The sequence below is a fragment of the Prinia subflava genome, chromosome 1 (genome assembly GCF_021018805.1).
Source record: "Prinia subflava isolate CZ2003 ecotype Zambia chromosome 1, Cam_Psub_1.2, whole genome shotgun sequence".
Taxonomy (NCBI): domain Eukaryota; kingdom Metazoa; phylum Chordata; class Aves; order Passeriformes; family Cisticolidae; genus Prinia; species Prinia subflava.
Genome location: NC_086247.1, coordinates 70,681,180 through 70,753,268, shown reverse-complemented (window position 1 = coordinate 70,753,268; position 72,089 = coordinate 70,681,180). Strand labels below are relative to the sequence as shown.

The 72,089-nt window shown below is 37.7% G+C and overlaps 1 protein-coding gene across 1 annotated transcript; it reads right to left on the bottom strand.

Annotated features, from left to right (window-relative positions):
* Positions 1-55,143: 55,143 nt before the first annotated feature.
* LOC134551618 (uncharacterized) lies at positions 55,144-60,128 on the bottom strand. Its single transcript, XM_063399457.1, has 2 exons — positions 57,255-60,128; positions 55,144-56,416 (listed from the first exon to the last, which is right to left on the bottom strand). The coding sequence occupies exons 1-2, from the start codon at positions 59,473-59,475 to the stop codon at positions 56,361-56,363; spliced, it is 2,277 nt and encodes a 758-aa protein (XP_063255527.1). The 5' UTR covers positions 59,476-60,128; the 3' UTR covers positions 55,144-56,360.
* Positions 60,129-72,089: the final 11,961 nt, after the last annotated feature.

Sequence of the window (72,089 nt, the reverse complement as noted above, 5' to 3'; positions counted from 1 at the left end):
CTTCTGTTTCTACTGAACCTTGAGAAAGCAGACCAATTCCTCATCTTGTCTCATATTGGATTTGGTGGAGGTATATGTGTTATTCAATTTGAACATCTGACCATATATATTTTGTTCTTAGCCCTTATTTATATTTTCCAAGACTAGGAGAAAACCCTGTATGTATACTTTGAGCACAGGTTCATTATATATTGAGACATAGCTTGTTATATGTCAGCCTGACCTGCTTTTTATTTTAGTGATAATTGGACCATGTAGAAGCAAAAGAGTAGGAAGCGAAAACTTAGGAAGAGGGGTTATTTTCCAGAAAGTATATTCAAACTGAAAAGGGGAGGACCTTGCTAAAAAAATCAATCTCTGTTTCACTGTGTAGATCTATTTCATGTTGAAACTCCTAGTCTTTTGGCATAATGCCAGATCTAGCTCCAGAAATTTCTGTATTTTCCTGTCTTTATTTTATTTTCAATTTCTTTGTTTGTTTACCCTTTTTGTTGTGGTACCCTCTGGATTTCAAGATGAGATTGCTTTCTGTCCTCAGAGATAGTCTCCACAGATTAATCCAAACACAAGAACATTTGGTGAAACTTCTGAACAATTGAAATCTCAAAGTTTTGAAGGTGGAGTATGAATGAATGCACATCTTCACTGCTGCAGCTGTTACAGCAGCATATAAAGAAAAGGTTTTTCCCGTTAGTGTTTCAGTAAGGAAAGGCCACAGTCTTCACTTTGAATTGACACTGAAAAGTCTGCCTATTGAGAGATGAAGTACAATATGCATTTGCTAGTTGATAATAAGTTACTCCAAGATTTGAATTTGAATAGATGCTTGGCTTTCTGTTCATACAGACAACTGAAACGCAACAGGTATAGAAATTACCATATATTGTTCTTAAAAAATAATTTTTAAAAATGAAAGAAAGCATTAAAGACAAGATTTTTAAAAAAGATCTAAAACTGAGCAGGGTGTTTTGGTAAATATTCTTGCTCACTGTTACAGCTGTGCTTTTTTATATGGGGAATTTCTCTATTTCAGGGTGACTTTTTCTCCCTATTTTGAAATATGACTTTCCAGTAATGTCAATTTTTTTTTCATGTAAAAACATTTACGGGGAATTAACAATGTGCTAATGAAACATTTCAAGGCAGCTCTGGTTACTATAAGCCAAATCACAATCCTAATTGGCAAGCTTAGCTACCTAAATCGTTCTAGCTACTTGCAGCAGGGCAGATAAGGGTGATCCCAGTGATGTTACAGGGAGTTTGTGCAGGAATCAGGTCAAGAAAGGTCAAATTGATATGTTTTTTTTTAATAAACCTCTGTGGAAAGATACTGAGTTCTGCAGACTGCTACTGTAATTATTTCCCACCTTCTGAGTAGTCCAATTCAAGTATTTATATCCAAGATATAAATCCCACTCTTAGATTTGCTTTGTAATTTCTTTTAGACTTTTCTTTGGAAAAAGTTGGGATTTGAAATGACTACTTGTTTTGCCTAAGCATATATCTCATGAGATATCATCATACATTGAACTTGTTATGATTTTTCATTTACTGTTAGAATCATAGAACCATAAAATGGCCTACTGTCGGGGTTTGATGCTGCCCAAACACCTAGCACCCACAAAAGCCTCTCACTCCTCCCCACAACTGGACAGAGGAGAGAAAATTTGATGAAGGGTTCATGAGCTGAAATAAGGACAGGCTTGACTTAAAGATATTAAGTGAATTTATTACTAAAAAACTCAGAGCAGGATAATGAGAAGTAAAATAAACCATTAAAAACACGTTTATTTTCCCTCAACCTTTCCCTCCTTCCCACAGATAGCACAGGGAGTGGGAGTTTTTGGCAGAATTTAATCCTAATTACAGTAATAATATTCTTTTTAGATAGTTTCCTGAAAAGGTAAAGACATTGGGGAATTGTGATGTGTTTTTAAATATTGAAGAAAATTTGGTGCAGAAGTTCTGTCTGATGAGCTGAGATAGTGATAGAATCATAGAACAATTAACATCAGGTTATAAGGACTGTCACCCTGATTTTTTCAGCCTTCTGATGTTTTCATAGTTTCTGAATTCTTTCTCACATGAGTGTTATAAATAGAAGTAGTGTTTATGTTAATACAAGTATATTTTTCATTCCTCTCTTGAGGCGGGGACAATTGATGGACTTTTGGTTTGACCAATGTGGTTGGAGAGGTGGCAAGCTTGTCCTCCAATCCATGGTCTGGGTGAAAATACTATATATATTGGGGTCAGCTAATAAAGGAGTGGCTTTTGCCCTGTGAACAGGATGGAGTTCATGTCCTTCATTTTGTGTCCTCTTGTGACAAAGGACCTAGAGGGATCATTTCATCTAACTTTTGTGGGAGAGGGAGACAAGACAAGTTCATCTGGCACATGTTGAAAGCCTCCTGCTGGGTGCTCCACCATGTCCTCGGGGATGTTGTCTTAGTGGGTGATTGTTCTCATAAAATTTTTCTTTCTCAAACCAGGGTGAAACCTCTCCTCATGTAACTTGTACCTGTTGCCCCTTGTGGGCTCCCTGTGGTTGACTTCCTGTGAAGGAAGAGAGTGCTTCTGTACCCTAAGTAGCTACTCTTTAAGTACTGAAATACAGCAGTGACTTTTCTTAGGAGTTTTTTTTGCCTATTTATTTCTCAACACATTTTGGTTTATGGATAAAAATGTCAGGTTATAAAGCCAAACTTTTATGTTTTGTTAATAATGCCAGCAAGGAGTCACAATGTGTCTATGCTTGGTCCTGTAGAAATTGGGGGCTGGTTTTCTCTTTGCACTGAAAAGCAGTCATCTGGGCCCACAGCTGCTAAGCCAAGGTGCTTGGTGTGCAGCAGCTCCTCCTCACCAGTGTATGGCTGAGTATTGTCTCAGCTACAATTTTTGGAAAGTTTGTCTCCAAACGAGCTCTCATTTCAGACGAGCCCTTCTTTGCACAGCTAGCAGTATGAAAGTGGAATGCTTTGATGTCCCCACGTTTTTTGCCTTAAGTTCATTTGAAAAGCTTTTTGGTAAGCTGTTCTCAATTGCAAGTTTCCTAATAAAGCCTCAGAGGGTCTGAGTTTTGCTCGACACAGGATTTTGTGACTTGAAATCTGTGCAGGATATTAGGACCCACTTAAATCTGTAGCTTCAGTTGAAAAATATCCTGAGATGTGTTTGAGTTCCATCAGGGCCTTACAGGAAGGAACACCTTCAGAATAAAGGTCTGCACAATATCTCAGTGTGCAAGCTAGACTTTCAGCAGGCTGGACATTAAAGCCTTCTTATATACTATCCAGGTGACTCTAGATTATAGAGTACATCAATTGCACTTTAAGGAAAACTTGATCAAAATACAGTTTGGTTGAAAGGTTGTCCTTAGGAGCAATCTTAGTAAAATATACTGAAAATATTTTTACTTGTTAAGTGGATTTATATTGCATGCTTCACAAACACTTCTGGTCAGAACTAGGCTTCAATAGATTGCCATACACGATATTAATTCTTGACTAGAATCTTCATATCTGTGCAACTTGATTGGAATAGTCTAATTCTGCATGGTTAGCAGTATGTCTTATTTTAGGTAATCTAAATTAAGTTGTAAAAGTCTTTCTATTTGCAGGCGATTCAACTTGCTTCCATAGTGATAATTAATTGCATTAATTTTGTATGTGTCTTTCTGTTTATCTATCTGTCTGTCCACCTATTTATTGAATCGGTTGAGCTTTTCAATTTTATTTTGAATAACTTCTTTGAATAAATACAGACAAATCCTCATCTGTCGTTGAGGCGGTTTTCAAGGGCAAAAGTATTTCTTCCATTATGAATTCATCATTAATACTAGAGCAGTTTTTTCTTAATACACAAGAGATACACATGTGCTTCTTAATAGGGAGTTAATTTACTGCTGTGGTACAATGTAAAAGTATTTAAATTAGTCTTTTGTGTTATATGTTAATGTATTAAAATTATCAAATTATATAATGATTTCAATTTTTTAATAGTGTTTCCGATGGAAATTAAAATACAACCATCTTTTCATAAACTTGTTTTTAAAAACTGTTCCCAAATACATGGATTACTCTAAATTCAGAGACACTGTCCTTATTGAAAATTCAATGACAGACCTCCTATTAACATAAATACAACTTGCTATAGGCATAATCTGTCCCTTCCCAGACAAGCCCAAGAATACTCTGATGTCTCAGGGTTCTGGATAAAAAAGGACATTTTTAGATGAAAACTTGTTGATATATTTTTGTCTTCCGTTGCTCAAGGCAGTGTACTTAAATTTTAAAAAATACTGAATTACAAAAATCATAAATATTGAAACAGCATTGTTATATTACACAAGATTTGCAATGAGGCACTTGTAGATGCAGAATTAATTTCTGCCCTTGATTGATGACCTCACAACAATCATTCATAGATGTGCTATGCTCTGTCACTCACAAGTTACACATAAGGTCATCAGTAATGACTAGAAATGAATAATGTATTTACAATCACTTCATTCAATTTCCTTTATTCACACACATCTTGAAAACAGGTTTCCAGTGAGGTCAAGACCTTAAGAAAGACAAAACATTCATAAGCAATAAAGTAGATATTTAGACAACTGTCTTTTTGGAATATTTATTACATTTAGCTTTTAATATTTGCTTAGTTATGTCATGTTCGGGCAAATGTGGAGAGTTCGGACCCAGTAGAAAGTCCTACACTGAATTTAACAAGCTTTGAGTTGAGTTTAGAATCCAGATTTTGACACTTGGTTGCTTTGCTGAACAGGGGATGTGTAGGACTGGAAGTGGCTAAGGAATCCATTTAGTTTTCTGTCATTGGATCAAAAAGTAACAGGGAAATTCTGTCACAAAGATTCAAAGGAAAGGAAAGGAAAGGAAAGGAAAGGAAAGGAAAGGAAAGGAAAGGAAAGGAAAGGAAAGGAAAGGAAAGGAAAGGAAAGGAAAGGAAAGGAAAGGAAAGGAAAGGAAAGGAAAGGAAAGGAAAGGAAAGGAAAGGAAAGGAAAGGAAAGGAAAGGAAAGGAAAGGAAAGGAAAGGAAAGGAAAGGAAAGGAAAGGAAAGGAAAGGGAAAGAAAAGAGAAAAGGAAAGGAAAAGAAAAGAGGCAAACCTTCATGATTTTACTCTTGTTCATCAGCCCCTTCTTCCTCACCTTCCCCAAGCCCAAGTCCTCTCAGGAAAGTGAGACATGGGGGAAAAATAAGGGCTTCTCAATAACTAAATTTCCTTGCTGACTTCAAACTCAGGCCAGATGGATTCTCCAAGAACGACACAGGACAGAAGGAGTTACTTATAAAGGAAGCCAGATTCAGATTGCATAAGATTCAAAACTTTGCTCATCACATACTTGTTAGAATTTCTTTTTGCTTCATCTCTGACCTTCTCTATTCCCAAGGGCTGCATTATAACAACATTTTCCTTCTTTCACTATGATTTACATTCAGTGAGCTGACACAGCACCAATTTTTCTTCCATACTACTATTGCAGAAAATTCAACTGAAGAGCTCAGTGTAACTAACATCCTTTCAGCTGCCTTGCTGTACACCACCTCAAAATGGTCTCTCTAGCCTAACTACAAGTACCATCAGTGGAGATAAAGGACAAAATAATCATCTGTAATCTCTGCCTACTTGCTAATCATGAATATTCTTTATATGCAGAATAATTTCAGATTTCAGTTTGTTTTGACTGGGGCTATGGGGAAGGGGAGTGTGATGAATAAGGGGAGGATTGGCATATACCTAATTCTAAGCAGTATAATCAGTATGAAAAATGTCATCTTATTTCCTTTCAGAAAGTTTGTCACTATCTTAAAAAGAATTTGTACAGGGCCAACACACTTATTAAAATTCATAAGGTCTTAACTTACCTGGCTATGCCATTAACTGACAGGCTGTTTTTCTATCTGTCTCCATTTCTAATCTCATTCTCACATGAAAATGGGTTATTTTTAAATGTGGTAAATACAAAAATGATGTCAATTTGATTCCTCTATCCTTTGTTTGTCTTGTTCTTTGTCAATCACATTATCCATGTAAGGTATCTGAAGCCTTTAGATTGCCTCCTTTTGTTCCTCTTATCATTTCTACTGTGTGTGTACACATCTCACCCGCACCCCCACGAGCACACACCTGTAAAGTCTTGACACGCAGCACTGGCAGGCCCCTCAGATTGCCACATGCAGATAAACAGATGTGACACTAAGTATGTCATCGCTCCTCTATTCAAATAGTTCTTTAGCATCAATGCCAAGATAAAATAAATTTTGTCTTTTCTTTTTTCTCCAGTCTCATTATATGTGCAAGGGACTTTATGTATAAAATCTTTTCATTTCTTAGTCATAGAAACTCCTTTTTTAATCCATAATGAGATGCTTTGTTGTTGTTTTTGAATTGCTTTTCTGTACTCATTTGAAAGGTATGAAGTTAGAAAATATTCAGAAGTTGAAACTAGTGTTAATTTAACCCCTCTTGATAGTATAAAAGTGTATTACAGGAAGGAACTTATTCTCAGCCATGGCCTAAATCAATACCGGCAAAGTCAGCCTTCCTAAATGTAAGCCTTCTCCAGAGCTTAGTGACTTTGAATTTGGTCTTAAAGTACTGATTTGTTCACCTAATTAAAATCAGTGCAAACTTTGGCATTGACTTTATCAGGAACACAATCTGAAAACAACATATTTGGATCATGCTATTTCTGCATACCTCTCCCTCTTTCTTTGGAGCTGTGGATTGCATTGATGAGTATCCTGAATGAATTGAGAGTTGATGAAAAGAAATGTGGGGGATATTGTCCTCCAAAAGTAGTTGTACACCACTACAGACCAAGCTGTAAAGCAATGTGGTGAAGGAAGTTTTATACCTTTTTGCCTCTAAATAAAGTTAGTAGGTGTTTGTTTCTAAAATGTTTGCTCAATTCTGGAATATTCTGTTTTATTCTCTGGTTATTACAGGGGAAGTCTCTGACATTGTCACCAGATTCATTCCCTGCTGGCCAGTTTTTCTATAATTTACCTCTGCTCAGATGTTTTGTTGCCCAGGCAACATATTCCATTCAATTCTGTTTTTGTTCTAAAGCACCACAAGCCCCTCTTTAGTACATATCTGTGTCCCTGAAGGTGGACTAAGGTTGTTTGTTTGTTTAAAAGGGCCAGGAGTCAGCTTTTTGCCTGACATGAAACTAATGCTTTTCTAAAGTGAGCCAACCAAACCCACCAAAATGCTTCTATTTATTAAAGGTTGGCTTATTAGCACATAAACATATTACTGAAACAAAATACTTCTCAAAATAGAGAACCTAAATAAAGCTGTAAAGATAAATCTCAACTCCTCCAGCATGGGTCCCTTCCATGGGGTGAAGTCCTTCAGGAACAGGCTACTCCAACATGGGTCTCCTGCAGGGTCACACGCCCTGCCAGAAAACTTGTTTCAGCATGAACTCCTCTCTCCATGGGTCCACAGGTCCTTCCAGGAGTCTGCCCCATCATGGGCTTCCCACAGGATCACAGCCTCATTTGGGTATGCCTCTACTCTGGCACGGAGCTCTACAGGGGCCATGGGTGGGTCCCTACTCCCCTGCGGACCTCCATGGGCTGCAGGGACTCAGCTGCCTCCCCATGGCCTGCCCCACACGCTGCAGGGGAACCTCAGCTCCAGGACTCCCCTTACCAAAATCTTGCCACACAAACCCAATACAGTCCACAGGAAAAAGTCCCCTTTCTGTTTCAGTAATTGTGCACAGGGTCATGCCTCTTTATGCTCATGACCCTGTCCTTCTGTCTAGGTTTGAGGGGGAGGTGAATTTTTCTGGGAGTTGTGGGCAAACCAATCAATGGTCAGGTTTGAATGCTGGCACTTTCAGTGGCCACTGAGGTGTTGGACACGCCTCTGAGGACACAAGGGCTTAAAAGCAGGGACTCCAAGGGGGTCTGCATTCTTTTGGGTTCCAGTTTCAGCAGAGAAACATCTTCTGTCCCCTGCTCAGCTTTAGGCTGAGTGGGGGAAGGGAGACACATGGTCGAGCTGAGGAGAACCACGCGGCCGGGCTGAGGTGAGCTGGGGCCCCGAGGGGGGGAAAGAGTGGACAGGACTGGAGCTGAGCTGGCCCCATCCAGGATGGAGGGGTGGAAAACTGTGGAGGTGCCTTCTGTGCCTTCCTCCCCCCCAACCCCCTCCGGGAGAAGGTGCCCAGCTGCGAGTGGGAGCTGCTGAGCCTGGGAGTGCCTGAGCCTGCAGCCCTGCCAGGAGCCAGGAAATGTTAACCCTTTCTGAGGCAGAAAGGAAGTTTTTTCCAGACACTGATTCTCATGACTAGTAGCTTCAGAAGAGAGAGAGAAACAGCTTGAGACCGAGAAGATAAAGTCAGAAGATGAAAAGAATCCTGGATGGGCAAAGAATGAGAAGAGTGGCTTTTTGGGCTGGACTTTCCTTGCATAATGTTAGCCATAGACTGAACTTGAGTCTCTTTTGAACATAAACTGCATTTTGGGGTGGATGTGGCCAGCTCGACTTGCTGCAGTGGAGCGAACAGAGGAGAGAGGAAGAGGGCGTGGTGGTGCCCTCTGCCCTCAGAGAAGAAACCCTCGGCCCCAGGGGAAAAATGGGGAGAGCCCGGCATGCAAGCATCCTTAAAAAGAGCCCTGTATGCAGTTTTGGCCCATGGACAGTGGTGGGAGCACTGGACATGGAGAAGAGAGTGTCACCACGGCAGCCAGGTGGTGCCACGAGTGACACAAACACACATAAAGGGTGGACCTGTGTTTTTCTGAGGAGCAGTCTGTGGTGTGAGAAAGACTCCTCTCTCCCTTGCTGAATTGAAGATTAGTTTTTTTGAGTGGTGATTGTTTGATTAAAAATCCAAGGTTTTGGTCTGTGGAGGGTAATGTGTAGGGGGTGGAAATTGGGAGAGGAGAAGAAATATTCTGAGGTTTCATTTCTGTTTTGTGTGTGTGTGTTTAGAGTTTTCCTTTCTATTTCTGTTCCTATGTAATGTAGTAAAGTTTTTGTCTTCTGTTTTCAAGTTTTGAGCCTGCTCTGGTCTGTTCCTGATCACATCCCACAGTAGTTGCTAAGAAAAACATATACTCATGGGTGCATTAACATCTAGCCAGTCCAAACCCATGACACCTTCAAAACCCACGCAGTGGACACCTGCCCACTACTTTCATTTCCATTGCTATACTCTGAATTCTGAGGACTTCAGAATGTAATCTGCATTCTCTGTAGTTTAAATAGATATCCTTGAGCTGCTGAACAAGAATTGCAGTTCATTTGCCCTGCCATGTATGAGGCAGTGTTTTCATCAGCCATAAGTTATGAAACAATGAGAAAATGGCCAAAAAATTCTGATCTAAGCACAGATACTCCTCTTACACTACATTATTTTAGGAATTTGTAAGAAAATGTAGACAAATGTCTTTTTTGTAAGAGGTTTATTTCTCTATTTTTCTGCATACCATGGAATAAAGAAGTGAAAAAAATATTTTCAATAGCAAATAGAGTAAAATTGAGAAGCTGTTTTCCTAACCTGGGTGAATGTTTGAGAGATAAAAATAAAGTCTTATTCAGAAGAGATAGAAAGAGAACCAAAAGAAATGACACAAACAGAATTAAAAATAAATAATGCAATGAATGTATCATTAAGTTGAAAAGTTATTAATGACATTTTATGAAGAATTAATTTACTTAGAGGTCTCAAACAAATTAAAAGAGGAAAAAATCTTAGTAAAAGATCTTTTTGGCCCTCCAAGTTCATATTGCTAATATTCAAAACAGGCGATTTGACAATAACAGAATTTTTTTCTGAAAAAAAAGTTTCAAAATGAGAAATGTAATTTTACCTGCCTTTTTCATTCAGTAGGACCTTTTTTCTGTTGGTGGTGTAAGAAACATTTGCTTCCAAATCCTACGTTGCATGTGGTAAAAGGAACGTCTCATGTATCTGCTTTCAAATTCTATCTTCTGTTCCTTCTTTGTACCACAGCTGCACAAAACACATCTACATCTAAGATTTAGGGAAAAAACCCTCAAATATTTGATAGAAATATTATTAAGGGTTTTGCTATCCTTTGTAAAGCAGGTGAGCACTTTTTTTCTTTGTTCTTTTGTTTATTTTTATGTTGCACACTCAAAGATGAAATCTTTATTTCACTCTTTGTTCATATGCAGTGGCTGTATTCTTTGAAGATTTAGCTGCAGTGATATAATGGTTACAGAAAATTTTATAAGTTTTTTGCATTTAAAACTTTGCTTCTGTCTTAGACTCTGTATCCAGAGCCTACATCTTGTCATTGCATGTAAATAATTATTTGGGCATATAGGACACTTAAAATGTTCCAATCTTCCTTTATTGAAAGCAAATACGTAGTGTTACAAATTCACCAAGAATTCAGCAACAACGAATTAATGTGCCTGCAGAAACAAGAACAGTGTAACTACAGTCACATTCTTTTTGCCAGTGTCTGAAGATTTACTTTAACTATTGAAGAAACAGCTAAAACAACTCTTTTAGAACAATGAAAAATACTGTGACATATTGTATGGTATTGCTCTCATCCTTTGAATAAGCCTCTTTTATTAAATATTGCAAATCACATATTTTATCAGAACATAGCAATTCCATATTAATTGGAGTATAATCTGTGATTTGAAAAGCCAATTCTCTTTGTAACAGAAAGCCTTTGGATTTTTATATGACAATAGTAAAAAAAATAGTATTACTTTATGAGGCTAATAAAGCAAAGCAGAAAGATTATACTGCTGTATTTTAAATTCCTTTTTCTTGTCTCTTAGTGTATGTCCTACAAGTGGTAGTTGTATGCATTAGGTAGGAGCTAGTTTAAAAAGGTAAAATTTTGACCTGAATTGTGATTAGGTTGACTTTGGGGCCCTCTGATTACTGCCCAGCTTGAAGTACCGTGGAGGAGGTTGATTTTCAGACATGCTCATCATGAAGTCAAATCTCTTATCACAGCTTCACTGACTGATATCAAGGCACACAAAATGTGCTTTGATTTTGAAACTGTGGGCCACTATGTCAACTTCCCCAGTTTCTGAGATGCAGGGATCTTTCTTCAGACTCATTACCAGGAACTGGCGCAGTTCAGCTAAACTGCCTGTCAGATGTCCACAGGAAGTTTATGCTATTTCTGTAACGTAGACCTACAGAGATATTACTGGTATATTTCAGCTGGCTAGAGTGCATGTTATTTTTTGTCAGAAAATTACACTGAGATTCTGTCAAAAGTATGAGAAGGATTTTTGACTCAGTGACCCCAGAGCCCTGTTATTCCCTGCTCCAGCACACTGTGGAGCAGGGAGGGCAGCGCTGCTGTCCCAGCTACACAAGTGCAGGACACCTGTCTCCTGCCTTAGCTACTCCCTGCAGTGGGGGCAAAGCCACAAGGTGGAGAGCATTATTCCCTCCGGAGAGAAGGAAAGAGAAAAGAAGGTATCACCTCCCTTGCCCTTTGGCGTGTTAAGTGTTGATGTATGCCTATATAAACGCACAGGACCTGTTCCTGTCTGAGCTCTTTGGGCACTTCTGTCAGCAGCAGTAGAAAAAAGGGTGTTATTTACTGACATTTCTAGAGGTGCTGGTTGCAGGTGGTGCCAAGCCTGCCAGCACTGCACGGTGAAGTGCTGTGGCGAGCGCTGCACAGCTCAGCCCAGAACTACTATTTGGAGGAATTAGTCTGTCAGCACGGTTCAGCTCTTACAAATTGCTAATGGATTTTGTGCATGTGTTATCTCGAGCTCCAGTCCTGCTGGTTTTGTGTGAATGTACTTCTGGAAAACTATGTCGTTATAACTAATAGCTCTATGTCGCGCACAGTTGGGAGGAAAATTCATTTCTGATTTCTGTCAGGTTTGTTTTCCTTTTATTCCAGGTGGCACAAGGCCCTAGATCCTCATTTTTCAAATTCCTTTTTGTTCTACAGTTCTTTTCTCTGTACGTAAAGGCAATATTTAATTTATGTTTTTAAGCCTTTCAGCTTTGTACTAAAATCATAGAACCATAGAATTTTTGAGTTGGAAGTGATCTTAAAGATTGTCTAGTTCCAGCTCCCCTGAACTGGACAGGGACAACTTCCACTAGACCAGGTTGCTCAAAGCCCCATCCAACCTGGCCTTGAACACAGCCAGGAATGGAGTACCCACAACTTCTCTGGGTCACCTGTTCCAGTGCCTCACCACCTTCAGAGGAAGAAAATTATTCTTAATGTCTAATCTAAACCTACCCCTTTTCAGTTTAAAGTCAAGCTAGGTAGACAAAGGTATACAGAATCCTGCACCCTATGATAGCAGACAGAAGAGGATACTGAGGGAAGAGAACAGGAGACATCTAGATCTGTCCCCATTACCTTCTCATCTTTCATTTTATATTCTAAACACTGAAGGCAGATGATGTCTGGAAGAAAAATTAATTGCCATTTTTTCACAGGCAATGACATGATGAGGAATAAGTGGATGGTAAATTTTACCCAGGCATCCAAACGAATAAGTGAATTCATTTGTCTTAGGCCTTTCTCAACAAGCAGTAAGATATCAGTGTCAGAAAATAACTGATGTTTATGTAAAAAATTCTTTTCTTGTCCATAAAATCACTCATAATGTTAGACTTGGACTGGATTCAGGATTGAAACCTGTATTCTGACTTTAAGCTGTAGCATTTACTTAAAGATGAGGAATCTACTATAGAGTCAGTTCCTAAAGTGGGAACTCCTCAATGCTTGAGTAGTTCCCAGGTGCAAGGCTATGACAGAAAAAACTGGTCATATTCTTAAGACCTAAATTAGTGTAACAGGATCTTTCAATGTGCTAAACAAGGACAGCACAAACCTTGGGCTACTTTGCATGGAATTTTCTGGGCAATTCAAATGGTGATTAGGTAAGATTTTATGAAAAATGGCAATTCTTTTATAGGTGTTAAATTATTAATCCCTATATTATTTATGGTAATATTTTTATATTAATTAATCTGTTTAATATTAATAAAGATGTACTATGTGAGATGAAATTTCAACTAATTTTGTAGTTAAAAAAACATTCAATTTTTATGATTCAACATCAGGGCATGTACATCATAGTGTAACAAAAACCAGATAGACACAGTGGGAATACCATTTCAGCAGTCCACAATGCTGAAAAAAAAATTCTCTCCTTTATACAACAATCCTCAATTGATGTCAGGCCAAACATCACAACCACAATTTTGTGAATTTATACCAGTCAGATATCTTTGAAATTAAAAGTGAAAGTTATAAAAACATGATTTTTTTTTTTTTTTTTTTTTACCTCATTGCCCTTTATCTAACATCTCCTCTCAGGGCATCCACAACCTGTTAAAGCAATAACCACATTTTCTTAATAATAATGTCTCAGGTCAGAGAGATGTCTCAGCTTAGAGCAGCCAGAACAGGTTATTCAGTAGAATCAAGGGCTATTGTCAAGATTTGATTTTTTTTCTTTCCATAGGAACCCATGGAGCTGTGCATGGGTATTTTTACTGAAAAATAGATTGCCTGACCTGCAGCTTGGTTTGGCTCAGAGTAACACACCTTACAGTAAAAAGGAGCATTGCTACATTTTTTTGTTTGTTCTTTGTCTGTTTGCTTGTTTTCAGTTGTTTTTTTTTTTTTTTTTTAAAGACACCTGCCTGGCTGCACGTAAGTCCAGTGCTAGGAGTAAGAGAGTCATGTTTTATATATTTCTAACTTAGCACAATGAGGAAGGGATGACAATGCTGTTCCAGAGGAGCAAGGCCCAAGGTCCTTTCAGTCTGATGCCCGTTCTTCGTGATCTCTTTGAAAGTACTAGATGTTTTGCTTAGGGGACATCCTCTTTGTTCCTGTCCTGTAGGGAAGTTTTCCACCACACTGATTTACTTTTGGTTTGCATCTTAAAGTAACAGCAATGTTCAGAGAGATGAAACTTCCATGAATTGCTTCATAAATTTGAAAACATTTGTGATCTACCTCCCTCCTCTGATGCTTTCCCTGACTGGGCATTGTTCTAAAGGCCATAGCAGAGATAGGAAAGACTTACACATCAAGCTTTTGGTAAGTGATTTCCTTTCTGAAAATTTTTCATTTGTTTTTTACCAAAAATTAAACGTTTGGTTTTGAAAATTAAATTTGTTAAAGCCCCACCTCAGGCAAGCTCTGTTCAAGATCAGTGCAGCTGCATAAATACTTCTCTTCTTGCTTAGGTTAATCAAAAAGTAGGGGAGGATTTTGTTTTGGTTTTGTATAAAACCACTTATTCTTGGTACACAATGCTACAGATGTAATTTATTTATATTTGTTATAAAATATGCCTGCAATTACTTTTAGAATATTAATTTTTCCCTCTCTAATGCTAAATGAAAAACACATTTAAGTCTCTCAATTTAGTGTCTCATAGCTAAATAGTTTTTCTGTCTATTTTATTACCAACATTATAAGTAATCTTTTTTCAAAAGACATACGCTCTCATGTATACCTACATTAATATATGAGTTATATATGACTAGTTTGCAGTCAAAGCAATTTGAAGGTATTTTTGCAAACAAATGTAGGCATACAGCTGCAACAATACTTATCTGCATTTTATACAAAGAGCTTGTATACACACAGGTATTTATGTTCCAAGTCTATGACTGGCTTTACATACTGAGAGCTGAAAGATCTTAAGGTAAAAGGCTGTCAGGAGATGCTCCTTATAAAACATACAATTTCATGGATTTGTTGAGAGTTTTTTTAATAAATATTTTGATAGTTTCCTCTGTTTCTAAGGAAAACCTAGGGAAAAACATGGGGGCTCCTCTAGAATTTTCTAATATTCATTATATAATATCTTTCTGATAAAATTTTCTGAAAAATCTCTTCTGTCTTACAGTGAAGGTTGTACACATATTTTTGTTGCACACATTTTTCTGTATGCCCTACAGGGTTACCTTTGTTAATTTAGAATAAAGGTGGAGTAGACTTGCCAGAAAAATGTACACAGGGTGTGTGTTAAACCAAAGCAAACCACACTCCCTGAGTGATAACATCACAGCAGCACAACAAGAAAGCAGTGGTCTCAGATATACCTGCATGCTAAATATAAGCCCCTCTTTATCTTCTCCCCCCCACCTTTTATAAACAGTTTCTTGCTGTGATGCTTAAAGAGGACTTTGAGAAACTTATACTCTTCTAGTATAAGTTTTCCTGCTCTGTAGAGTCGCTTCAGGGATCACCAGGCTCTCTGTGAGCACTGGCTGATTTCCCTGCCCATGTTGCTCCAGCAGGAAGGGCTTCAGCAACACCCGCAGCAAACACTCAGGTTCCTATCTGCCCATCAGTGTGTTAAGAGGAAATTCAAAAAGCTCCAAAGGATTGCCTAGGATTTTTGGATGTACTTCTCTTAACCAAGTAAAATTTGAGCAAAGCACTGAACCTCCTCTGTTCTCTATACTCTATAAGCAGTGTTTCTAAACCAAAAATCACCTGTCTTGGCTCCAAAAGCCTGTGGCCTACTTTTACAGGGTGTGGGCAGGCAAGTGCATTTATAGCTATTTGTTGATGTGTGTAAGACTGCCCTGAGCTACCTGGACAGCTGACAGAAGGACACAGCAATTTTTGCCTCTCAAGCTACGACTCATGTGTAGCAATTGCTTTCCTATGTTTGCAAGACACAGGGAATTAATTGAAATAAAAGCTTGATCAAAATAAGTTAACAAAGGAACCACTGTTTTTCTAATTATCCATGAAAGAATTCACATTATTGTAACAGCACAAAGGATTATCCTTGATAAAACTTGACTGTCAAGATTTTCCATCCTCAGAAACTAGTTCTGTTCATGTTCTCCCTTCTTCTGAGAGATAAATGCTGAGGAAAAACATGCCTTTTTCCTTATTTAATTTTGTTGGGTTGTTGGGTTGCAGTTGCAGTTACAGATCCTAATTTTATACCCTGCATGTGTTAGGAGGTATAAAGTCACAAAGTGTATCCACTTGGTATATTTCTGTAGCAAAAATATTTATATGGGGCATGCTGCTGATGCCCCAAGCTGTTATGAACTGATTACTGAGAGGTGTCTCTGCCAGAACTAAAGTGAAAAGGAGACCATATGCTGAAGTCAGTAGTACAGATTTTATTTAACGGTAAATGTAAGGTAGAGAGGCTGAAAAAAATAGAAAATAAAGGGGGGCAGGGGAGATACAGAGAGAGAGAGAGACAGATGAAGTAGAAAGATGTCACCACCTGTAGATGCAGATGGCATCCCATTGGTCCTTTTGCTGCTGCTCTTCTTGGTGAGGGTCTCAGGAGTCATTCCCTGATATAAAGGTACCACCTTTATACCAAGTTCCCAAGTTCTGGGTATCCACAGGGTGGTCACAGATGTTGCCATCATTTGGGATGCCATGTGTATAAGCAGTTGCTTAATTTCTCAGAGTTTGCCACAGTGGGATTTTTTTTTGTCAGGATGCATTAACTAGGATGTGCTAACCAAATCTCAGCTCCACTTGGTTTGGAATTAACACCTTTTTGTTGCCAATTCCTCTCTGCTTATCTCAAGTTCCTGCTGTTCTGTGGCCTTGAGAGTTTGAGGCAAATGTGATGTTTAATTCTCCTACACAAGCTCAAAAATCAGCACAGGTATGCCAAGATGGCTAAATAAAACCTTTCATAGCCTCTTTCTCTGGATGGGCTTAGCTCTTGAACTGTCATATATGCATAGGAGTGAGACTGGAGAAGGGAAGGTCCCTTCCTAGTTCTGCCGGGGTGCCTGTGGTTTGGACCTTGGTCACAGTGCACAGCAGTGTCTGTGAGGAGAGGTGAGCCATGCCTGACTGTTTCTAAGGGGCAGGAGGCACGCACAGAGTTTTCCAAGCTATCTGTGTCAGGTTTATTAGGTATCTAACCTTGGTTATTATTAGGTATCTAACCTGCTAGTTACCTACACAGCAGAACAGCTGTCTCAGAATGTCTCAGAGCCCTGAGTTAGGTGGCCATGTGCAGACAGTATCTACCCTGCTCAGAGACTTCTTCTGGGTCATGGGGACTCCTGGGGTTGCTCCAGAAGCAATGCAAACTTTAGTTACTACCCAGTGACTCTGTTGTGAAGAACTTGATCTTTTTCTACTGAGAAATCCATCTTTATTCTCCAAAGCAACAGAAGCACAGCCCGCCAAAGCAATTTCCCATTAAATAAAGAGTGTGTAACAACAATTAAAGAAAAGTAACTCAGTGCAAGCTTCTTTTTTAGACCTTCTGCACTTCTATTCCAAGGTCTTTTCCTGTTAATTTAATTAATTTGCCATTTAGGAGTGAAGAAGGAGAGGGCCAATCTCAAAGCACCACTTTTTCTAACAAGTTGTATCTGCAATTGATTTTTTCCACCCTACACCAAAAATTACACTGTCTTGGGATAGCAAAAGCCCTTTCCAGAATAAATTATAGAAATTACTTTTCTTCTGTTGTAAGTGAAACAAAGTAAAATTACAACCCCTAGTGGGCCTGCATGCTGGTGTTTATTTAAGAACCAGCAGAACTAGATCTTTTACCCTTCTTGTTCATGGCACACTGATTCTCTCACCTTACTCTGGGCTTTATTCCCAAGTCTAGAATTTCCTTCCCCACAGGTAAGAGTGAAGGTCAGCCCAGAAAGGGTGGGCAGAAAGTCATACCAGTTGTTGCTCTGCCACTGTTCAGTCACCAGTTCTGGGTATTACTGGCCAAGGTCCTGGGTGCTCAATGACTGATTTCCACCAAAAATCTGATCTCCAGGATCTGCAGGTTATGTATCTTCATCTTTCCAAGACTGTTTCCTCTTTTGGGGAATCCTTCTTTTTCGCATCTGCTCTTCTTTCCAGAATTCAAGGCCTCGATTTCCCAATCTGAATAGTCCCTGTGCAGAAGCAGAATGTACGAGCAGCCCCATGTTTGGTGGTTCTTGTCTCTTAGCAGTTGGCAGACTGGGGTCATACCACTTGTCTTTCATCCATGCGTGCATTCACCCACACACATGAAATAATCTGTTACCTGTCAGCATTACCAACTTTTTTTCAGCTTAAAACACCTACTAATGACAATGATCCTACCGTATTTTATTTTATGCTGCTGTTCAGCTCAGGGTCTATTTTCTTGTAAAGACCAAGGCTAACCATAGATGTTTATTAACAATAACCTGAGAAGTCAAAGGAAATAAGAAACCCTATTTAAGTGTGCTCTTTACCTCCCTCCTTTGCTACTTTCATGTAAGAACCTGCCAGACTGATCTGTCTGTGTCTTCCTTTAACCGCACATGAGAAAGAATTGGCTGGTCAAAACTTACACAGTTGTCTTTGAATGTTTTATGGATTACTCCAAAGGAAGTGGTATGAGCAATGAAATTCATCAGGCTGTGTGTAAATCAGAAGCTGATTTAATAACAAGAACTTCTAGTCTGACACAAAAACTTTGTCCATTCCCTGGAAGTGAACACTGCTGCAAGTGTTCAAGGTCAGGTTGGATGCGGCATTTAGCAACCTGGTCTAGTGGAAGATGTCCCTATGGCAGGTGGCTTGGAACTAGATAATCTCTAAGGTCCTTTCCAGCACAATCCATTCTGTGATTCTATGACTCTATGAACTTCAGGGCTTTTAGCTGCTAAACAAAGGGCATTTTCTTCAAGTTAAGCATGGACTTACCTTACCCCTTAGTATGAATATGAAGCTGATATTATTAAAGAGGCTGCTCAGGTGATCATGGTGATTTACAGTAGTGACATGAGTCTCCCTTCTCCTCCACTACCAGTAACAACAGATTTTCTGTTCTCTGTTCTAAGTGCATTTTATGCATTCAGGACATTTTATGCATTCATTACTTTTATGCACTCAGGAAAGTACCCTGTTTCATTCTCTGGGTACAGATTGCTCTGCTTCTGCAGATCCAAGATTTCAAGTCACAAGGGAAATAACAAACTTAGTGTAAATTTAAAAGATATCTTGAAAGGTTGATAGGATAAATAAATGTTTTATTTAGTCAATATTTGTCTTGTATCCATCTAGTTCAACTTACATAGGTTCTAACACTTATGATCAACTCCTCCTTACTGCAGAGTGGGGGTTGTCCTCTTCCTGTTAAGAAAATGCCAAAAAAAAAGCAAAAATGTGGTATTTTTGTGTGGCAATTCCACCAACAGGTCTGTGAAGGTCCCACAGTACTATTCAAAAAACTTGGTTTTGAATGGAAAATGCAAAAGTTCTGTTAATTTTAGGGTGATATATAGGGTTTTTAATTTTTTTTAAAATTTTATTTATCTATGTTAGAAGTGTGCAGTTTGAGATATTGATTTAAAAAGAAACGAAGTCGCTATTATTAAACTATATTTCCCATTAAGTACATACTCCTAAAAGATGAGTAAACATTTTTTCTTCAGTATACATATATATTAAGTACATATATGTAAATATATAAACATAAAAATTGAAATATATGTATTTTGGTTTGGTTCTGGATAGGGATGAACTCCATATTCATTCAGTTACTGGTCTTTCTGCTGAGATTTTCCAAAGTGTGGTGGCATAGTTTATGTGGCCAGCTGTCTGGTAGGAAGGGAATGCCATGTTTACCTAAATTAAATTTACTTGCTGACAGATGGCTATGAATTTTGTTCACAGTCAGCAGCACCTGAATTATTCAAAGGTAAGAAGCTCTATATTGTACTGTGGCTCTATTTTGTATAATTTTGCTGCTGTCTGTAGGCATCTTTATTGGCAACATAATGGAAGAAAATGTGGGAGTAGAGAGGAGGCCAAACCCCATAGTCCAAAGGCACTGCTTAATGAAACATATGAAAATAATATCAAGTTTAATATGACTAAGTCCTATCAGTATTTCAGGGAATGGAGTAAATTATTCTGACTGAACACATAAAATATTACCACAGATAACTAATAAGGGATTTCCTATTTATGAGGAAAATAACCCCAAAGCAAGGTAGGTCTAGGGAAATTAATTTGTTTCTATTAGCTGGAATTGATTTTAAGATTATGTTTCAGAAGTATAAACTTTGCAACTAGTTAAAGCTCCGTTGTTACTTTCCTATTTTTCTTACAAGAAGCCTGCTGACAAAAACAGCTGCCTGCTCTATTTTCTATATTTTTGGAGAAAAAGCAATGACATATCTTTCAGGGAAGTAACCCATTCTAAGTGGGGATTCTAGAAAGGACTCAACAATGGGAGTGTAGAAGACCTGACCTGTAATAACAGGGTAATTTCTCCCATGAATACCAAATGTGCCTTTACCATTTATGAACAACAACTAGAAGGTCACTCACGTCTCCATAAAAAAACATACAAAAGAGGAAGTAAGAAATTAATCTCTCCTGCCCACATCTAAAAAGCCCGATGCCATTGTCAAGATCTAGGACACTGGGCTTCAGTATCTGTGTCTAAAATCATGAAGACAAAGAACAAAGGAAATCAGTTGAAAATACATAAATTTCTTTTCCCTTACCAGCTCTTATAGGAATGCTTTTGCTTTTTCAGTTTATGAGTGAGAATTGCACATCTGCAATTTGGGGAGAAAATGGTGCCATCAGCACTTACCAGAAAGTAGGTTCAGCTTTTGTCTTTATCGCCAGTTCTGTGTAAGAAGCAGTGTTGTATAAAAGATGAAACTCTGAGATGTCCAGCAATTATTTCTGTTACTGTGCTGGTGAGCTGAGACAAAACTGATAGACAAAATAGGAAAAGGCTGAAGGAGAGAGTGTGCATTTCACCATTGTTGTTCCACCTTGTTTGCACATTAACATGAATAATTGTAGTGATCTTTAAGAAATATTCAAGTCATAATTCATAAAGAAATGGGATAAATCTTTGTAAGTTCACATGTGAAATAAATTTTAAAAATCCACTACTCAGAGAGTTTATGTGAGAAACCATACTTCTTTAGACTACCTTAAGAAGTTAACTTTTCATTTAATTTTCAATTTCATTTGACAAAGCTTATGACAATGGTACTATGACCTATGTTGATCACAGTTATGAGACCACATGCAAGTCCAAATTCAGTGTTAAAATGTGTCTCTTTTATTCTTAGATGGCAATGCCAAATGCCAGTAGAATCAAAACACATTTAATTCACAATGGATAACATCAATTTTACAAAATAAGATACTTTGATATCAGTTCCTGTTTATCATTCACTGTTTATGATATGGGAGCTCAAATTTTGAATCCTGGAATATAATTTGACGTGACCTTGATCACTTGCTCTTTCTAGTCCCTTTCTTTTAGAATGACTAGCAAGCACTGTGGTGGTCTGTGGGTTTCACTGTGAAGCACTTCAGAGCTCTGGGCTGATCTTTCAGGGTGTTGCAGCCATCAAGGTTTGGGTCAGGCAGCTGCAACTTGAGTGCAGACAGGTTTGAGGTGAGGAAATATAGCAGTCATAAAGTGACACAAGCACTGCACAGTAATGAAGGTCCTGAATCTGTTATTCAAGAAGACAAATAAATCGTCCCAAGCTGCCATGGTCTTCAATGCTTACTGGAAGAGTGTCCCATAGAAGACTGTGCTATGGTTAGGGTTTTTTTCCATTTGGATAGGGTTGACCTTCCTGTGGTGTTGGGCCATACACAATGTCCAGGCACCAGTGTTGGCATCCCATGCTGAAGTATATGAAATATTAACTTGCAATTAAAAAATTAGTTTTAAAACAGGAAGAGCTTAATATTCAGAACAGAAATCTAATATATACTTCATTGTTTTAAGCACAGTAAAAACTATGAAAGGTACAAAAAACTGTTCTATGAGCAAGACAATAGTAATTTTTTTTTCATTATGTAAATTGCTTCAGCTGTGAGTTTTATTCAAGAATGGTTCAAAGGGAATGGATTTTGGCAACAGGCAGATGTTGGTTTCCTTTCACACTCAAGCTAACAAACTATCAAATGTGAATACTCTCAAATTATCTTTGGCACATTGTAAGTTCCAGTACAAATTCTTTGGATACAGAAAGAGAAGTGTTTTTATCTGATCAAATATCCACATTTTTCTACAAGTAAGGAAAAGAATCTGCTAAATCTGCTATTACTTAGAGCTAGCCTCTAGGGAAAAGTCCAAACGACAAAGCACACCAAAACAGTTATCACTTTTACATTAAAGAAGTAACATCAAAATATTCAAGAAGGGTATTTAAGGACAATAGTAAATGTGACATTTATGGCCACTAAATTCTAATATTAATGTAATAAACAAATATACCATATATTCTTATGCCACCATATTCTGATAAATCATATTAAAACTATAAACAAGGTCTTGACATAGGAAAAAATAAATTGCTTATGATCCAAGTGTGATTTCTTTCCTCTGTCAAATTGGTTCTTGTTGATTTCAAAAATTTAGTGAGACGGAAGGATCTTTGGTACTGTGACATTTGAAGGATTCTGTAAATGGTCTGTATTTTCAGGTAACATGCAGAAGTGGGGTCTGCATGAAAGATTTGAGGTTTCTCATTGGCACAAGTGCCTCACAAAGGTCTACATCTACCAGAGGAGCTTGATTTGAACAGGACTTAACAAACATGCTCCAGTATTTTATCCCGTTATACCTGATCTGTTTTTCTAACTACACTCTAAACCAATACCAATTATTTGTAAAGTTAGAATCAGGTTTGAGTTTCTTCATTATCAAAAAAAAAAAAAAAACAAAAAACAAAAAAACAAAAACCAAAAAACCAAAAAAACAAAAAAAAAAACACCACCAAAAAAAAAAAACAAAAAACAAACGAGCAGAGAAAGCTTTATTTCTTGGGTGTTACCTGCTATACATTTTTATGTGGCCTGGTGACTGAGACATAGTCAGGGTAGTTTCTCTTTAGGAAAAACTCTGAAGAACCATAAACCCAAATACGCTTTCTATACTTAATCTGTACATTCTGAGACATGAAGCATTTCTTAACTTATTAGACTTTTGGAATCCGCACTAAATTTCATATCAAGTATTGATATTTACATCACATTTATAGAATCATTTATTTACCATAAAAAAGTGTTGTAATTTCATTGATAGGTAGCCTTAGAAATGGATTACTAATAAAGTAATTCTTGCAAACAATGAGAACATTCTATCTTAACAAAAACACTGTCTTTGATTCTACCTAGTAAAAAAGAGCAGTATAAACTTTTTTACTTATAGAATACCTTCCACACATATTAGAACATTGATAATGTTTTAATCCATCCAGAAAAACCTGTATTTAAAAAACTTGGTGGAAATAATTTTGGTGCTGGAAAAATTCACAAAATTTAATAAATTATTGAATGTAGCAGGATGAGATTGAGAGAAAAATACTTCTACTTTCTTCAAGTAAAAATCTAACCCTAAAAGTTTCCACTAGGTCATGAAAATACCATTCCAATTTAAGGGACACTATATCATAAGCTTGTTGCTTCATGACTTAGCCTGCGGTTCCTTACTTATGGTGGTTTTTTTCTCAAATTAATCAATTCAAAAATACCATAGATACCATATACATATAATGATCTTCTGAAAAATCTTCCATATTTCATCCTCTGGGAGTTAGAAATTTGTTTTGCTAGTAATTCTGCAGTTGCAATTCACTTGTGTTTTCTCCTGGCAGTGCATTATAGCAGAAAAAAACTGGATGTGGTTCATTTTACAGTACTGATCCCATTATACCTTTAAAAATCAGTCTCTCATATTTTTGGAAGATAGATGTTTGAGAATAATGTGTAGAACTTGCATATGGACTCATGGAAACACCACTCTGAAATCCTGGTGCTTACTTAAAAGTAACAGTTTTTCTTCTCTTACACTCATTTTTAACAATTGTAACATATTAACCAGGCTTCAGTTGCATATCCTGGTACTTTAAGACACATTTGTTTGAATTCCATAGTGGGAAGATTGCCTGTATTAATTTAATATATCAAACAATATAAAAGAATATTAAAAATCTATGCTAAATTAACAAGGAATTTTATAATCTCTGGATTCTGTGGCAGTGAGATTCTCTCCAGCTAATAACATCACCTGTCCCTGCAAGAGCCAGCTGATTATATTCATTCCAGAAATTGCTGAGTATTATTGAGCAGACCATTTGTTGTATTTGAACAAAAAACCACCATTTGTTGTAGCAGACCACTGATGATTAAAAACATGTACACAGAAAGTATATCAGAATCAAAATGAAATAGTAAAAGACAAAGTAATTATTCTGTAGATGAGTGACAGCCTACTCAGACATATTTCAGTTCTCTAACAAATTGTTCTCCAGGCAAAACACACAAGGACCACCAGTAGTATACTAACTGATCTTCTCAGCTCACCTTTCTGCTGAAAAGCTGCCCTAGGTGGTTAAACCTGAGAAGGAAGCAAATATGGATGTGAAGATGTCAAACAAGATTCAGCTAGCACTTTCTGAACTGTCAGCAGCCTTAGTCAAAGATGATTCTGTGTGTCCATGTACTTCCCTAGAGATGTGATGTGTGTCTGTGCCAAAGGTATTTACTTGCTGGTTTTTAAAGCAAAAAAGTGAACAATTCACTTTTTTCCCCCTTCTGATATTTGAAAAATAAAGCTGTATAAATCCCTCACTGCATTCAGCTGAGTTCCAATACTTCTGATGGAATTTAATTATAATAACATTCTAATTGAAGGTAAATTAAACAAGAGTATGACCAAGTGTTGTCACACTAAATGAAGATTTAAATTACACCAGTAACAGACAGGTCTGTCCTAGGATTATGAATTAAAGAGTGTGACATTTTGGCTTCAGGTTAATCAATGAACACTCCACAAATATTTTTGAAGCCTTCCTTGATGTATTATGGTATAAATTAAATCTTAAGTTCTGACAGACACTGAGCAGGAGAGCAATATAAGGCCATTTTGGAGCAGAAAAAATATGAGGCATGGAATGAGGAGATTTTTTGTTCAGGAGATGTGGGGCCCTCCCACCTTAGGGTTCCTCCTGTCCTTCTGCCACTGCATAGACAGTTGCACTTGGCTGGTATCTAACCAGCTGGTATCTGCTCTCCTGAGTTTTTGAAGTATCAAAGGGAACAATTTTTTGACAGGCAGAGAACAAGTCTGACAGATCAGTGAAGCTTTCCTTCATTTCTCCTAGGTCTTGTTTTTGACACCCTGTTTACCACAGAATGTGCTGCTATCCTTTCCCAGGGGAGAGCAGCCAGTGTCTCAGCCAGCAGAGGGAATGCCAGCTGCTATGTGCGATGTCATTGCCTCAAGAGCTTGTGTGAATGCAAGGAGGGACTGCACTGACATTTTTCTTCCCTCCCCTCTGTTTTTGGTCAAAACACAACTAGAATTATATAATTTCATCACATTGACATATCTATCAAAGTTTTATCTTGCAACTCCCAACTCCCTGTGGATCCCTTTGCTGCCTGATGTGCAGCCAGCCCCCACGCTGACCCAGAAAGAGCTCAGGCAGTTTTACTGACTCGTGCTCTCCTCATGATCAGAAACTTGGCTATTTCTTCACTGCCATCCACCCCCTCTAAACAAAACCCCTGGTATGAATTCGTTCCACTCTAACTCACCCATCAAGTCGATCTCTCCCCTCCTTTCTGCTTCTTCAGATGTGTAGAAAACAAACCTCTGAACAAAAAAAAAAAGGAGCCCTTCATCAATAAAGCTTGTCAGCTGTGGGCTCTGTGACTGCATTTTCCTGCTCTTTAGCAGCAGATCTTAATATCTCTAAGAAAATGACTGCACAGCTCACAGCCTGTACTTTTCATCCATCCATAAATGCACAGCTGGCATCCTTATGGGATTTTCTATTATGCATATTCAGCCTAGCATTTTTAAAACTTCAGATGGTCTGTATCATTTCTCCTTTTGGGGAAAAAGATACTGTAGAAGCAGAGGGCTGTTCTCTAAATCCTCTGGATTTATCTAAGGTTAGCTTTGGGATTTGAATGGAAAGCCTTTCCATTTTTATTCACTACTATCTTTCTTGGGGGCCCAGAATTCAGGAAGTTACTAGTAAAAGAAAAGTCTTAGACTAGCATTAGGAAGTATGGAGACTCTCTCTTAGCTAGGTAAGGGTTGTTGAAAACACAGCTCACAGCCACCAGGCTAATGCTTTGTCCCAACTACCATTTTCTTGACAAGGAAAATTGTTTCTTGAGTGTTAGAATTAAGAGTTCTACTAATTCAGCCAGAAGGACACACACACAAACACACACATACACACACACACAAAAAAAAAAAATGGGAGCAGATTTATCAGTTTGTTCCAGTTTTAATGGCTTTTGTTTACTCATTTATACAGCACTGTCAAGATTCTATCTTTTGGAGATACTTGCATGTTTAATCCTTGTGATTAGGTTTTGCTCTTTTGCCCTCCTGAACTCTCAAAGAGTTCTGTTTGGCATAACAATTTCTCATTTCTGGCGGTCTTTTCAGTACTAGAGCAGGTCAGAAATGGTCACTAGTGCAACTTGTAACAAAACATTTCTTTTTCCTTTAGACAGATAATTCTGTCTTATTGAGGGCCTGTCCTCAATTTCATTGATGACTACCGAGAGAAAGGGATTGTCAAAACCTCTCGAACTATATGCAAAACTGTAACTTCTAGAAGCATGATGAGTTACATCAGAACAGTTTCTAACACTCATGAATCCTACTTTCCTATCTCTGTGTTGCTGCTGCAGTGGAGTCAATAACTCCCTGGAGTGACGTCAGTGGAGTGCAATAACCCATTCAGAAACTAATAATCAAGTATTGCAGCTTAGAAGAAGTTACTAACCCTTTTTCTTTTTCATATAATAGTATATATAGTAACCAAACAATTTTAAGCAGCGGTTTCCTTTCCCTCTCCTGTTCAAATTTAACCAGAATCACTTCACAAGCTTGTGGGTCTGAAAAACAATGATGAATTTTATTACTTTAAAAATTCTGAGTGCTCACAGACTGACTGAATTCTGGGAAGATTTTATGAGATGTAGTAAAATTAGAGAATAACTCTCTTGTCTTTGCACCTGCTGACAGGAGAACCCTGTGGCATATGGCTCAGGCTTGGAGAACATTGCTAAATGTAAAAGATACACAGCCATTCTTTCAAACATCTGACTCAAGCAGAAGAATCCAAGTTATCTCCTAGGCCTCATATAACAGGAGTCTTGGATGCCTCTAGTGGGATCTCTAAAAGGCAACATGTTCAGTAGAACAACACCTGGTCAGCTCACTTGGTGTATAATTGTATACAGAGGTATGTGGTGGGAAAAAGCATAAAAGCCCAAGGCTGGAGATTTATCTTTTCCTTTATTTTTTTGTGGCTTGAATTGATCCTACTGGAGTAGGAAGAATGACCACTGGAGTAGGAATCTTACCTGCATTTCTGTTAGTATGCTGCAGTCTGCAAGCTGCAGCACTGAATCAGGAAACAGTAAAAAATGTTTTGCTCTTCTTCTGCCAGAAGACATTGTGAACAAGTAAGGTCATGAGAAAACCTGAAGACACTGTATGTTTTGGCAAGACGATTTCTCTGTCTCAGCAAAACGATGTCCTCTGTTGCATCGTCTTTCTAGTCCAGTTTTCAGTTCTTTGTTACATCTTGGAAGATGTAACAAAGATTTTGGATAAAATTTAATTTTTTGGATAAAAAATGCCACAAAATCTAATATAACTTTCAACTGGATTATTATTTCACACTTCTGGGCTGAAGGTACTAGTTTTCATCTTTGTAGGTAGAGAAAAGAACTGAGGTCGGTTTCTTTGGGAAGACTGAAACCAGTCTCAGTGTTCCTTAATGAGTACCCTTAAGGAGATGGCAGGTTAATCCTGCTCTAATATTTTTAAATGAAGTGAAGCCTAAAAAAATTTTTTGCCAAATTTTGGTTTTGTATGTGCTCGTGTGTTCATACAATATGGAATGAGCTACACGAGGAACAGAGGCAGACCATCACTTGGTTTCTTGATCCTGGTTCAGTAGGCAATGAATTGGCAGGATAATTTTGACTGTGATGTCTCACACATAATAACTTTATTGCAAAAAATGAAGATAAAACTGATAGGCATTTATCATTTTCTAGACATTATGTACTGGGTCTGGCGGGGGTGGAGTTCATTTTCCCACAGCAGCCCTCACAGTGCTGTGCCTGGCTGCACTGGTAGCTGTGAAGGCGCTGATAACACACCAGTGTTTGGGGCACTGCTGAGCAGGGCTGGCACAGCTTTATTGCTGTCTCTCAACATTCCCCTCCCAGCTAAGCACTGGGAATGGGCAAGATCCTGGGAGGGGACACAATGAAGTCAGCTGACCCAAATTAACCAAAGGGATATTTCAAATCCTATGATGCCAGCTTAGATACAAAAGCTAAGGAAAAAAGGAGAATTTTATGTTTATAATGTTTACCTTCTGAAGCAACCTCTACATCTGCTGAAGCCCTGTGCCTGGGAAGTGGCGGACATAGCCTGCTGATGGGAAATAAGGAATAAAATTATTGGCTTTTTCTCTTTGCTTGTGCACCCACGAACTATTGTTTTTGCTTTAATAAACTGCCTTATCTCAACCTACAAAATGTTTTCCATTTTATTTTCTCTTCCCTGTCCAGCTGGGAAGAGGGTGATAGAGTTGGCTTGGTAGGCACCTGGCATCCAGCTGAGGTCAACCCACCACAGTGGCATTTCTATTTTGCAACTTGATTTGTAACTTAAGACCTTCTTCTGCATCACACTGCTACTCAGAGATATGTAAAAAAGTATTGTAAATTTATTGTGAGTTTTCTTGATGAGTTATTAGTCTATCACTTTCTCATCACGCAATTTTGAGATTCAAGTCAGCAAAAAAAGCAATCTGCTATATTGTGTGTGGTCATGTTAAATGTTAAGGGTCATAACAACACTGGTTCCAATTATTTTTGTATTCTGTATGAATTTTATTTTTCTTTTTTGTAATTCCTGGGATCACGAGACAGGTATTTACACTCAGTTACAGAGTGATAATGGTAGACACACTAAAACTGGCTGTGATGCCAAAGTTAGCTTAGTTATTAACAACTTAGAGCCAATGAAAGTTCAGGAGTCTGATCCAAAAAATATATTGTTTTCTGAAAATGTATTGTTTCCTGAAGATTGCCAAGCTTGATGACAAGTGAAAGATCACTATCATTAGGGCACAGGTGTAGCTTCATAGGGCCAGAGTTTTACTGAGATAGTTTCATGACTAGGCCAGTTTGGCCCAAGAGTGTGCAGGCACTTAATAAATGTGCATTTCTAAAAGCTCAATCTTAGAATCCCTAATTTCTCAGGACTGCTGGAGGAATTGGAGAATTAATGTCATTTATTACTAGCACTTATCTAAGATTGGTGAATGTCTTTTAGATACTTGCAAATAATCTGTTTTCAAGGGACTGGGTGTCCACCCTTCTCCATTAACATGTGCTTGATAGAAACAAATTGCCAACAACATATTGATGGGTGTCATAAAACTGCTTTCACAGTATGATTTAGACTTTTCATCAATCTACATTGTGTAATGGCATTTGCACATTATACATGGGCTAAATGATAACTACATATATAACACAGCCTGTGCTCTACATTGCTTAAAGGCTTTGTTGTTCCATAGTTATTAATTTTATTTCATTTTGAGCTCTTTGGGCAGACTGGGGGAAAACTCTGTAAGCTTGTTTGGGAATAAATTTCCCAAATTTAAGGAGCTGCCTGTTTTAGTAATTCTCTCTGTTCCAGAAAACATCATCAAAGGGGGGTTTTTTGGGTTTTTGTTGTTGTTGTTGTTGATGATGATGTGTGGAATGTTATGTTATGGAATATTTTCACAGCTAAAACAATGCATCCAGCCCAGTTCTTTATAAATTCTTCCTGTTTTCCCTTACTTCTGGGAGAGGAACAAAGCATCTGTCAGCTAGAAGGTATCATTTGTAAGGAGCTGCAAGGGAAAGAGTAGGCAGGTGAAGGACTGGACAGAAGAGTGAAGAAAAGGATGGAAAGCTCAAATATGGAAGCACTAACAGTAGGAGGGACAGTCTGTTTTCAAAATGGAAGGATAGCTTATACATATTCTTAGTTTGCTATTATATCTATTTTATCTGGATCTTGTAGGAATCTTAATAACAGATGAGAATGTGAGTGGAACAAGGAAAGAGATGCATCTCAGTGCTATAAGGTTTATCCCAGCTGACAGAAGTAATCTCTCTAATCACAGAGACAATTGCTAGATAGAAACTACTTCATCTGAGCAACTGATTTCATATGATAAGTGACAGTCTCTGCCCGATTAAAAGCCCTTTCAGTCTGCTCCCTTATAAAATTCAGTCTCTGCATTATTGACATTTAATCACTTTGAATGAAAGAGTGTAATACCAATAATTTAACAAAGTGACTTGTAAAAGCTTATCCAGGAATATAAAAGATTCTGAGACACCGAAGTACTAAGCCTACATTTTTTTCCTGTGGATCAGTTTCCTGACATAGACAAGGTGGCTTCTTTTCAGGGCGGCTTCTTTGGGGTGAGTGTGCAATTGCTTTCAGAAAATTTTGAGGGTAAGAAATCATCACAAAATAGTCTTTCTAATTATCATATACCACTTTAGCCATCATTTTTTTTAAGGAAATGGTAGTCCCAGAGATTCTAGACATGGATATTTCCAAAAATACTGTGGGATCATCTGCCCTGAGGTGGAAAATATACTGAAATACACAACCGCATGAACACTAATGAGGACAATTTCTGGCCATGAGGGGCTGAGATTTTGGAAGCCAGTTGGTGGCTAACATGCTTTACCAATCAAGATTTATGATGTGGGGAAATGATCAATACATATATGATTATAGCAGCCATAATTAAACCTTTCCTGAAAGAGCTAGGATGCTGCTGTCCAGTAAACTGACTTCTTGTTGTTGCTTAATAAATGGTAACACACCTTTGAGTAGACCCCACAGCTTTGGGTCTACTTCTCAAATTGCACTGGTGCTACTTAGCAGAGAAGATCTGCACACTGGGTGTGCAGGCTCATCTTGCAGAAAGTAGAAAGGATGTCTTGTGTTTGTGTTTTCCTTTAGCTCCTGTGTATAGGAGGCATAAACAAGACAGGACTCAGGCTGATTCTGCCGTCATAAAACCCAAAGTAAGCAAGTTATGGCAGCAACCTGGAATGTTAATACAGCTGCATTTTGGCAGATTGCCATACTAGATATCTGTGCGTTGTACCTCTTTCTTAGATCACGACTTCTAGAAAAATGCATCTGTCACCTGGAAAACAAGATTGTTTAAATGTTTTTTTTTTAAGAGAGAGGACTTTTTTTGTTGATTATTTTTTACAAACTTTGAAACTTTATTTTCAGCATATTCATTGTCTATATACTTAACTTTTCTCCATCACGAACAAAATATTATTTCTTCTCAGAAGGAAAGTATGGAACTTGCCAGTTGGAAAAATATAATCTTTGAAATTGTTGTGGCAACAATTTTCTCTTGAAATCTGGCAGATTAACTCATATCCCCCTAACTGCAGCAATATTTGAGCAAATAACAGATGGGAATGATGTCAGGGCAAATAATGTCTGCTTCTGATGATTTTTTCTACAGTTTAGGATAGAACCACAGGTCTCTCTTTATGATTAGAGAAATCATTTGCTGCAGATAGATAGTCATTTAGAATGCCACTTAGATGGATTAACAGCATAATGTAAACTTTAATTTAAGGAATGAACTCTCAAATATTTCCTTTTCAGTCTGCTGTTGATTTAGAAAAGGAGCTATCATTATGAATAGGATTTTTTTAAAAAAATGCCATTATCATTTGTAAACAAATGTGCCTTTTTGCATGTGCGTGACAAAACTTCTCTGCCCAGTTCAACCTCTGTCTGAAAGAGGATGTGCACAGCAACACTGATAATCATAGAACAAGACAAATATAACAGTTGCAGCATTGAAAGAAATGTCAAGGAGTTTACCATCAGGAATCTAGAAATAGAAGTCTGTGTGTGCAAACGGTTCTGTATATTGCATGAGTCTTGAATAAAGTGTTGAAAACAAAGACATAGATGTTCTGCAGCTGCAGTTGTTTTCTTCCAGTCAGTGGCTGTTTTTCTGTTGTGCAGGTACTGTTAGATACGCTACAGGTGCTAGACCAAGATGTAATTGAAGTGAAACTTCCAGCTTTTCTTTTGATCTGTATAAAGTGTTATCCCATGGAGAGTGCGTTATGAGACCTAAAGTAGAATAAAGAGAAGCAGGTAAGAAGCAATAGTTTGGAATTTTGGGGGTTTTGGAGGTTTTTTTTTGTATTTTTAATCATTGTCCTAGGGTGACTTTATGATGCTTGAGCAGAACCCAACAGAACCAAATCATCTGTTCTGTTTATGTTGGATACTGAGTTCTGTGCCTTTAAGACTGGTTCTGAGAGAGAAGGTGGGGAAAGAAGAAGCCAGAGTTTGTTTTCAGAAACTGCTCTGACTCCCACGCATTCCGCTCCTAGACTGTGTTGGTCTGAAGCACGGACAGACAGCAGGACAGAGATCTCTTTGCTTTTAGTTAGCTTAGCTAGCTGAGGCAGAGAAGTTCCCTGGACTGTTTTTCTTCATTTTTTCTTGGGACTGTTTCAACTTGTTCTGGACTTAAAACCCAGAGACACACACAGATCTCACACCAGCAAGCCCACCATGGCCCAGGACAGCATTTCCAGCCCCAGAGGAACTGATAAGAGCTACAACCCACAGCAAGGACTTTCTCCAATTTGCCATCTCACCTCAGAACAACAAGAGGTTTTATTGTTTCATGTAATCCATTTTTTATGCTTGTGGGTACTTTGTTTGTTAAATAAATAGCTTTTTCCACTTTCCTCCAAGGAAATTCTTTCCCGGACCAGTTGGGGGAGGGGCCGTTTGGATTTGCTTCCCAGAAGGGTCCTATTTGGAGGTTTCCTCCAAAATCTGCCCTAAACCAGGACAATAATACAGCAAGCTACATTAAGCCTGTGAAAAGCAGATTTTGTTCACACAATTAACCTTAAAGGTGTGGGTTTGGAATATTTTTGGCCTGTTTTTTAAGGAAATGTGACATATGGAATTGCAGTGTCCATCTGCCAGCTTTTCAGTCTTCCACTTCTCCTGTGGGGATGCTTATGCCCTGTGGCCGAGTTCAACTAGGATCAAAAGACACTGAATTCCTAAAGATCACTTAAAATTGGTGGTGGATAAGGGAGACACATTAGCATTGTTTCCAACCATCTGGCAGGATCTCAACATATGAGAACTCTTTCCCAGCTGGTTACTACTGGTGACTCAGGCACATGACACCTCCAGGGAGGAGCTAACAAAATAGAAGGGCTTAGAAAGTAATCAGAGAGTCAGAATTGCCAGTGGTGCTCATAGATAAAAGAAAATCTTACAAACACTATGCAACCAAACCTCAATTGTTTTGCTGCCTGTTACTTTCTGTTGATTTGATAATCTTTTCAGACCTTCTTGGAAGGAGCTAGGCTACAAATGTTAATAGAGACATTACATTTATCATCCATTTTATTATTTGCCCTTTTGTGTGTCTTGTTGATGGTTTGTGAAAGTTGGAGCTCTTTTAAGTGCTATTAAAAATATGAGATAATTTTCATCATAAAAAATGCCTGTGGATTGATGAAAGTTTATGTGTGTTAGTAACTAGATGTAATTAGAAGAGTATTTGCTGGCTGAGTGGCAAGGGATATCTGCATCCCTTTACAAGAAGCTGAGCACCAGATTGCAATTTCAAAATAAAACAGAATGGCTGCTCCTCAGTTTTTTGAAAGTAGAGACTTCAGAGCCATGATTGTCAGCTCGTGTCAGGCACACCTTGGCAATGGTCTGCCAATCTCTTTCCACAGTGCTTTTCAATATAGAGATCACTCCCTTCACTTCTTAGCTAGCATTTAAGGAGTTCTACCTTTCAAGTGCTGTAATTTTGTCAGATTCTTTTTCCTTGTGGTTTCTCAGGTCTGGTCTTTGCTTGGATGCCAGCTCTGACCTTACTACAAATACTTCCACCTGTCCAAGGGCCCTACACTGGCTCTTGTTTGTGGCCTTATTTTTCTTCCAAAAATACTCTCTATGGTTTATCTCCTCTGGTTCTCCAGCCTTTAACCTGATATCTGCCTTCAACATATCCTCTCAGTATTTCATGTAGACTCACTCAGTTTTCCCAGAGTCCGGATCTGATTACACCCCTAAAAACCCATTTGTTTGACGAAATACTCAGTATTCTGACTATGGTTCCCGGCCTGTCCTGATCTCCTCTCTGGCCTAAGGTTTTCATACCGTATCCACATTTTAACATTAAAATGGTAGCTACTTTCCTAGGAGTGTTCTAATTTTCTCTTTGGAGTTTCCTGGTAAATTGATGCATTTAAGAGATTTCAACAAAGTTCTTAATTCCAATATATTGTAAATAACAGTGTTGTTATTGATGGCAATAGTAGTTTTGATTGTTATAATGTATAGATTGCAGATGCAAATAAGAACTAGGGAAGGTCATATTTCTATATTCGATACACAATTTTGTAACAAGGAACCTGATTTTCCTTTTTTTTAGAATTAAAATGGTGTGGGAAAAAACACCCATTTCTGTCATGTAAATACAATGATTTCTGCTGATTTTCAAATTGTTGCAGATATCTTCCTATAGCACCTTTAATATTAAGCAAATGTAATTAAAAATATTCAAAAAATAAGACATTCTACTCTTAATAGATATGGTAAGGTCATACAGAGTAAGAGGAACTAAGAATTGAACGTGTCTCTAATTTAATAGTTTTAAAAGATTTTTTCCCAGCAGATGCTGCATTTCCTTAAAAGGGTTTTTTCTTTTTTTTTTAATTCAATGGGCCAATTGTTTCATTTAGATCTGCAAGTGTAATAACTGGGAGATAAGACAGCCATGAAACAGTGTCCATGAATCCCAAAGCTTGGCTATCGAGAACATCAAGTATTGCTTTATAATTTCATTTAAAATGTGAAATAACAGCTGAGCCTTGATTGCTTTTAACATTATAATTGGAATATAGAAATAAGTTGTTATGTACTGTGAAGGGATTATTTCATTATTAAAAGCTATCCGCTCTAGTGTTGGAAAGTAGTGTCTGTCATTGCCTTATTTCCACTAGACAAGTCATATTTTTACATAATTGCAAGAAATAGTGCCTCTGAAAAACACTTCTGTATATGAGGGAGCAAATTAGGAGCAGCTGAAACCCCTATTGTGTAGCAGTGACATCTCTGCCAGTTCTGCCTCAAGTGCTATAAGAAGTGGTATGCAAGAGAACTTACAAAGCAGAGGCAATTAGGATCGAAAGAGAGAAAAGTTGAAAATTATCAGAATAAACATTGCAAGGTCAGGACATCAGGGCATCAGGGAATGGTAACAGGAGCGAGGACATCTGAATATTGTGACATTTGAAACTAATATGTCTAAAAATATGTTGAAGCACTATATCGTTTTTGGGATGTTTTTGTAACTTCTCAGCTTTAGTAAACAATCACCAATAAATGACATGTAGCAATAAAAGCTGCAGGGGAAGAAAATTACCTGTGTCTACATTGTTTTGAGTGTTAATAACAGCAAAAGCACAACAGTATGTAATTTGTAAGAGGAACATTTTTTAAAGTATGAAGTAGCCTTTGTATGACAACGTGCAAAATTTGGACACTTAGCTAGAGGTTATTTTTTCCTTTTGCTGGAGGGAAAGCTGGGTTAGTTTTGTTTAGTTTTTTTCTGTCATCATTGTTTTCTACTCCAAACAAAGCCAAACGTTTCCCTGAATTCCATTTACAAGGGCGTGTTTCTGTGTTATTTTTTGATTCCACAAAAATCTGTAAATGAGACTTTTCCAATTCTTTTGCCTCACCAAACAGTAAAGACAGAGCCTTTTCCAAACTGGAATAACTAAGCACCAAGAGATTAGGGTGCTTCAATGTGTTGGGTGAGAATCCAGTGAAGTTTTTCTTCTAAGACTAATACTCCTATCAATTAATACGTAATTGTTAGCATAAAGAGGAGCTATCCCAACAGAGAACATTGTACAAAGCCAGTTCTACAGCACAATAACCACAAGTCCTTCCTGGGATTTTTGGGAACTGAGATAAATTTATTAGCATGAGACTGATACAAGTGCTTTCCTCTCAATTGACCAGAAATTTCACTCTCCTACTGAGGAAGTAATATGGTGCAAGTTCAGTTAAAAAATCTGTTTGAGATAGTGATTTCTAAAACAAAAAATGAGCAACATGCCTCAAAAAGCTTCCTTCAGAAAAGTCTTACTAGCTGTAATCTGGATAAAGATTGAAAAAACATTTTTTCCTTCATATTTTTAAAGATATGCATGTGTGTTTGTAAATTCATTCATTTATTTAAATTTCTTGGGCCCAGATGACAGGCATGTCATGAGACTTGTGCTGTAACACATTTCAAGAGGTAGGCTTTGATAATAGCAGTCAAACCAGTCAAAGGAGTGTAATCTTCAAGTTGGTTAAGAAAATGCCTGATCCGTTCTTTCGCCTTCAAAGAATGATTCACAACTCCTGTGACTGCCCTAGGTATGGTCCTGTTGCATTTTAGAAACTGAAAATCTATGCCTGATGTATACATTCACTCCAGGAATGAAAGATTTCCAAAATAGATCCAGGGTAAGAGAAGCCATATAAATTATATATTAGGCAACATTTCTTTCTATCATTATTGAGAATAAAACCCAACATATCACTATAGATATTATGCATATGACCACAGAATTGAATCAAGGAACAGGAAAAAAAATCCAAACAAAGCCTGACCACTTACACTACTAAAAATCCTTTATTTTGAAATTTTAACCACTTTTTCCATTTTGAATTAATGCAGTTAAAACTGACTCTGCTGACCTCAGCCATTTCACAGATAAAAGTTTCTAGGGTTTAGCATAATGTCTGTAGTCAAAATTTAAGGAGAAAAGCAGCTGAATTACACGAACACTTTCTTGGTGTATGGAATAACCAAGTTTGAATCTGTGGTATCTGCTTTCAATAAGGGAGGGAATTAAAACTGAGACTCTTATATCTTAAGTACATCTCATTGATGAAACTGTTGTCCTTTTTTAATTAGATATTTAAGAATTTAAGTATTAGTCTTTGGAAAAAAAGAAGCTTTGGAAAAAGGTAGTTTTGACAGGGTGAGAAGATAGAAATATTTTTCTTAAGGAGTCAGTTTGATCATTATGCAAAATGGGAGAGCAAATTTTATAAAGCTGCAAAAATATGAAACTCCCTCCCCCAGAAAATCTTGAGTATGTTCTCCAGTTCATTTATCACATTTTCCTGATATTCACCTTTTTTCAGCTGTTTTATGACATATTAAATATTTCATGAGAATTTTCTGGATTAAGTTGTTGATTTAATTTTGCTATGTATTGTTTAAAGCAACAAAACTCTATCGTAGCACCATTGGGTCAGTAATATTTTTAGACAAAAGAGGTTATTACTATGTTAAATAATGTGCTTTATTAAGAATACCAGTATTTAAAGATGTAAGGAATTTAAAAGAACAAAAGGGACACTTATTCATTGTACTATAACTTCTTTAGAAACGCCAAAAAAATCATGATGCCAGCATGAACAATACAAGAGATCACTTCTGTTCCATTCTATTTATTTTATTCTACATTAACTGAATGCATAAAGACCATTGGAAAATAAATCAAACAAGACATTTAAGTATAAATTTTGTGGGAATCTATGATCATTGCAGGGGAGTTGGTTAAAAAAAGAGGAATTGAATTTAATGTGTGCACTACAAATAGAAAAAAAAATATACATCAGAAGCATGCTGTTGGTGCTTTTAACATGCAGAGAAGCTGATGTGTAATACAGAATTCAGGCATGAGTCATAACAGTAAATCCAAAGCTATATGACATTTAACCCTAATATCAAAATCCTTTTTTCATCATAAGTTTTATAGTCACACTTGGATGACTTTTTGAAGAAATTTAATTTGACTCCACTGTTAAAACTTTTTCAAACTCACTGATTTTGTAAGAGATTTAAATTTACACTGGAAGTTGATTTTCCACAAAGACTGTTGTATTTTGAATGATTCTTGTGAAATACAATGGTCAGACGAGCTAAGCATTACTTGTTTGATAACAACATGTAAGGATCTTTATTAGTATAGTGTTTATTTCTTGTACTATTATGAAACTGCACCTTTAGCTCATTTGAATTCATGAAGACAGGCTTCTATTAGTTTCATTTAATAAAATAAAAACAGAAAAGCAGTGCAATTCTGAGCTTTCATTACAAAAGCGTTGTGTGCAAACTTCTGACCAATACTTTACATAATCCATGCTAATGTGTAGCAAAAGGTTATAGACATGCAAATTCTTGTTCTTGTGAGGTGTTCTAGTGAAGAGCCAGCAGTGCAATGCTCCCTGTAAACGGCCTGGCTGGCTGTGGATAAATGAGGTGCAGAGCAATACCATAACATCACATCACGGGGAGCTGCAAGTGCTTTACCTCGTGCCATTATATTGAAGGCCATTACTCATGTCAGCTGTTCAAAACATTACAGCACAATGCTCTGAGCCTTTACCATGCCTGAGTGAAGTGTGACAATTTCAGGCAGTGCAATAGAAGTGAGAAACTTGAACAAATCTGACTGATAGTTCACAGGATTTCAGCACGCATTGCCGTTTGTGCCATGCTCACTAATGCATCCACAGTGCAGCGCATTAATCGCATTAGGTTATGCATCAGTCCAAACCTACTGCCTCAAAAGCTTCTTTTCATGGGAGATCTTTGGAAGGAGGCTAATGACCTTGTTTAGCTTCATCTAGAAATATTGTCAGAAGCTAAAGATTAGTATTATGTGACTATTAGCATCAAAAGTCACTTCTTGATATTACAAATGGGGTTGGAAAAAAATGTCTCTGACTAAAATAAAATCATAACATCATAGAATGGTTTGGGTGACCTAAAGGTCATTTTGGGACACCTCCCACTAGATTTTGTTGCTCAAATGTCCATCCAGCCTGGCCTTGAACACTTCCAGGGATGAGGCATTCACAACTTCTCTGAGAAACTTGTTTCACTCCCCTCATGACCAAAGGCAGCTTGCTCCGCCTGGCCTCTGGTACTTCTATGCCCTGGCTCATCACCATCCCAAAGGCACTGGACTGAGGCCACGTTCCATCAGTGTTCTTCCTGGACTGGAGAGACTGGAAGGGGACAGAGGAGGCAAGATGCAGTCACCAAAGTTCCAGATAAGAGGAGAATATTTTTACTCTTTTTTCTTGTCTTCTTGTCTTTAAAATTATTCATTGTGCAATTACGGGAAGAACACTTAATGATGCAGCTAGGAGAGACCCTGATGCTGAAGGCCAGCACTTGGGCTGCAGTGCCAGCATGACACAGGGAGCCTGTTTGGGATTCTTTGCAAGTAAGCACCTTCAAAAATAATGACAGCTGAGCTCTAGGACAAACAGGAACTGCTGCACATTGCCAAAAGGTATCTTCTGGGGATAGTTGAGGGGGAGTTATGGGAGGCCACCAGTGTTGATTATTCCTGCAGGCATGTTACTGGACTAGCTGCAGTCCTAATCTAGTTTGACAGCTGAGGTGTGCCCATCTCCATTTCAATCAACCTCTTCCCTCTCATCTTGTGTTTCACAGAGATTGTGCTTTCAGGATGCTTTCATGATGAAACTTTCATGCAGAGACACAAGATTGCCAGTTAATTCAGGAGATTTTGGAGTTCTTCACAAATATTATTCACAAAGGAAAAGACTTTTGCTCCTTTTATGGATTACATAAAGCTCAGATTTTTTTTCCCTGCACAGGTAAAATCTCATTTAAGAGGTTGTCTTCACATCCTCAGACATTTTTCTCAGACTGTGAGCTATCTATGGCTGTGGAGGGGAAGGAAAGAAATCGGTAAATTTGTTGTCTTAATGATCAACTAAAAGAGGCATGGAAAAACATCAGTGTGTAGGTCTGCTCGGTCCCCTGAAGAGAGCTCAAATGAAAGACTCAGATTTGTGTCTAAGATTGTTCAAATCCCCAGAGTGAAGAACAGCTTTCTTCCTAAGTCCACCTGTAAGAATCTCTTAAAATTGCATTCTGCCTTTGGCATCCCAAAGGAGATAGTGTATCAGCCATATATTATTAGTCTGCTACTGCAAACTACTGCAAGCTACCTTTCTCATCCAAACACCACCACTCTTTGTGAAGGAAAAAAAACCATCTTATACAAATTAAACTCACAGAAGAATATTGTATTCTCTTCCACTGTCTTCTCCCTTGACTGAAAAGAGATCTAACTGTGAAAAAAGTCCCGGATGCTGTTCCCTCTCACTCCGTTGGTCAAAGTTATCCTTGTAAATAAGAAGTTGTCTAGTCCAATACATTTAACATTTCCTTATGGGTTGTATTACAATTTTGTGGCTGAGTACCAAAGTTTAGTCTAAGGAAAGCACAGTAATGATTTTGATTTCACATAAAGGGTAGCATATTAGAAATAGTCTTCCTAACTAGACTTTGATTTATGCCACTGGCAATGTTCTCTTTTCCAGCACTAAGTTATTAGCAAACAGTTAGTGGTTAAAAATGTCCTGAAACCAGACAGCTAAATCCATTCATTAATTATGCTTATGTATTTCTGAGACAACAATGTCAAGAGAACCATAGTTTAGTTCCTAGATTGTTTCAGGCAATGCCATTTTCTTAATGAATATGCATTTCCACTTGCTTTGAATGGTAGACTTCATCGACTTCTTGCATTCATTTTTCTCACATCATGGCTTCTAAATTTGAGAGAAAGAAAAATATTTTTTCTATATTTTTCCTTAAGTTTTAAAGGATGATCATTGTTTTATATGTAATGCCCTAAAACAAGTGCTGGACTTAATGCTGTCTTTGCTTATTAACTTCATGACTCATCTTTAGTCCTCAAAATACTTCTCTGCCAAAAAAAACCTCTTTCTCATAATAAGGAGGAAGAAGCAACTGAACTATTAAATGAATTCAAGGAAATTTCTCAGTAGGTCTGCTCACCTTCTGAAGGGATGACAAGACTAGAAGGATAATGTAGGTCTAATTTTCAGCTTAAATGGAAAAAATGGAAGGAAGCATGGTGCAAATTGTAAAAAGCTGTTGGCAAAGGAGGGAGTTGTGTCTGTGGGGGTATGAGGGATGTACACAGTGCACGGAAAGATAGCTTTTATAGACATGAAGTAGTTACATAATATGATGAAATTCAGAGAGGCAGAGCTCTAGGGCACAATCATTCTCTACTAGCAAAATGCTCGTTCATGCAAAAGACATTTCCAAACAACAAATTAACCCAACAGGAATAGAAATTGCAGCTGTAAAGTAAAAAAATGCCATACTCAGCACTAAGGTTATTCTGACTGATAACTCTGTATGTGAGGAGTTTTTTCTCTTCAGCTTCACATTCCATATCCATTAAACAAAGTAAGCAATACAACCTTAAAGGAGGTGCAGGAAAATACTAGGGAGATCTTTCTCTGTAAAGTTTTTGTCTTTTTATGCTTTTAACCTTGTATACTAAAGGAGTAAATGTTATTGTGGTAGTGCTGACAGGATGTCCATTAGCCTGTTCTCTGAAGGTTCCCTCTCTTTCCAAACCCCTTGGGATCTATTTGTTATTTTTTATCAAATTTGAAGGAAGGTCAGAAATCTTAAAATTCTGAAAATTTGTGCACCAAGCAGAAAAAGTCTACTCTTCCACAGGACAGGAGACATGCAGAACTCACAGGTTATGGTGGTGCCTGACATCAATCAACTTAATCATAACATTTTGTGATTTTTATACACCAAATTAAATATATATTTAATATATTATAATATATAGCCTCTGTGCACACTCTTGACGTGCTCTAGATTGTTTAAGGGCAAGGATGTTCAGTATGATTTTGAGAGAAGAAAAATGAAGAAACTTCTATTAAGGAGTGATACTGAAGACACTTACTCAAGTGTCTAGTGCTGGGTGTTCCATTTTGAATAATTTACATTCATTACTGTTCCCAAGGACAAAAGCAAGTCTGGTGCAGGTATAAGAACCAGCAGGTAGAAATATATGAGATGGAGTGGAGACACTAATGTAAATTTGTAATTGTCAAACATATTTTCAATGACAGAAAAGTACTAGTGCCTCAGCAGCACCTTCTGGACATCAAAACAAGCCCCTTCAAAAACTGTTTCTCTTTTGCTGCTTGTATTTACTGTCCTTCTTGTTTTCATATGTCAAACAGTGTCTGTTCTTAGCTTTGGCTAACCTTCAAGTTTTTAAATTTTTCCACAAAGCTTTATTTATCATGGTTTTTGATCCCATGCGTACTCTAAGGGATGCTTCATAGGTTTCATTTAATTTTGTATCTTCTCTCACTTTCCATCTTATCTGTTGGAGTACTGACACCATTTCACAGTAGTTATTTTTATTAATTATTAATTGATTGAATAGTGTATAAAAATTAATCATTTGTGGTAATGCACAGCTATAAAACACGGAAGTTACATATTTCCCATTTTATTTATAAAATATTTAACATAAGGAGATGTCAGCCATCTAATGAGAATGAGAGGAGAAGCTGAATATTTGATATCTATAAAAAGTACATTCTCTTTGCCAGTGCCAGCATCTAATGGGCCTATTTCCATCTCTTGTTTCTGTGTTAGCTTATTCTGTCTTCACCCATCACAAGCCTGTTGTAAAGCTGAAAAACAAAACAGATTTTTCTACATATGAATCTCATTAAGAAGTCTGAGGTTCATAGGAAGCCATAAGGACTGTCCTGGAAGTTCTTAGAAAAAAAAAAAAAAAGTATGAATTAAGGAGAGCAACCCTATTCATTGTACATGTTGATAAAATCTGAGACTGCATTTAAAAAGAAAATAGCAAACCATTATATCCAGGGTATAAAACAATGGAACAAGCCCATCTCACTATAAAGACAAGTAGTGGTTAGAAATATAGCCTGTTATAAGAGCCATAGGTCTAATAACCCCATAAAATGTTATTGCATATTGTAACTAGAAATGTTTTGTTTTCATTACTACTTTGTCACTTTACTTACATTCATTACTTACTTGTTTTCAAACTGAATGTGGTTTCTATTCCTCAAATACAAGCAAAAGAAGGGAATCTTATGATTAAATGAATAAATATCTTCCTTCCTACAGATTTCCTTCAAAGGACTCACTTTCTAAATGCCCTAGTAGCCTGTAGCCTGGTTCATAACTGTAATAATCACTGAAATGATGTCATGATGCACTAGTTGATGAAAGGTCTGATATGTAAGAATTCCTCTGAAAATGAACACAGAAAGCTGGATGATTTGCAGCAACCAGCACAAGGCTCATCTTCTGATGTTGCAAGACGGCAAGAAACACTGTAGAAGGCCAGTGAAAGAGGAAACTGCTGTTTCTCCCCAGTTTATTGAAAACAATAGATAGCTTGAAGCCAACAAATCTAAAATTTCTAATACACTCATACTTCTGAACTGCTTGGAGGAGCAGCTCCTTACAGGGTAATTTTTGTAGATGAAGTTGTTCATGCATCTGGTAGTACAGATTAAATGTTGGTTACAATATGTAGACAGGTCTTAAAAGAGTTTAACTTTGCTAATGAGATTTAACCTATCTTTTGTCTAAAGGACAATATTTCAGAATTACTTTGCCATTACTGAAATTCATAGTACCAAACCTTGCACATTTTAAAAATTATTTTCCCCAGTCAGATTCAACTGATTCTCATTAACTCAAATATTACATCAGCGAGATAGATTTTACAGTCCTGGATAACCTCTGTACCAACAAGAGACTCAGACCAGACTGGCTGAAAATGGGAGTTGGAACATTCCCCTTTCATTTGAGAAGCAGCCAAAAGTCTTAACTTTTAACACAATAAACATATATATAGGTTCAAGGGATTAAATAATATCTGAGCAATAGTGGCCAAACAAATAAACTTCCAAAGCACTGTATTTGCTTTCTGATAGTTTACATTTTGCTTTTCCAGCATACAAAATCTTTTCAGTCACCTCTTTTAGCTCTGTAGTTTATGTCATATTTCAAAAATACATTCTGTACATAATTAAACCAGCCCTGAAATTCAAAGTCCTAATGAATTTAACATTATTTTTGACACTGGCTTATACAGAGAAAAGATTTTATCTGGAGTAAAAAGAGGGACTTCTCAGTGACTGAACATGCAGAAAAGAATATTTTGCAGTTCAATCAGATCTTGGGATCTGTTTAGGAAATGCTGAAAGGAATTTAAGAGAATAAATAATAAACTCTGCAGATGTAGCAATTAGTGGTTCTGAGAGGGCCTCTAACTGTTACCACGGTAATATTAAAATTTTTGGCACTGAATATGCTATGTTATCATTAATTTTAAATGCAGTACAAGTCCATTGTGATAGGGTAGGAGTATAATCTGCATTCTTTGACAAGGGTTTGCAATTAACTTGTACTGAGGGCACTGAGTGCTTTAATGGAGATCTGGTAATTTTACTGAAGTCTGATCAGTAGGAAGTGAGATGCTGTATTCTAGCATTTCCAGGTTTAGTTCTGTGTGCTTTCTTTTCATCCACAAAACGCAGCACAAGTGCCCTGCATCTGCAGCCTGACAGTTCACAGGAAAAGGAACAGAGGCATGGGAGGTTCTTCAGCAGTGCAACAGCCTCTAGTGCTGCTGGTGCCTTATCAGGCTGCACACAGGTTATCTACAAATAGCTCTGCCTTAAGCCAAACTCAGCCCTAACTCAGCAGAAAGCCATGTTTTCTGAACAAACCTAAAACACCCCTTATGATTTTGTTTTTGCAGCTCAGGGCACACTCTTTCTCACTTAGTGGGATCAGCATTCCTTGATGAGTCCTGTCGTGAGGGGCTTCCATTACAGTGTGCTAGATTCATGTACCAGGTAGGTTTTCAGAGTTGTATTTTTTCTCTTGATGAGAAACATGGAACAGCACATCATAAATAAACACAAACAGATGCAATAGAGGATATGAACTCTTTTTAGAGGTTATCCACTTCACTGAGTGATCTTACACAGCTCTAGAGATGGTCGTTATTGAGAGACAGCTACAGAAGGACTGATGCAGTGATATACAGAGCATGTTCAACCTCCCTGATATGCAGCTGCACTTAAGAGTAGGTGGGCTCTTCAGGACCAAATACGGTCACAATTCCTCCAAGGACACATGACAGAGTGAAATCTGAGCAACAATTTGAGATGCTGGACTGTTTAGTAAACCTCCCTTTAAAAGATAGAGTATTGTATTTTCCTGGCACCATGACACAAATAGGCTTAAAACAAATGGGATTAAAGGTTAATAAACCTTCCAAATCAGAGTTTGGTGCATTTGGGTTGTTTTGTTCTTTAAGCTTGATGTTAGCATTTTCTCAGTATTTGTTGATGGCTATACTTCTCTGGCAATCTGCTAAACATAAATACTGTGCAAAGCAGTCTTTGAAAGTTCGCTGAGCAGTTGCTTCCAGTTAATTTTTATTTAGTTATTTTTTTGACATCTCTCTCCTCAAAAATGTAGAAATTAATGTATGGTCTAGTCAGCAATAAATATATTCAATCTAAACTTCTTTATCACTTGTATCTGTATCTTTGTTATCCTTTCACCCCATAGCAGTGGAGTTTCAATTTCTACAGTACACCTCATCATAGTATTTTACTTAATTTAGTCTAGAGACAAGTGTATAAGCTTATTATAGATTTTTTTTCTGCAGAGTATTAATATTCAAATTTCATCCATCTAGGCAGCCAGTTCCATCTGAATACTTATATGAGCTGATTAACTCCTCTGCACTGATAAGTTGATGGGAAACCTTAGAAAAGTTTAGAAAGGTATTTATTTCTGTTACTTTCAGCATTCACAGTCAGTGAAATCCCAGTCCCATTAGAACAAATGTGATTTTATTACTGACTTCAAGATTTTCCTTCATCAGAAGTCTTGAAGAGATGACAGGCTAAGACATGTTTCTATTCTCAACCTGAAGTATACCTTGTATTAGAAAACAGTAAAAAAAAAAGGCCTTTCACCGGGCAAACCCCCATTTTTGGCCTCTGCTAGGAAATAGTTGCAAACTGGCAGTCCTTTTTAACGATAGCAAGAGATGACATCGAATCAGAAGCATTGCTTATGGGAATGTTTGGAAGTACACTCTGAACAGAAATCTTAAGGACTGTAGGAAACAGGAAAAACTAGCTACTGGAAGAAAAGACTGACCTTTTCACTGTTTCTAGGAAAGCTCCTTTGCGAATCAAATTTTGTTCCTCCAGCCATCTCTTGCCATCCCCTGAGGGACAGAGACAAGATTCCAGTGGCTGCACAAACACTGTCCATCAGTACAAAGTGACCTTTACTCGTCACTCACTTCGGTCGCACCGTCCGTTCATCCTTTGCTTCATTGCACATGTCGGATGTCAGCACCGGCCCTCTGGACAAGGCTGCTCAAAATGCAGTTGAATGCAAATCCACAAACTGGGCTGAACTGCCGTGATTTGTGGCCAGCCAGGTGACCTGTCTAGTCAAAGCCAGCATCATCCCCTCTCAGAGGATGTACTGGTAGGGATGGCATCAAGAGTGTCTTGGTTTGAAAGAGGTATCTGCTAGGAAGGGGGCAGGACCTCCCTAGACATGGAGAATTCAAATCACCTACCTCCAAATTATTCTAATTTAGAAAATTAAAGAGGCTTTCAGACAGAGGTATGGGGATAGAAATAACAGTTCTTTACTAGTATATATGACAAAACAACAAACAAACAACAACTACAGCATCAATAATAAACAGAACCAGGAACCTTGAGGGCTTTCTTTTACAAAAGCCCGGGGCAGTTTGATCTCGGTGTCCCTGCAGGACTCCGAGAGGCCGAGCTGGAAGGGTGGAAAGTCCCGGGCTGGTGGATGAGATGAGGAGCTCTGCGCTGGCAGCTGGAGCAGCAGGGGTGTCCCGGCAGGGCTGGGCAGTGCAGGGCTACAGAGTAGCAGGGGAACCTCAAAGCTCCGAAGAGGCAGCGGTGGTGGGGGGGGCTGGAGAAAGCGAGCTCAGGATTCCTGGGTACAGGAGCAGATGAGGGTAGATTTCCCAGGACAAGGCAGAGGCAGAGTGATGGCTGTGAACTCTTCCTGCAGCGAGGACAGCTTGGCCGTCCTCCTCGATGCTGAGAGCAAGAGTGCCACCCCCTCCCCCAGCTCTGTCTTTTACCTTTCCCAAAGCTTGTGTTATCTCTCCCCTCTGAGGGAAGCTCCCGGAGACTCAAAACAATAGGTGTAGCCTTGTGCTACCATCTCCTTTGCCCACTTCCTTTGTTCTGGTTAAGCACTGTTGTTAAGTTTTCCTAGCAACTTATGGGAAAAAAATCTGTAAGTGAAAAAGAGGCAAATCTAATCCCCAATAAAGGGTCTAGCCAAGGAGTATTTAGAAGAACGTCAGTGATTTTGTTGCTGGAAGTGTCATGCATCTGACTCATATTACATTGCAGGGTATTTCAAGTGTGAAATTTATTCTTGGTATTGGAGCCAGTGAAATTATCAACTGTGAATTATTTTATGTGAAGAATTCTGGCAATTTACATCCAAATGTTTGGTTCCATTAAGACTGGTATTTCAAACAGATACAAAGCAAATGCATGTGTTTCAAGTAATTTTTTTGTTCTTTATCTCCAGCCAATAAATTCAGTTTTTACACACTCATATAAAAAATCTGCCTGATTCATCAGTAGCATTTTGCTTCAAAATTTTATTGAAATATTTCAGTGGTAAAAGGGAATTGGTATCTTTTCACTTATTTGACTGCTGGTTATTTTCACAGGTATCTGCACATTGGGTGAGGTTTTCCAAAGCCAGTGGAAGTAGTCTGGAATTCCTCTTGCACTGTCAGAGGTAAAACCACTGTCTATTTCTGTGGGAGCAGTAAGCCATAGTAATTTTTTCTTGTTTCTGCCTTTCACATTCCTTATCCTAAGGTCAAATGTGGTAGAAGTTTGGTTCTCTCATATAAACTTGCCTTTCTGAATAATCACTACTGAAACACAAATTAAGATTATGAAAGGTTACAAAAGACTAATACTTTCCCATGGAAAGCTTTCTTCATGAAAATCTTTAATATGCCAGTCCAGCAGAGGAAAAAACAGGGGTTCACAAAAGTGACACAGTTCATAGAACTGTAGAATCGTGGAATATCTGAGTTGGAAGGGACTGGATCATCAAAGAATCATCAAAGAACAACTCCTAGCCCTGCACAGGATACCTGAAGAATCACATCATATGCCTGAGTGTTGTTCAAATATTTCTTGAACTCTGTCAGGCTGGTGCTGTGACCACTTCCCTAGGGAGCCTGTTTCAGTGCCCAGCCACTTTATAGGTGAAAAACTTTCCTGATATCCAATCTAAACCTCCACTGACACAGCTTCATGCAATTCTTTTGTGTCCTTTTACTGGTCGCCAGAGGGTAGGGAAGGCAATAATTATGCTATTAGGAAAAAAAATCATGTTTGTCACTTAATTCTGTGCCTTGCTTGTTGCATACAAACACACACCTCAGTGGAGCATAGGTGCTTTTGGAAACTGCAAATTGCTTCACTTAAGGCAAATCTGAGATCACATTTACTAGCTACTGGCTGATTCAGGTGAATTTACTATCTTTTTCACCTTTGTGACCCTCTGAAAGAGTGAATACACCCTTTGCAGCTTCCTGTGCTGCAAAGCTTCTGCATTTGTGACAGGCCAATGATATTGATACTTCTGGAGGAAAAAATAGTTTTTTGGTATTTTTTGTGTTTGAATTACTGGAACAATGGAAGTGTGTTGGCTGCCAGATGACTACTACACTCTTTCACTCTTCAAACCTTTATCTCTATAGTCTTCTCCATTGGGCAAAGCAAAGTCATGTACATCTGGGAATACTTAAGTGACATCGTTTGATTTGCACAGCACCTGTGTCTGCAGTGCATATGTGTGTATTTTGTATGTATAAATGTGTGCATGTACAAAAACATTTGTAATTTCTACTGAAATGTCAACACTAATTAGCACATATTCAAAAGGAAAATCATGCTTTCCCCTAGAGTTTGAATTCTAATTAAATCTAAAATTTCAAATATCTTTTCCTTTATTGGAGAAGGAAAATAGCAGCTTACTGATAGGAAAAAGGAACTTTAAGTGTCTACAACATTTCAAAGATACCCGAAAACCAGAAGTGGTTTCCCTGTGTAAACAGGCTGCTGACATTATATAGTTCATGAAGCAGAGTAAAAGGTGGAGTGTAAACATTTTCTGGTCTTTATCATAATCCTGCTACTTTACCTTCTATTTACCTTCTAAATCTTGGCATGTATTTCTCAGATGTGCCATTCACAAGCAGTCAATACTTCTTGTTTCTTTATTGATCATAGTGGCTGACTTCTGCATTTAGGAAAGTCCTCACATTGATGCTCCCTGCTTGAGGGCTGGGAAAGATCACAAAAAATTGTGTCTACTGGTGGGATGCTGCTAATAAGATCATCGGGAACAAACAATAACATCAACAAAATGGCACATCTCAAGACATTTAAAACAAAAAGTGCTTTCATGTGCTACTCAAGACAACTGGGGTCCTACCTCTCATAAATACTCCTTTAAAAGTAAAAAGGGAATGAGTGACAGAATTTGAGAAAGGTAAAGTAAGTGGAGGTGAAATGCATTTGCTATGTAATACAAATGGCAGAACTTTCCACTCAAACTTCATTGCTATGTGGAATGATTGAAATGGTATTCTGCAGTTCTCTGCGTAGACAAACCTGCATGAGTGATGGGTATCCAGATAATACAGCACTGTTTGGCCTGGACTGCCTGATTCCTTCAGAGAATTAGCATCACACCATTCTCTATTCTAACTGCAAGAGGGCCTTATTCTTACATCTAAAACCTCCCTTAGATACTGTCCATGTTGTGACCTAAAAAAAATTTGAAATACAAAATTGTATTTAAAAAAAATGCATTCCAAGTGCCAGTGTTGGCATCTTTGAGACTCTCCTTCCAACACTATTGATTTATTCAGTAACACAACTAGAAATTGCTGGATGCAGCTTTGAAAAAGTTGTATTTTAATACTTTTTAATGTAATGTGGATTACTAATATATTACTTAAAATCCAAGATTTGCTTATTTTCATTTTCACACATAGTAAAAGGTTGCTGAAACTGCATAGAAATAAAGTGTGAAATTGCTAAATGAGGCTATTATTTCCTTTTGTTCAACTGCTAATGAATTCATTAGCAGTTGTTCAGTTATTACCAAGGGTATTCTTCAGTTGTTAGATTAGAAAGATTTTTATCTTATTCTTACTGTGAATCTGCTCATTACATATCTGACAAAAAGCAGATGATTTCTCCTGCAGAAAAGTAACACCCAAGCCCCCAAAACACAACCAGGAAATGTTCTCATGATTTCCTTAACTCTGATGTGTGTTTGTCTAAGCTCTTCAGGTGTCTTTTTGAGATTGTTCAGAATATCACAATGAACTGTGTAAACAACTGTAGGCAAGGAATGATAATATCAATGCTGTATTTGTATCAGGCAGTGTCAACACTAAGATATGGTTTTCCCGGTTGTATCATTTACCAAATAATTTTTCTAAGGCACAGAATAAGATAGATGTGTGTTCTACACATGTTCACCTGCCTTTCCTTTTATGAGGGATAAAAGTGTTTATATGTAGATGAAATTATTTTTTGCTCCTTACAAGTTCTCAACACCCAACAATGAACATTCTTTAAAATAAAGCTCATTTATTAAAAAAACCTAGAAGTATTTTGAAATTAAGTAATTAATTAGTGACATCTAACGTCATACATATATTTCAAGTACACCTCATTGTTTTACATGATAGTCCTGATAGTCCTATACTTCATTCCTGTACTTATTCCTGCTGTCTTTAGATTTAGAACTTCTTTTATCCATAAGCTCTTTGGAGACAGGAGCTTGTTGGATACATTTAAGGAACATGGTACAGGAAAGTCTTGATTCCAGGTTGAATCTTGTACAGTGTTATGAATTATGGATGGCCTTAGTAGATGACACAACAGGCGAAACTTATGATACAGTTGTTTCAATAGACAACAATTATCCTTTCTAGGAGGAAAATTTCTGCATTAGGTGAATGAGAAATGCAAACTGAAAAGAAATGTCTTATACAATATTGTCTTTGATACTTTACAGGTCTGTAGGGATGGTGTGGGGTCACAGGTGTGGCTGAAGTACACTGTAGAAAAGCTGTGAGACAATTCCAACCTGCAAAGTAAGATTCCCATTACCAGGTTTGCATATGCTCACATCTTTGTAAGTGTAAAATCTTCTCTAGACTGCTCTGTGTTCTCCCTGTTCCTATTACACAGCAAAGATGTGTACCCTTAGTTTCTAGACGTATCAAACACTAAATGGCATAATCATATAAGTAGTGTCATGCGTGGAAAAGGGAGGAAGGTGAAGTTTTCCTTTTGAAGGCTGTGGTGATGTTTAACATGTCTAAAAGTAACCTGGGATAATAGCTAGAGCACTTAGTACATGGCAAGGTAAAACCTCTCTTCTCTTGCAGCAGCAGCAGCTACTTGACAGCTACACTTGCCTTACTGCAATTCCAGCCCTTTTCCCCAGTGGCATTGCTCTTTCCAATCATTCTGAGATGCTTCATAAGACACAAAGGCTCCTGCCAGCCAGCAAAACAAAAAGTGGCCCCGTAATCATACTGTGTGGAGCTACCCCACATAAATACACTGTTCACCTCTGCTGGTTATCCACTCCTTCCCACCCTGAGTCTGAAGGGAGTGTTTGAAGATCAAGAAAAGCTTTTTGTCCTGTTGAAAGTTCTGGGTGTTTTGAAAAACAGGTTGATTTTATACATAAATTTCTACCACAATATGGAGAATCTACCATGAGAGGTGGGTTCAAAAGGTACAAAGAAGTACAGAGGTGTTTATTGCCTGCTGTGAGATGAATTAAAATGTACCCAGTAGAAAGCATTCAAGCAGTGTGAGATAAGGAACAGCAAATTCCAGATTTTGTAGTATGTGACAGAAAATAAAGCTGTTCCTAGAGAACAGCTGCAGTGCTGGGATCCTCTGATTAAATAATTTGCCTGAGGTCTGAGGGAGCTGGGAACTATAACCATAATTGACAAATGCCCGTTTTTACAGTCTAGTTTGGCTTTCAGGATTATGTGTCTTGTATAAAAGAGAAGCTACCGTTCAGATGAAAGTGATGGGCTTAAGGCACAAATTATGGGTGGAGGCTTCTGTGCTTGTGTTATGTGGGCAGACAGATGAAACAGCCAGAGAGGTCCCTTCTGGCTTAAAGAGCTCTAGGAGCTGAGCGTGAAAGATGATGGCTCCCCAAATAAGCTGGGTCAAGTGTGTAGAATAGATCCTGAGGGAGTTTTGAAAGCAGAATGCTGGGGTCTGACAGGTCAGAAAGGGTGTCTTTGAAAGAATAAATCAGTTAAGCTCCTAACATAAAAACTGCACTGGGAGAGTTCACAAAAAAGTTCCATGTGCTTTAGGTATATTTGTTACAAGTGTATATATGCCTTCCAATAATTTTTGAACATGTATATGATCATAGAGGGTAAATTTTAAACTTTCATAAGCAATTGACATTTTATTTAAAACTCATGTATACTGAAAAAAAATATAAAATATGTGGACCATAAGAGCTCCAAAGACCTTGTTCTCTATGCCAGAGTTTAGACAGCCAGATAAGTCACACAATAAGCACCTAGCTTCATTGTTTCTTTTAAGACATGAAGAATTACTTTGTATGAAAATGATGAGACAAAATGAAATTTAAAACACTCAGTCAATAAATTTTGCAATTGTCTTATTTTTCAAGGAATCTTCCCTTAAGCCATGAGTACAATGGGAAAGAGGCATATATCTTCCTTTTTAGTTTCTACTGCCATTTGTCATTTTTTTTCATTTAAAAGAATCATCGTTTCATCAAGTTTATAATTACACTTGTCCAGTCAAGAACTAGAGGTATTATTATGTCTACCTGAGAAACTGTGATGGGCAGATGCCACATAAAACTGCCAATCTGCAAAGTAAAAATAGAAATGAAGGTATAAGTTATATATATTATTCTAAGGAATAATATGAACATTGCTAATGTCACTAATTATTCCCATTTATATGTTTTTTCCCCTCTGTGCTGCAAATAACATGAGGAATATCTCCATAAGTGACTAGGTCCATACCCTATCAGTGGACATTTCTGTCAGAGGAAAGCCTCAGGTATGATTTTTTTCTAATGTCCTTATATAGGCCAAACTTAATCACCCTAGTGTAAAAGCCTTTATAATCATCAAACAGCATTGCCAAGTTCAAGATTTTTAATGATACTGAAATATTAAGAAAAAAAAAGCATTTGTACATTTATTTTCAGACATAGCTGACAAGGTGGATTTTTTGACATCTATGGTATCTTGAAAGGGCTCAAATTTATAAAAAAGTGGGAAAAAAATACAGACAAAATCAAAGTGTCTGCTAGTCTCCTTTAGGAGTAGCAACTCTAGGCTCTTCTTGTTTTGTACCGTCTTTATACTAACATGACTTATCTTTTACTGCAACACCTTCATACTTTCGTGACTACCAATGCTCATAGCAGTAAATCAATGTTACTAATGTTAATCTCACTAAATGCAAGTACCAGTTTATGTTACAGCAGATGTCATGTCAAAGGAGAGATGACAGGCGATAATCTCTGTCCCTAACCTCATGTGCATACAGGGATGCTTCTGTCATCCCTCCTTTCTTTATGCTTTCTTCTCTATGTCAGAGGTGGCTAAGAGAAAACAAAGTATGGCAAGTATGAAGGAAAGAGAGGAAAAAATATCTTGCCTGTGATGGGGAGTGGTAGAAGAAAACTAGGAGCATTTAGGAGGGGATCTTACAAGGGAGTGAAACAGCCAGATAATTTGTAATTCCAGGTCCTTTTCCATGTGAAGACAGAAATACAGCATAGGCCCTAATATAGGCCCTAATATTGTCCTGGATTACATTTATAAAAATGTTACCAACAGATTAGTGAAAATATTGTCCTCAGCCTGGTGTCCAAGGGGAGACAATATAGCTTATTGTCACAATTTCAGTCAAATATCAATTTATAACATCCAGTCCAGTAGGACGATAATGGAAATATTTTTGTCCTGTTGTAGATGAGTTTGTTTATTGTTAGACACTTGTAGGTTCTTCTGAAATTATTGTTACCTGCAAGTTTTTATCAATCTTTCCATTTGTTTAGAGTTTCTGAGGTGAAATGTATGACTTTCATTTTTGCTTCCTTAGTGCTTTGCAAGCCCAAATGTTTGCACACTGATAGTAATTTTCTCAATGTTTCTGCTTCCCAAGGACCCCCTCTAACTAAAGAAATTAAAAAATAATCTGTTTGAAATTTGATGAGTTTTTATCCTTATTGTTTTATTTAGTATGCCCACAAATATTTGTTTGGTGTAGATGTGACAATTCATTCCTCTTTTCTGCTATGCCTACTCCTAAATATTAGATCTGTGTTGGAAATTATGCATATTTGTTTTGCCCTGAAACTGCTCACTACTTCTGTTGGCTTTACACAAGCCTTTTCTTTTAGGTTGGAAATTTCAAAGCACTTTGAGTGGGTTTTTTAAAGTGCAAAATTATTTAAATTTGTTTCTTTGGTTCTTTTTTCTCACTCATCTTTAAAAAAAAAAGTCTTTTCAGACTGTGCATTGAAGTTGGAAATTCATGCCCATGCTAAGGGAAGCATAAGAAGCTGTTTTAAACTTTCTAACCAAAGTTGCAGTGAGGCATAAGCATTTTGTTGTGCCTTCAGCAGGATTGGATTTCATTCTAAGCACCAGAGACCTCAGAGCACTTTGAAGACTTGCCAGTTTGTCATTAATCCTTATGTTTCTGCCTCATAGTTTTCATATCCTCAGTAACTTTATTATCCGTGTTTCTCCTTCTACATGCCAGGGTCAATAAAATTCATGTGACAAGTACACTTTTTTACCAGCCAGAAACATCACATTGGCTAGGATAGTTCCATGAGACTTGGAAATGTTTATGAGACTGCTGCCTTGTGCCTGCTCACATTGCTGGCGTGTCTGCTGAGTGAGAAATGCCAGCAACTCTCCCATGGCAATACTCTGGGCTGACACTAAACTAGCTGCAGGCTCTTTGGACAGATTGAATAACAGGGTCTTGTCCCACATGGCAGGGGGTAATTTGCCCAGATGGGACACTGATCACTGGAGTCAAATCTGCACCATTTGATTCAGTGTAGCAATACATGTTGAGCATGACAAGCAGATTTGTGCTCAATGTCTAATTCTGCTTGATGTTCAATTATCAAGACATAGTTAAATCCACACAAGAAAAGAAAGCACAACTAATTAGTGATAGATTTGCTCTTCTCCAGATATTTGTCTGGATGATTCTCTCTCCTCTTTGTATGTATTTAAAAAAAAAAATATTTACTTTGGGCCATAAAGGTTAGCCTCTGAAGTCAGACGTTGGATTAGACATCAGCTGATAAAGGGTTTTCCCTTTCTTGCTTGTCCCTGAGGAGGCACGGAATTATAGAATGGTTTGAGTTGGAAGGGCCCTTAAAGATCATCCTGTTCCAACTTACCTGCCATGGCCAGGACCTTTCACTTGACCAGGTTGTTCAAAGCCCTATCCAGCCTGGCCTTGAACACTGCCAGGGATGGGGCACCCACAGATTCTCTGAGAATGGGACTGTTAGCGTAGGAAAACATATAACTACACAGAGGCAATCGTATGCGGTTCTTTATTCCAGCGCGCGGGACACTGGGGTGATAATACACCCAAATCTGATGTCCGAAGGATACAGAGTCGATTCGTGACTTTTATAGTTTAAATTATACACATGTTAACTAACTCCCACCCCTAGATACTGATTATCCTATTCCTTAGTTACTATCTTAAATCATACCTACGCTTCTACCCTGATATACACTTGATTTGGTTAAAACAATAGCATGGAGCTGTTTACAGAAGCTGACGCTTGTTCCCAGCTAGCTGCGTCAAGTTCCAGTTGTACGTTCTCTACTTTCCTCCCCCTACACATTACTCAATCTAGAAATTATATTTTTTAACCCTCCACCAACATTCCCCCCTTTGAAAGTATTTTCACTCTAATATACTAAGTGTAAATGCTTTCACTTAATACAGTCCATTAGGCTTCAGAGTTCATACTGGATGTTCATCTTCAAATCCTCTGTTGTCATAGGCTTTGTCCGGGATGTTGTTGCAGATTGAAGGTGCTGGGTTCCGTGCCAATGCCTTCATTATGGTCCTGTTCTAAGATGCCTTTTTCTGTATCTCTCTCTTCAGGATTCTGTAAACTAACCAAATTACTGAAAATATAATCAGTAAAATTATCAGATTTTCAAGGATAGACTTTATCCATGAACTCACATTCCATCCTAATCCTTCAAAGATTTTACCCAACCAGCTAGTAGCTAAATCCTTTTGTTCCTTTTGTGCCTCATGCTCTATTTGTTTTAACTGACGTCATGTTCTACATCTGCAGTTACATTTGGGATGTGGATGCAGCAATGGTCGATTTGTCTCTTTAAATATCTACACACTCCGTGCTCTTTCAAAAGCAACATATCTAAAGCCAAACGATTTTGCAGGGTCATTTTGGTGGTGGCCTGTAATTGCACATTGAGTTCTCTAAATCCCTCTCGTGTGATTCTTGCTAATCTGTCTACCTGACCTGTGAGTCTATATAGCATTTCTCTATTTCGATAATTTGCAATGGGACCAAACAAGGATTCTAGGGCCCACCCAATCTTTACTCCACTAGAGGGTTCCTTCCAAGTGTCATCTGGGTTCTTGTCTTCTGAGACGTCTCGCTTTGCTTTTATTTGTAAGGCTTCACTGCTCCTGTTAAATGGGGATTTCTTCTAAATTGGACATAAAGTGGGAAGGCCTAGGGTGATTTCTCTTACCTCCCCGTCCATAGGCAAGTGTGTTGTCCATGTGCCATCACTCATTGCCCATACAAATGGTCCTGGACTTCGAATTGTACTCCTGCTACATCCTACTATAATCTTAGAATCTATTTTGCCTTGTTTGTGTTTAATTTTCCTGCAGGCACAACCAATTCGTAAGGCTATTGCCAATGGTGACCACTGTTTCATTTCTAGATTGTCAGAGGTGCAATCATAAATTTTCTTACATACTCACCAACTTCCTCTGTTGCAATCAAAATGTCATCTACATACTGGAGTAATAAATATTGGTCTCTTGGTACTTGCCCTTCTCTGGTCCAGATTTCCAGTTCTTTTGCCAGTTGACTTCCAAAGAGAGTGGGGGACCCCTTGTACCCCATCAGTAATCGAGTCCAGGTGAGCTGAGTTTTTCTTCCACTTTCTGGATGTTCCCACTCAAAGGCAAATAGTTTCCTACTTTCTTGGTCAAGGGGTATACAGAAGAAAGCATCTTTTAAGTCAATTACAGTAAACCATTTATATATCTCTTTTACGGATGCTAACAATGTATAGGGATTGGCAACCACTGGATGAATGTCTTTTGTTATTTCATTTATACCTCTTAAATCCTGTACAAGTCTATACTCACCATTGGGTTTCTTCACTGGGAAAATTGGGGTGTTGTATTCCGATTTACATTCCTCTAGAATTCGATATTTTAAAAATTTATCAATGGTCTTTGCTATTCCCTGTCGTGCTTCTGGTTTTATAGGGTATTGTTTGATTCGTACAGCCTTTGCTCCTTCTTTTAACTCTACATGTACCGGTTGTGCCAATTTAGATTTTCCAGGTACATCTGTTTCCCAGACAGAGGGAATTACTGCATCTTCTACTTCTTTAGGAATATTAGAAATTGGTTTTTCTTTTATCATCAAAATCTTTCCTGTCTTAGACTCCGGAATTTTCATTACGAGTTCACTATTCTCAAAAGTAATTACTGCCTCCAGTGCTGCCAGTAGATCGCGCCCTAAGAGCGGAGTTGGGCAGTCTGGCATGTATAAGAATTCATGGGTCAAGATCTTATCTTCAAAGCTCAATTCTAGGGGTTGCAAGAATGGCCGTACCTCCTCCTTCCCTGTGGCTCCAATGACTGCTGCTGACTTGTTCCCGATTTGCCCCTCAAGATAATCTAGTACAGAATGTGTGGCCCCCGTGTCAATGAGAAAATCTACGTCTTTTCCTTCTAAATGCAAAGTCACCATGGGCTCTCTTGATCCTGGCTCCCTCTCATGTAAAACCATGACCCTGGCTACACCATCCAGCTGATGCTCACTACTTTGATTAAACATACTGTCTAACTGAGGCTGACCATTCTGGCTAAACCGGTTTGGACACTCCCTTTTCCAGTGTCCCTCTATCCGACAATATGCACACTGATTCAGACCTAGTCTACCATGACCAGAACTTCTGCCAAAGCCACCTCTATTAACGCCACGACCACCTTTACTACGTCTCCGCCCCTGTCTCTGTAAAACTGCCAAAAGGCTTTGCCCCTGTTTCTTGACAATTTCTCTGTCCCTGTTATTATAAACTTCCCAGGCAACCTCTAGGAGTTTATCTAAGTTTCTTAACTTTTCACCTTCCAGTTTCTGTAGCTTTTTCTTAATATCTTCCTGTGCCTGACCCAGAAAAATAAAGGCAAGCTGAGTTCTTCTTTGCTCACTGTCTACTTGAAGATCAGTATATCTTCTTTCAGCGGGTGTGGGTGGGGGAGCAGGATAGCTTTGAGCAGGTGTATGTGGAGAAGGGGGGGTTCTCTGAGCAGGCAGAGGAGGGGCAAGCGGAGGAGCGGCTGGCACAGGCAGAGGAGGATAACTACCTTCAGCAGACAAAGGTGGGGGTGAAACATATTGTACTGGCGCGCGCGAGGGGGGTGTAAGAGAATCAGGTGGGGTCAGGGTGAGCGGGGTAGAACTTGGTGTTGAGGGGGCCGTGGTGGTTCCGGGAGCCATGGGAGATACCAATAATTCCGATTCTAGTTCATCTCTTTTTCTCCCTAAAATTTCACTTAAAACTGCATGTTCCATACAATGCTTATTTTGGACGCAAGCCAGACACTTATTATTCTCAAGCTTCATTGCTTTCATTTTGTCAAGCCACAAAACCGGTTTCTCAAGCAAGCACAGAAATAAGTCAATATATGGTAATTGTTCTACCCTTCCATCTTGTGTACAAAGCGATCTAAGTTGCATAATAACCTTCACATCAAAAGACCCGTTTTTCGGCCACCTCTGATTTTCAGGCAAAGCGTATTTTGGCCAGTGAACATTACAATATTCAATCAACTTATCTTTTCGTAATTCCTGACCGAAGTTCCCCTCTTTCCAATGTGCCAACAAACAACCCAACGGAGAAGAACTTGGTATAGAGGCATTATTGCTGCCCAAAACCTCTTTTAACCCTTTTAGTTTCTCCATATTACAGATACATAAAAACCACAGATGCCGAACCTGCAACGCTTTCACGATGTCTGACGGACGGCTGCCTAGGCAATACCACCAGGAATTCCTTTTGCCCAACCAAGCGTAGCTTTCGCTGCGTCTTAATGGCAGGCCCCCAGACCAGAGAATAAAGAACCTTACCTCTCACCAGGGGTCGTTGTGAGCGGCGAGGGTCGCGGCTCCGATGGGCTCCCCGAGAAATCACCCGGTGCCGGCTGGAGCGTGATCGGGTCGCGGGGTCCTGGCTGCGCCCACAAGGTCCCATCTGGGTCGCCAAAAATGTTAGCGTAGGAAAACATATAACTACACAGAGGCGATCATATGCGGTTCTTTATTCCAGCGCGCGGGACACCGGGGTGATAATACACCCAAATCTGATGTCCGAAGGATACAGAGTCGATTCGTGACTTTTATAGTTTAAATTATACACATGTTAACTAACTCCCACCCCTAGATACTGATTATCCTATTCCTTAGTTACTATCTTAAATCATACCTACGCTTCTACCCTGATCTACACTTGATTTGGTTAAAACAATAGCATGGAGCTGTTTACAGAAGCTTGTTCCAAGCTAGCTGCATCAAGTTCCAGTTGTACGTTCTCTACTTTCCTCCCCCTACACATTACTCAATCTAGAAATTATATTTTTTAACCCTCCACCAACAGGACTACTTACATGGTGCCTATGGTCTTCCCTGTGGTGGGTACCATAAATTCAGTGTTGCTACTTACCACATCTTCACAAAGAAGGAGCAGATGGGTATTTGAGCGAGAAAAATCATCATTCAGTGTTTGGAGACATAACCTTTTTTAATCAGAAAAAAAGTCAGAAAATGTTTGAAAAAATGTAAATAAATAACTGTTTGTTACAATATGCCATAAAAATAGAGTCCTTGCAGTGAATTAAGAGATTTTATTTTTCCTTGGATTCTGCTTTAATGTCAGGTCTCATAAAAACTGAGTTGGACTTTTATATGGAATTGAGAGGATTATGTGCTGTATTTAATAACCCCTGTCAAATAAAGGTACAAACCTAATTAAGCAATAAATCCATAAAAAATTTTACAGATAGTTAATGAGTAGCTTGCATTTTTATAACAGCAATAGCATATTAAGAAACAGCATTAGCTGTTCTAGTATGGCTAAAGTACTTTTACTGATAAATTAGTCTTTCTGGCATTGCATGACTAATTTTAATCACTTGGAGCTGTGGAGATGTGCTTGATTTAGAATTTAGGCTATTATTTTTAAATTAAATTATAAAAAGTTAATCCAAGTATCTGTCCATATTTTCAAAATATTAATTGTCAAAAAAATAGTGTTTTCCTGTTACAGCTAATGTTCTCAACACCACCAGCATCCTGGGCTCAGAGATAAATAGGATAAATAGGATGCCAGCAAATAGATACTGAAATGACCTAGTTTATAATTATAAAATGTCATAGCAACTTTTTCAACAAGAGTTAAATAAAGAGGTACATTTGTGTAGTATCTTAATATCAGGAATATTACATTAGTTTTGCCCATTTAGTCTGATATGAATTGGCCATGTAGATGTCTAAATTGACCTTGACTTCAAGAAGAGCAGTAGTTAGGATTCCATCCCCTCCACATCATTTTCTCTAATTTAATGACTAAATGAGATAGCTGTTTCTTTTTCTTTCTCTTTTTTTGGGAAAACCTACTAGAAATGTATCAAAGAAGCAACTTTTATTGTTGCAGGTCACTCACACTGAACTGAGCACGCCTCCTGCAAGTTTATTTCCCTGGCAAGCAGGGAATGTACATGCTGTAAATAGTGGATTCCTCATTTCTAACACTACTCAACCCAATGCTCTTAGGGGAGCTGGAGAGTACTGTCTGGAGTCCAAAGGGTGGCAGCCAGTTTGGGACCAATGACCTCTTCTGGGGTCATGAACAGAATCAGATAAATGAGAGAGGCTGCTGGTAGTTCATAAAGGAGTGGGGAAGGTGGTTGTAGGCAGGCAGAGAATCACAAACTACTCTGATTATTACTTAGTTTTGAAAAGGGGCAGGACTTCAGTATTAAATCATTATTTCAGTTTAAACCAGGAAATGTTAAACCTCTGTGTTGTTTGTGAATGAACTAAAGTAATAATTAGGATGTTTCTTTATGTTAGTCGTATGCCTTTAAACCACTTCATACTGGAATAAAGGACACCAAGCAATAAATTTAAAAGCTTTAAAAAATAGTTTGTCAAATATCTTATGATAGGTCTGTTCCTGCAATACATTTAACAGTGAGGAAGAGCCAGGTGGTGTTTTAATTTCTACCAGATAAAACTAATGTCCGTCTGGTTTAATTTGTGATCTTAAATATGTTTACGTGACTTGTGGCTGTTGTAATATGCTTAGTAATACTGCTTCATAGCCCTGCAACATATTGCAAGTGATGATAGCAACCCCCTTATACACATTAAGGAATTAAAGTTTGAACCACTATTACCTGATGAAGAACCACTATATTCTTTCAGAAAAAGAAAAGATCTATTATTTTAAGATAAAAAAACATAATAAACCCCATGGGCCATTTTGTTGGTTTTGGCTGGGGTAGGATTTTCTTCACAGAGGCTGGTTTGGGGTTGTGTTTTGGATTTGTGCTGCAAACAGTGTTGATAATTCAGGGTTTTTTTGTTTTGTTTTGTTTTTTTCTGAGCAGGGCTTACAGAGAGACAAAGTATTTTCTTCTTTTCATATGGTTGTGCTGCCAAGGGAGTTGGGGGTGTGTGGGAATTGGGAGGAGACACACTGGGACTGCTGACCCCAACTGAACCAAAGGATATTCCATACTGTATGACATCATGCTCAGTATATAAAGTGGAGATGCAGAGGGAAAGCTCAGAGTTATGGCATTTATTTTCCTAAGCCCACACTATTCTATGTAATGGTGCCCTGCTTTCCTGGAGATGTCTGAACACTCGCCTGCCAATGGAAAGCAGTGAATTAATTCCTTGTTTTGTTTTGCTTCCTTGTATGGCTTTTTCTTTCCCCATTAAACTGTCTTTATCTCAAACCACAAGTTTTAACACTTTTCTGATTCTGATTCTGATCCTGCTGGTGGGGGAGTGAGTAAGAGGCTATGTAGTACTTGGTTGCTGGCTGGGGTTAAACCACAACAGCCATCTTTAATTATATCTCTTTCAGAACAGAACCCTGCATTTGTTTATGAATGTCATAGGTGAAAAGTCAAACTTCTGCAGAAAGGTCACAAAGCTTTCAGAATTTGTTAGTCTCAAAGAAAATCTTGCATAAAAACTAGCCCACATGTAAAATTTCTCATGTGAAGAAGAAAGAACTACAAAAGTTGAGTCAGGTTTTTAATTCTTAAGGAAAACTGGCTAAAACATTTAATTTTAGAAATGTATTTCTATATAAATCTCCTTAATAGAATCAAATATTTTTTAACAGAGGTTTTTGCTTTTCCTTTAGGAGAGTCCTTCCCTTTTCCACCAAATTTTAGCATGGTAAGAATTTAAAGGAAATTCACATTGTGAATTTGAGCTACGTTATACTCTTCTATTTCTTTTTACTTCTATCCAGTGACCCTATTTAAAAGCATGGGTGGTGGGAGTGAGCCATCACACAGCCCACACAATTCACCTGCTTTTGATGCTGTGGAGGTTGAAGCAGGAAGCTGGAAACTGAGGTTCTTCTGGGAAAAGTGTTGACCACAGGTAGTATAATTTTCACTTAAACTGATTATCAGAAATTGTTTTATAGATTATTTATGAGATGTACCCACAAAAAGTGTGGCTATATGCCAGATATATTTCTATGTTAAACACCACATTGGGGACAAGGAAGTAGGCGGCAACTTGAGATTGTTTATTTGATCCTGAAGCCTCAGGTGGTGTTTGACTGAAACAATCAGTTTGCCTACCTCCATCTGGGAGGGCCATAAAAAATTTTGCTAAAAGCTGTGTGCAGGGACCTTGTGACACACCCTTTGGGCAGATGATATGAATAAGCTTGCTCTTCCCTTATTTATGCAGGCAGGAACTAACCTGGCAGAGATTTAAATAACTCTCTACTACTCTAATACTTTTCCTTACATTGGCTTGTACAGATCATGGTAGCAGATGAAGGATTTCACAGCTTTACCATGCTAATAATGCTGATTTTCACGGTTTGTCAGCTTGTCAAGGATTAACAAGATGATGTTAAATTACTAGAGGAACTGTCATGCAGTAAAAGATGTAAATCTCTTTTTTTTTAAGTTTTGTGGGGGTTTTTTGTTGTTGGTTTTTTTGGTTTTTTTTTTTTTTTTTTTTTTTTTTTTTTGCTTTTTGTTTTTTTGGGTTTTTTTTGGTTGGTTTTTTTTGCATTAGCTTTTCTTTTCTAGAAATCACTGGTGTTCTTATTGGAGACTCAATTAATCTCTCACTAAAAAATTTGTATGCTATTTACATCTGGATTGTTCAGGTATGTTTAAATTCAGAGAAAGCCATAAAAAATCAACCATTTCAGGCATGAGATAATCAGAATGTATTTTCTTTATCATCTTCCTTGGATAATATTTACCTTGTACAGAGCATTAGTGCGTGTGTGTAGGGAAAATTCAATTAGAATTTACCTGGAATGTGTTATTTCCATCATGAAAGCAGTTTTTATAATAGTAAATGTCACTGGTCTTTATTTTGCACTCAAGAAGTTTCTAAGCAGATTTTCCAGAGTGTGATTTCAGGTTTAATTTTCAGTTTCTCCCGACTCCATATTATTCCTGTTCTCAGTGTCACAAGGCATTTAAAAACACCTGCCTACTGTTGAATGGTCCATGGACAAATATTTTGTGTATTTCAGTTGTACTATAGCTAGTCCATGTCATTCACTTAAGATCTATATTACAGTGCCATCACACAGACTCTCACATTTTCAAAACCTAGTTTGTTTTTCCATTTTTCTCAGAATAATGATATATATGAAATATTACTCATGTATATATATTGAAGAGAGTACTGATATTTTAGTAGGTCCATTCATAAACTTTTATGTGTCCTTTCTTTATGTGTCTGGATCATAAAACAAATATATTTATTATGGTCTTTCATTTAACACAACTGCAAAGTTTCTCTAGTTAGTTCCTGTCAAGTTCTTATACGTGATCCAAACACAGAACTTCCTTTAAAAAACCATGACACATTCTTTAAAAGTTATTGGTCCAAAACCACTTCTGACTCTAAAAGCCTATCTGTACATTTGCAGACATATATTGTTGATTAGGGGACCAATAGTTCAGGAATTCATGCCAGTACATGTGTTTACAGCATGGATGTCAGGAAATACTTCATTTTTGCTGCATGAAGGCTAATTCCATGCTTCCCATGGAGATATTTACAGGGTAAAGGACTCACAGGAATCTGGGATCTCAAAAAGGAACTTGTATACAATTAAAAGACTGCTCAGGAAATCAGGGATGGATGTAGACTAGTAGAAAGCAAATAAATTGGCATGGAAGCTGAAATGGATCCTCAGAAGGGGAAATGAGCATCGCAACCTGAACAATTTCACTTCCACATTTTCACTTTTCTGTTCTGCATTGTTTTTAATTTATGAACTCTCTCACAGGTGTGTACCAGTTTTCTCAGTGAAACAAAGTCCCACAGACATGATATGTCAATCTGGGCCTTAATTAGTAAGTCAAGCTCATGGACAGTACAGTGCCCAGAAAGCAAGCAAAGGGTTAAAGTGTGGATATTCACATGATAGGCTAAAGCCCCTTTCTTGGTCTTGTTTACTTCATAGAGATGTGTGTAGGCACCTGTCTGCCAAAGCTCTACCCTTTCCATAAAGTCATATTCATCTACAGGATAATGAATCAGACAGAAAATCAATGCAACATTTCAAATATGGCCTCATTAGTGCCCTTGTTTAGTGTCAAGAATAAATATCCAGCAAGCTGCTCAGCATTTCTCTTCTCACTTCCTGGAATTATGTTTTCCTTGCCTTATTGCCTTTACAAATTGTGTCGAATTTAATTCCAGCCACTAACCCTATAATCCCTAGCCTGCTCTGTGATTTATGGTTATGATCTTTGACTGGTTATTTGTCCTGCAGACCTACTGATTTGCATCTGCTCCTGTGAGTTGTATAAGCTGCTTACTCATCCCACACTCCTTCTGCAGAGTTGCTGCAGACTTTGCTCCACTCCCTGAGTCACAAGCAGCAGATGAACTGTGAAAGTGCAGTGCTCTGTACTCATAAGATTGCTTCACCTCCTCACAAAACTTACTATTTCTGTTTACAAATCCGCTCTGTCTCTGATCTCCCCAGTCTTGACTTTCTCTTTTCTTATGCTTCAGAGGTTTTGTGTGATTTACCATTCTTGCAGTCTAGAGAGTAGAACCATTTCCTTTGAAGTGATTCTGGATTAAAGCAATTCACACCTGTCTCCTCATCTTTGTCAGTCATCTGTTACTACTCCTTCCCTGCTATCTCTCTTCTTCTCAGCCCAGTTGGGTGTTTCAATTCGTTTATTTCATGATGCACGAGAAGTTCAATAGAGGAACTGATCTGGACTACAAACAACTTCATTTTATTTTATGTGAAGCAAGCCTCATTAGCAGCAGTGTTGCACAGTATGGTTGATGATCTTCCACAGCAATATGAAAGAACTACCAAAATGTTGAGGGCCTTACCACAGCGAGGAAGAGCAGCATTGAACAATCAGTGCAATGGCATAAACAAGCATTACCATCAGGGAAATGGTCTGCAGAAGCATCATTTGGTATCAATAACATTCTCTTTAAATTGTTTAAACAACCATACAAGCTACAGTGGTGCATCACCTGTCTTACACAGAGAAGTTTGCAAAACCAGTTAGTGGAAATTGGCACTTGGATAAAAATTCTTGGATTTTTCAGATCTGAGTTCCAAGTTGTAACAACTTGTTAGCTTCACTTCTTCCTCCCTTCTTTCTTCTTTTTGTTTTTTTATTTTTACAACATCCAACTTTTTGCATTCTAAAATTTCTTCTGTATTTTATATCATCTTTGATGATACCTGATTTTATCCTGTTACCTTTAAAATTCAGTGAATCAATACAAGTAGTTTGAACAGGTCTGGAAAATGTATGTGACTGCAACTTTGTTAGGAATATTACACTACTGTATTGGTGTAACTTTGTAACACTTATTTTCTTTTAATTTCTTGTATCAGATGACATAGTTTACTGTGAAAGCACAACTTACAAAAATACAGAAGTTTACCTATTACTCTGTATGATGAGGCATTATACTTGTAACAAAGGTATAGCTAAAATTTCAAGTAAGATGACACCTGGAGGAGTAGACACAAAACAATCTTACAGAAGAGTATACAGCTCAAAAGATCTATCTGGGAAGAAACACCAACTGTTTATGTTTTACCTATTTTGACACAGCATCGACTGGGAAAAGAGAAAATTGGATGTAAATTTCAATTTCTGCATGATAGCTTTTTATGCTTGAGTAGCATATAAAGTGGTTTGCTTTACATGCATGGGCAAAGAAATCTGAAAAACAAGACAAGTCAATATGCATGAAAAGTAATTTCTTTACACTGAACTTACACCAGAGTAAATCTGTTAACTTCATCTGGCTTTGATCCAGGTTTTGACTAATGTAAGATAAGCAACAGACTCAAACAAGATGTTATTAATATGGGGAAAACTATGCTAACAACTAAGCAGGGATTGGGCTTGATGGAAAGCGAGTATTTTCACTAAGTTAAGCATTATATTTTCACTCTGCAAGCAGAGTACCCAGGAAAAACATTTAGGTTATTCTTCAGCAAATCCTGACTCTTGTGACTGTACTTTTCGAATAACATACTTACAGAGTAAAGTGGAGTAGAACATTTTCAATGCTAATGGACAGAGATCTGAACAGCTTAATTCCCAGAAGGGCATTTCTGTTCTCCCTCATGACATGCATGGCAGAAGAGGGCAACATTAATGAATTGAAGTCATACTTAGGAGAAGTTTCAAATGCTCACCACCTTATCTAAACTTTTGGACTCACTAGGAGACTATACTAAGAGAAAGTATATAGTAATTGGAGAAGGAAAAGGGGGTTTTTCCATCTTTTGTGATAGATTCTTCTTCAGTGCTTTAATATATAGGTTTAGGTAATTGATTTTACATGTTTGGTTTTTTTTAATTTCACTATAATTATATTCACAATGATGTATTTTTTTTCTATTTTGTATTAGAAAATACAGTATTGAACAATAAATACAGAAATGGAAATTACCTGTTTCTCCACGTGTTGAATATGCCAAACTTCCAGTAATGAATATCTTCCCTTTATATAGTAGTGTTAATATGCTACATTTTCCTGTGTATTCCATAATTCAGAGATTTTTATTACCTCTTCTCAATACACTAATTTGAGAATTGATGACCATGTAGAACACATAATAATCAAGGTAAAAGTAAGGGAAAAAACAGTGTATTAATAATTACTAACTTCATTAAAAATTAATGAACCTATAAACTGTTTTTCTTAGAATACAGTGTGGTTTCCATAGAGAACTGTTTGGAGACACTGATTTTTTTGTCTTCTTTTTTAATCTTAGATCAGTAGTGTAGGAAATATTAAACTGGTCATTAGCTTTCATTAAACCTGCTAATACAAGATAGTAAGAGTCAATAAAGAAGGCAAAGGAACTTTCATAAATAACCTGGTTTTAAAAGACAACACACTTCTTCAAGCTCTTCTATTTGGAACAGTTTAATTTTATTGTTTAAACAGACTTTTCTTATTGTTACTGATGCCTGCTCAGAAATACGTTATTCTTTGTCAATATTTAATTTATCATAGAGAAATTTATTTGGAGGTTCTGTTTAAAGAAAACAATGATTAGGGTAGCTCTGACCTTAGTTGCACCAAAATAAATATAAGCAGCATTTTCCAAAACTGTTGATCAAGTGTCTGATTTCAGGAGATCAACTATGACACCATAAAACAGCCTTCAGTGGGAAACTTCAGCACCTCCTTTATTTTTTGTGCTATTAATGCCTCTAAAATGTATTTCCCATGTAATTCAGTGAGTGAAGATTGGTTTCAAAATCTTATAGCAATAAAAATCTTTTCTTCAGCTGCTGAAATCCAAGGATTATGTGCATTGCACAGCAATCTATTTTCACAGTTTTTGTGGCTTCGGGAAAGGCAATGTGTATTTATAAAAAATCACATAAATGGATCAGAATTTAAAAAGTTCCTCATTTATTTTACTGGGAACCAAAAGTCTCTGAAAGTCATCTAGAAGGATATTTGGCCTCAGCAATGTTGCTGTAGGGATAATGTCTTACAGTCAATACCTCATGTCTTGCAGTGAGCATCTCATGTACTAAGCTGAGAGAGCAGGGGACATGGAGCTTCCCATTAATGCAGAAGCACATGACACAAGGATGTGTCTCCATAGGTGGGTAGTTACAGTATTTTTAGAAAGATTTCCATTGGCTGACACGTATGAAAAGAAGTGCCATCTTTCTGCATCATTGTAAAAAAATTAGCTCATACAATAAAGTTGCTGTTGTTATTTATTGAAATTGGCCTCCGGTGCAAAGCTTTTCCTCATGGAGATCCTACACAATCTCCAGGGGAGATTTCAACAGCAGCTGCTATTTCTACTACTGTAAGCAAGCAAGGAAGGAAGATGCTTTTGGCAGTGAATGAGAATGATTAGCTCAGGATGTAATTTGTATCTCAGAATTGTTTTGATAGATCAGCACTTTCTTGGGTATTTATCTTTTCCCAAATGAAATAACAGTCTTTTCAACTTCAAATAAGTCCTGTCTATCTTGAAGTCACAGAAATGATGTCATGCGAAATTCAACATTTCCACTACTTGTATATTAAAACTTACTAATCAAGAAAATATTTGAAATAGAAACTCAAACTCTCAAACTTCTACTTAAATAATCTTCTAAATATTCACAGATGCATGAGTCTGAAAAAAGCACACAAGAGCCAAAGTCAGTCTTGAAAATTGATCTATTGTTGTATGATATGGCAAGAGATAATTTGGGCTACTCAGTTCACAAAAATTCCATTTAAGTCTCCAACTAGTACTTATGGCTGGCTTTAGAAGCTCTCCTGCTTTGTGCCTTATTTAATCCTCCAGATTGTTCTTTCAGGCCTACTGGGACACACAATTTTCATAATTCCTCATATATTTAGACCTACTGATTATTAGATTTTTGCAATAAAATGGTTGCATGAAGCTGTTTTTCCTCTTTTAAGCAAATGAGAGTGGTACTTTGCATTTGAATCAGAGAAGTTAAAGAAGCAGTCTCCAGTGGCACAATCAGTAAAGTTATTTCTTACTTTGGATTAAAGAAGAAACAGGAGTCCAACTATGATAGCCTATGTTTTTTCATCTTTACGTGGCCTGCTTCAGTCCAGGCTTCAATCTCTTTGATTCTTCTGGATTTGGGGTTTCTGTTGACCTTTTATTCATGTCTACCAACACCAACTCCCTTTCAAAGAAGTGACAGTTAGTTGGGACAAGTTTAAATTTTCACAATGGAAAATTACTTTAGAGGTACTGAAATTACTTCTTTCTTGACTGACCTTTTTTTTCCCCTTTCTTTTTTTTCCCCTGAGCTTCTTTGGCTTCATGCAATAGAATACAAGTCAAGGAGCAACAGCCATCTGAAACTGTCATTGGCATTTCCCCGTGTTAACAAAGAAATAGCAATAGCTTTCTTAAATACATAAGTAAAAAGAGTTGTTTAACAGATTTTCCTTAATAACTATTTTTTCAGCATACTTGTATTCAGAGGTCCCAGAAACATTCATTTATAAGGGAAAACTGTCATTCTCATTGCATTTGGTGCCTACATTTTTGATGTTGTTTTCTTTTTTCCCTTAGGGTTTTCTTCAGGGATAAGAGATAGGATGTTCTTTCACTACGTTATTTTCTGCTGTTGTTGACCCCATAGGGTCAACAAATTAAAAATAATTTAGGCTGAAAGCAAATGATTGGCATTTGTTATTTTCAAGGGCTGATTACTACAAGCTATCTTTCAGTAAAAAAAGGGGCACATGAGAGGAAGGTTTTGCTTCTTAGCATGTATAAGTATTACTGCTCACTGTCTCAGGATAATTTTTGTTTATACACATGTATTTAAATTTCAGTTACAGATACCAGCGGATTCTGAAGAGGTCTTTGTTTGTTTGCCCCTTGTATCAGATTTAATAGAAGAAATATTTAACCCCTAGTGTGGTAGTCTTGAGAGACTTTAAACCCTCAGATTAGAAGGAAAAAATGTTAATGTATGTTTTAAAGTTAGGTGGGATTGTGTTGTTGTTTTGGGCTTCTTTCTAATTCTGCTTTTCATATCTGTAAGAAATTGGATGATAGCAGTATCTAACATTTGTTATGCACATTAATATTTTTTGTTGATATATTCCAAAAAGTGAGCAAAAATTGAATATATCATGCGTGTCAAACAATGCTCAATTATATCAAGCAAGGGGTGCCAGTGGATATAAGGTATTTTTCAGGTCCCTTCTCCACAAGCTAAAGAAATGTACATTGTACATGCTAAAAACCAAACAGGAGAAATTCTTGAATTAACTCCACCTGGGATATAGGAAAATAATTTTAGGAAATGGATTTAAATTACTCTGTCATGTCTTGAAATAAAATATAGCTGTATACCTAAATAAGGACCAACTTTAATTTTGTTATGTAAGGAGTAGAATATCAATGACTACTGAACAGAAGTAAGTGTTATAAGGAATTTAAGTAACTTCTATTCCTTCTGTGATCCATCTGCTTGCTCTTGATTTACCTTGACAACTAGTTTAAGTAACTGTTTGGCAAGATGGTGTGTCAGAACTGCTGCAGCTCCTGGAGTGGGGGAAGGATGCAGCAGTCCCTGTGGAGGCAGCCTGCAGTAACCTGCACCGCTTTAGTGCTTTGGGCTGAAAGGAGGAAGTGTGAAAGAGAGAAGGATCTTTTCTGTCACTCCTCCCAACCCTCCTGTGCTGCGCATACTGATACGGGCCCCGGGACCTGCACTGGAGAAAACAGAGTATAAACGTAGGAGTGTGAAGCATTCTGTGGGCTTGACCAGACACATGGCTTTTAATTCTTACCTATTGCATATGGGCAGGGGACAAGAACATCTTGAGAAGGTTGATGAGAAGTTAAGCTAGAAATTTAAAATCATAAGATTAGAAGGCATTGCTCCACGGAATACAACTCGTCATTTGAATCACGATGAGAAGTCTCACCGCATTGACAGCCCTCAGACAACCAAGGCAGAAAAAAGTCACTTAGTTTCTTCTTATGATCTTGTTTGTTGTTACTGTAGTGTATTGACCCTGTTTGGATTACAGACACTCATCAAAACCTCTCTATCCCTCCCCTCTGCAGCTGGACAAGTGAGAGACAGGTTAACAAAGGGTTCATGAGTTAAGAACTGGGAAAGTTCACTCACCAAATACCATCTCAGGCAAAACAGGCTTGAATTGGAAATATTAATTCATTTTGTAAATAAGTATTAATCAATTTTGTAAGTAATTACATTTATTACTTACAAAATCAGATCAGAATCATGTGACATAAAGCAAAACCT

Excerpts from the sequence above, each read along its gene's own strand:
- LOC134551618 (XM_063399457.1), bottom strand. The coding sequence starts at position 59,475 with ATGGAGAAACTAAAAGGGTTAAAAGAGGTTTTGGGCAGCAATAATGCC. Across the intron at positions 56,417-57,254 it reads GATTGCAACAGAGGAAGTTG|TAATTTGGTTAGTTTACAGA; the intron begins GTGAGTATGTAA and ends TTATATTTTCAG.